The 64,458-nt window shown below is 41.0% G+C and overlaps 1 protein-coding gene across 1 annotated transcript; it reads left to right on the forward strand.

Annotated features, from left to right (window-relative positions):
- The first annotated feature begins 41,802 nt into the window (after positions 1 to 41,802).
- On the forward strand, positions 41,803 to 43,066 carry LOC135477133 (uncharacterized). The gene is made up of 2 exons (XM_064757288.1): positions 41,803 to 41,891; positions 42,340 to 43,066. The coding sequence occupies exons 1-2, from the start codon at positions 41,803 to 41,805 to the stop codon at positions 43,064 to 43,066; spliced, it is 816 nt and encodes a 271-aa protein (XP_064613358.1).
- The last annotated feature ends 21,392 nt before the right edge of the window (positions 43,067 to 64,458 follow it).

Genomic DNA, 64,458 nt, shown 5'->3' on the forward strand with positions numbered 1-64,458 from the left:
CCACCCTGCCCCCGGCCACCCTAAACTGTGTACTTGTATTTCATGGAGGGCTTAGAGACTGACTCAAGTCCAAAATGGCTTTGTCGATTTGCTCCTGGTTGTAACACGAAGGTCACGACGATAGAAGATGTCGAGCTGCACTACATACCGGTGGATCCTTACTTCACACAGATTCACAAAAACTTGCCGTCACGATAATACCAAAATATCCACATTGCATAAATGCCTATTTTGTGGAGCTGAAGCTTACGGCAACATGCTCTTAAGGAAACAGTACTGAGTTCCACGAGTTTTGTTTACAACGGACATATTATCTGGTTATAATAATATATAGATGTTTATAAATAACGCACCTACACATTTTCTCACGCGCGCTCCTCAGATAACTCCATGGAAATTTTTTAAACTAAGAAACTAAGAATGATAATCTGGGGCTACTGTTTATGCATTGTTATTTCGACCAGAGTCGGAAAATACATGTATTTTAATGTGTTTCATCCACTATGTGATTGGTTAATTGATTGATTAATTTGGCGTTCAAGTCGCACGGTGTTTATAGTTAGGGGAAATCGAGGTGCTGGGAGCAAGTGCTCATCAAACTTCCCTACAATGAACACTCTAACCAAACCAGCGAGTTGTGCACCCAACCCTGCTACCTTATTGCTCATGGGAATAGAAAAATTAAATAAATGAACGTTACTGCAGTGAAAAGATTTGTTGTTCACCACGTGCAGCAGGAATTGGTACAATCCCTGGTGTATATCCTATGTACAACAACGTCATAGACGCGCACTTTTTGTTCTTCCTCGTCTGTTTGTTTTCATGCATGCCGAGATCCGAGATTCTTCTGGCAAACATCGAAGTGATAAGTATAGCATAGGCTATACGCTACAGTATGTATATATACATCAACCCTTTCCGGCAACGACATCGGTCTTATCGCTGAAACCTGATTTATTTTTAGCCTTTTTTTTCTATCTCGAACCCGTTTTATTTTGCGTGTCCCAGGAGGCTCGAATATCAAAATGTGGAAGTCACTAGCCCGGTGATATCCCGATGACGTCAGCGTGCGCCGGCATCCTAACAGCTGATAGCCTCAGCCTGTGCTAACGTAGCGGATCTTTAGTATATATAGCCGTGTGGCACGCAAATACGTCATGCATTTTCGTAAGGCATGACAGTGGAAACCTGCATATAGTTAAACACGTATGCAGTTATAACCTGTTTACTGTGTGATATGGAGAATTTGTACGCAGACGGATATATTCTTGTGGGCTTAGGAAACAAGGCGTGTAAATAACATGCCAGAAAATGTGACGCTTTGGATAATCATACCGAGGAAGCACCTCAGTGCCAAATATACAGCTTTTGTGCACTGGTGCTAGCATGTGATATCTTTGAAATTCATCGTTATACAGTCAAGTATAACTTGCTTGCGGTATGAGCAACATTTCATACAATAAAGAAAGAGTTGCCTACTTGAAGTATTTTGACCGGTGAAAGTTCTAATCTGGTATCAGCTGCATTGCTGTTAAATTTCTCTGTAAAAGTTAATAAAAGAACTAAGAATAAACATATGCATTTACACCTGTTTCGAATCTTTATCTTGTGCACGTGTAAATTAGCACGAGCAAGTCATAACGTTTCACCAAACGTTAAAAAATAGACCTGATGTATCGAATGTTATATTTCATGTCACATTTAATGTTAAACAGGCGCAGTTGGTGTATATTGTCAGTACTGAGGCACTGGTTGGATAATACTGCCACACCGACGTTATATGTCAATGGTGCACTATATAAATTTCTGTACTTATATTTTGCATCCAGTTAAAACATGTCAGAGTTTTGCTTTTTTATCGTTAGAACTGAAAATTTCTTGCACTTTCTGGTAACTACACTGGTGTCAGATTGCAAGACTTCACTTCTTGCAAACACAGATAAAAAAACGGTGGAAGTGCAATAGGTTGAGTGTTTAATATGTTCTACAGCAAACTGTAAGCTGCATGTGTTAGAACAGTATATTACGGGATATTTTTTTGGAGCTGAAGTTGAAAAATTTACTCCATAAATATTAAGGAAAATCATTGCACTCGTGAAAGCTGAATCGAAACTGGCTACGCTCTCATCCTCAGCAAATACTGCCGTCATGCAGTGTTGGAATTTGCCGTATGTTTTCAAAGTGAATCTCTGTCCCGACAGTGAGCAGAGGCTTTTCCAGTTGTCATATATAATCCATATATCCCCTGCCCTAATCTCTTAACGCGCCGCCTGCCGTAACAGATGGGACGAGAGATTGAAACATTAATTTATCGCTTGTCCAATTTTATAGCCTGCTTAACGCGTGAGATCCTGTACATGTGTTGTTGTAGTTAACGTTGTTGATGTCGTGCACAATATTTCAAAAGCCTATACAATAATTATGAAGGCATTAAACCCACATTCCAAAGCGTGTCTTGCCCATAAAGCGGAATATCGCGATCTGGGGAAGGGGTGGGGTGGGGGGTGAGGGAGGGGGGTGGAGAGTGGGAGGGAATCGTGTGTCTGTAATCGCTACTGCACTTCTCACCAGATGCTCATGTTCTGTTTTAGCCATCAACTGCTCCTAGAAATAGATGTGATTACTGCAAATATTTGTATTTCGGTGTCTACTTTGCCTCTTCTGTGTCCTGTTTTACAGCAGTGTATTATATCTCGTCTGATTATATTGTATGGCCATTAGTTTACTAAAGACAAAGCATGCAATTCTTAGTCGGATTACTTGGGATCAAATCTGATCCTGAAAATGTAAACAGGGGACGTGCTATTTTCACTGTGAGAAAAATCTGCAGGGTGGAACCGGTATAACTTTGCCTGAGAGCAAAGAAATATGAAATCGAAGGTTAAATCTGATATGTTGGCTCCAACACGATAAAGACTGTTCTAGGTTTTGAAAAATGCTGACAGGTCTTAAATTGCAACTGCTTACTTCGACAATGAATTTTCTACAAATGTCGATAATTGGCGGTTAGGGGTTTATTTATTTCGTTGGAGTTTTATGCCGTACTCTAGAATATTCCACTATTACAGTGGCGGCCAACATTACGGGGGGTGGGGGAGGAAACCGGACAGAGCCAAGAGGAAATTCACGACCCTCTTCGGGTTGCTGGCAGGCATTTTCACTTATGACGAGATAGGAAGATTTCTGGGAAACTGTGCTGCGCTAGAACGCTACTCACCCAGCCATGGGAACGCGGACTGTTAATTAGGAGCGGAGGGGGTAAAACTAGACTCTTCTGAGTTGATTGATTTATTTATTTATTTGATTCATGCTCAAGAATATTTCACTTATTCGACGGCGGCCAGGTGGGAAGAAGCCGGACAGAGCCAGGTGAAAATACACGACCATCGGCAGGTTGCTGGAATCTCTGCGTATATAGATATTCATATACCAGCCGTCAATCAATAAGGACGCTCTAGATAAATAATCGCAAGGCCAATTCCCAAAAACGACGTACAACACAAACACGAACTAAGAAAGTATATAAAGTACGAAATTGGGAGGGAATCATGCAAACAGAGGCAGTCAACATTGCCTCCAACTGTACTTGGTAGCATGCAAGAAATAATAGAACCGGTTTATCCATCAGCAAATGAGACAGATGTCGAATTTGAACGTAAAATCCGTGACCGTGAGCTTTTCTGGATGCTAGAGATTGGTTCAGTCTTCCTGTATGGGTTGAAAGATAACGTTATGGGAATCGGCAATGTAACATCCAGCCAACCACATGACTCCATCATAACAAATTTATTCAAATACCATAAACGTAGACCTCGTAGTCATGGTAGGAGGAAGTTCAGTAGAAATCTGATTCACAAACACGTTACAGTTAGCTATTTAGTAGGGTTGTCGTATGACACCAGTAGCATGCATGCTCTACGCACAGTATTATATGCACTGCCACTGAATTTGCTAAAACAGGTAGTTCAAGGCGTATCCAGTAACATACACGATTTTTAATGTTCCACCTCACCTTGTACATCTGTGTCAAGTCATCGTATTTTCGATTGTATCGCCCTGTAACTACAATTGAAACTCACGATCGACTCTTTCTGAAGATAAAGTATTTAGACAGAGGCCTTGATTTAATTAAAATACCACGCATCTTTAATGAACGTGATGTTCGTAGTGCTGTGCCTAATTATTTTAATATCCAAGAGTCCCCTTGCATATCCTATGAGTATACACAACCTATCTCTTCCAAAATTTTCAGTTATTCCCAGGCCATCGATTTGACGACGTATACTTCTGGCGGCTATAACTGTGATTGCGTATTCCCAGTTTTTACCTACAACAAATGTAAACATGTCCTGACTGGTAACCTTAATATTATTAAGAATCATGATCTAAGGAATCTCTTCTTGAGAGGTCCTAAGTATAGAGAAAAGAGAAATGTCAACATTAGATCTAACATAAAAAATATCATCTCAGCACTTGAGGAAAATGTTAAAAAATGGTCAAAACGGGAGAAAATGGATTCTTCGGTACTTAACGATTGGCTTGAGATTGTCAAAAAGAAGGTTAATTTAGTTACACACGGTATAGACATTGATGCTCTACCTAAAGTTAAACAGGTTCTGAAGGATCCCACTGTGCAAGAAGCCCTCGATGACCTTCATAGTAAATTTGTCATCACTGTAGCAGACAAGGCTCCTAATAATGTCCTCTTTATTTGCAAGAATTATTATTATCAAATTCTTGTTCAAGAGCTATGTACATCTACAACAACATCCACGTATTCTGCTACTACATGTACTCTGGAGGAACTATTTAACAAACACAAAACCATTCTTAAAGAAAGGCACCTAAATATACCTACCCGTCATACAGAAATACCACAACTTTACTGGATTGCTAAAATGCATAAATACAGGGCTCGATTTATTGCGGGTTCAAGAAGTTGTACCACCAAACTCTTTGTCATTGCTTTCATTGGATTTAAAGGAGACAACAGATAGTCATGATTGTACATGTTATTTGGATCTATATCTGTACAAAGACGAACAAGGTCTCCTTTCACGCCGCCTTGACGACAAAAGGGATAATTTCAATGTTGATATTGTAAATTATCCTTATTTGGATAGCAATATAGCAAAGGGTCCTGCATATGGCGTGCACATATCTCGCCTTATAGCATTTTTCAGATCTTGCGTAACCTGTGATGGCTTTAATCTGCGTGACAAGTTGTTAGTTTAAAAACTAGTTTGTAAAAACTAGCTTGTAGAGAGCTTTTATGCAGACCAGACTGTCATGTGTAACATGAGATCCTTACATATTAACGGGAAAGACGTAATCGTCCGTTACTTTTAAATCACAATCTGTTCGGTTAAGGTCTGTATCGCTCGTCATTTTCGAACTGTATCCAGTACCGCTTAACCTGAGGCTAGGGGCCGTACATTCAGCCATGCTCATTACATCTGCATGTACCTTTATGAACAGTTGCAATCAAAGCGCGACTGGGATACCTTGTTTAATTGTTATTTAACCTGGAACTCATTCATGGACTACGAATTTGAACTTTGATATGGAATTCATGACTGGAATATCTGTTGTCTGCCTGGCATCATTGAAAACTGATGACCGCTTCTCTATTGTATGTTATCGGCTTTATTTCCTCTTTGTGTAATTTCTGTCGGACATGACGCTTATATTCAGTGATGATGGAAAGACTCAAGGTATGTTCAAGGTGACTGAGTGAAATCAGTATTCAAATTGTGTACCTTGCTAGAATATCAGTTGTCGATAACAAAATATGTATCTCAGTTGCGCGTTGATTGCAACTGTTCATATATGCAAAGTGACCATCTAATTCAATACGATGAATATTCATCCCACAGTCTGGGAAGATTTGGGTTGTCCTGCGTTGATCACGAAAGGAATCAGTGCAGGTGCTTGTTGGAACGTCAATGAATGAACGTCTGTGCTAAAACTAAAGTTCGTTTTCCTTGTATTAAGAACCTTGTATTAAGTATTAAGATATTAAACCCTGTAACAAAATATTTGTCTTCCTTACACGGGTTTGTTAATACGCTTAGTGTTTATTGACATACTTCTATAAATTCAATAGGGGCCTCCGTGGCTTAGTTGGTTAGCTCATTAGCGCAGCGTAATGACCCAGGAGCCGCTCATCAATGCCGTCGCTGTGAGTTTAAGTCCAGCTCATGCTGGCTTCCTCTCCGGCCGTACGTGGGAAGGTCTACCAGCAACCTGCGGATGGTCGTGGATTTCCCTGGATTCTGCCTGGTTTCCTCCTACCATAATGCTGGCCGCCGTCGTATAAGTGAAATATTCTTGAGTACAGCGTAAAACAGCAATCAAATAAATAAATAAATACAAACTGAAGAGAAGGATACTCTCAAGCTGTAAGAACCAACACACAAAGTTCACAGAAGCATCATAGCACACATGCGTGAAAAAGGACGCTATCAGTACAATTCCATACTTTTCTACAAAAACCACCAATAATATATTTTATTTAATATTTGATATTCAAGTTGAAGATGATGCAACGTCAACATGGTACCATATAAAGACATGTTTTAATGCAATTCAATGATGATAATCACTGATTAAGCATTATGTAGTGATGATAATGAAGTGCTTTCAATGTTTACCTATTCTTGATAATGTTTTCTTGTGACCTCTGATATATATAGTGACACTTTCACTTTTCACTGGGTGCAGTCTGGATTCCCTCAGATGTGGCTTGGTCAAGAAATTATGTCATTTTTATGCTATTTATAAATTCACACTGCGTTGAAGGTTTGCTTCTTGGTTAGATTTAAGTACCAACCATTTGTGTGACCAACCCTGGGAACGGCTGTTCCCTCCAAAGATATATAAAGAAATTCGGTTTAATAAAGGATGAGTAGATTTTTGGCAAGGAAACTGTGTGTTCGTCTTATTATGTTTTTGCTCCAGTACAAGTTCTGTCCAGCTACATAGTGAAGGAATATCCTATTTTCCTGGTACAAGAAAGAAGATTACATCGGGAACCGCTGCCGCCAAAAATAATTCGGATCCAAACTGGATAGTCTGTTGCTCATTCCTTCCTTTGAGATGAGGTTTTGTGGGAAAACTGCTTACATGGTACACGCAGAGAGCAAGATGACAATGAGCAATGATCAAAAACTGATCGGTGCCCATGTCACCATCGGAAGAGGAAAGGTAGGCCTACATGATTACAACTCACAGAAACCATGGGCCGGTTTCATGAAGCTCACTTAGCTAAGTTTCTTCTTAACTACCATGACGATGTATGTTGTAGAGATACACAGTGCACTTAGCTTAGGGCAACTTAACATTAAGTATGCTTCATGAAACCGGTCCCAGTCTCTGTGCATAGTGGAGGTGTGGGTGCATCCCTAATCATTTTGGTGGATAAGTTAGCTTCGGAGATCTACACGTGGTGCCCTGAAAGTAATACGGTTATAAAAGTAAGATATAAATACCGTGTTGAACAAAACCCCGTTCGTTCTCCCTGATTAACTCGGACAAGTGTAAACTGAACTTTGAACGTTTACACAGCTACAGTTTAAACATGTTATTTGCTGAGGCCATATGTTTAGTTTTACTGCGCAGTCAAAAAAATCAAAGGAAAAAGATTCAACCACGCTTCATGACTAATTTGCTTATGAAAAAAGATAGATAGTGAAGACTTGCGTCTAACTGACTTCCTTTACATGTGTAGCATGTTGTGTCTCTTATAGGCTATCTGTGTTCATGTTTATACGGCCGCCGCCTGGTATCTTGCTGAATGGCTCTAAAGATCTATCCACATATTAACAAGCATCAACTGGACGGGGTGTAGATATGGTTTACGTGGGAAGTGTCAGTATAACATGCGGAATACGGGCATCCATCAGGATTAGAGCTCCTCTGCGCGGAGACTCCGGACCTTGACACCGTCGTGATAACCGCTGCGTGGAGACGGCGCACACTTATCCGTCTTGTATCTGTCTGTACACGCGGGATATCGTCATGCCGACCCCCTATGTTTATAATTGGGATCACGATATCTCTTGACATAACACATGGCCTTTTTATGCCGTAATGCTGCGGACGCTGGGTCGCGTTTTTATCAAATACAGCTGATAGACACGGCGGTATGGTTTCGCTCAGGCACAAATGAAAGGCTCTAAAATTGACAGATTCTCTCGACATCTGAAAAGCAACACCCAGATACGTTCTGTTTCGTCTTATAGCGTCACCAGTGCTCGTGATAAGTCTATGGCGCTATAATAGACAAGTGTGATGCCGTATCCGGTGGGATTTTGGCATGTTTTGATCGCCACTTTTACGCCGGGACAATCATTACTTGAGTGGCAGCGACTAGGGACTAGTGTTTAGACTTACAAGGAACACTCGACCAACGTGATTACCCGCAGAAAAAACACCCAAGGCCCGATCCATTTACCTCTCAGCTTTATGTTATTTATTATTGGCTATGTTTAGATAACAAGTTCCCTGCGACTCAATGTTACAGTCTTTGGCATTTTCGCGTAATCGTTAATTGTCCAGAATTGCCCGTGTGTTATCGGCAGTACTTGTCTTAGCACCACAGCCCTGGTCGGTTCCGCGGGAATTCGAATGGCCAATTGACTGTACATCACGTTTTTATGAGACAAGCCCACCCTAACCTCGACAGTTTTCGTTTTGTTAAGAGATATACACATACCACCCCACCCTCTCAGCAAAAAGCCAATCCAGTTTTCCACCGGATTAAGATGGTCGGAAACACATCTAGTCGCCTACCATTATTCTCAATTAATTTTATTCATATTCAATTGGTCCCTTTACCTGAATAAACCACAGGAATCTTCTCTTTTCTCTAATGACTGCCAGAACTATAACTTCAAACCAATCGGTTATCCAAGCAGAAACCCATCAGCTAATAATAAATGTCGATATACAGTTTGCTTGTAGAGAATTCCCTGACTCCACAAAGTCTTACACAGTTTGAAGAGGGCAAAATATCCATATTATCGGCTGGAACCTCATGTCACGGAGAGTTTCGCTGGTCGCAGAACAGCGACCGTATTCTAAAAGTTAACAAATGAATTCAAGTGCTGGCTTCCTCTCCTGTCGTACGAGGAAAAGTCTGGCAGCAAACTGCGAACGGTGGTGGGTTTCCCCTGGGCTGTGTCCGATTTTCTCTCATCATAATGCTGTATCCAAAGAGTGAAATATTCTTGAATATGGCGTAAAACACCAATGAAATAAAACAGATAAATTTGAAGACTTTTATAGGTATATGAGGACATGCAAATAGAAGTACTTAAATCTATACTTCCGGCCGTACGTGGGAAGGTCTGCCCGCAACCTGCGGATGGTCGTGGGTTTCCCCCGGGCTCTGCCCGGTTTCCAACCACCATAATGCTGGCCGCTGTAGTATAAGTGAAATATTCTTGAGTACGGGGTAAAACATCAATCAAATAAATAAATAAATAAATAAATAAATCTATACTATATCCCCTGATTCAAGTATATTGCTGCAACATGTAAATTTTTGTATAAAACTATTCTAAATAAGTCTTACATTCATCGTGTTGAATTTGATTGTGTCACGTTGTGTACATGAACAGTTGCAATCAAAAAGGAAATGGGATACACATTTTGATTATCGACAACTTAAAAGCATGGTACACAATCTGAATATTGATTGCATTCATTCGCCTAGAAAACTTCTTACCCCTTTCTAACGTCATTGGAAACAACTGACTGCTTCTCTTTCGATAATTCCATTCTGATGTCGTACTTAATATACTTTCATAGTTCTTTAGTGGCTTGTCTTAAACGTCGTTTTGAGATTTGAAAACCTCGGTTATGGAGGCCTATATTTGTAGACAGGGTTTTTGTCCTGTATCTATTCACTGGGGCGATGGATTGTGACGAGATTTGCCAGGATTCTGCCAAAATTAACGCGCTTTCCTAATTTCTTTCTATCCATATACCCAATTTTTGTCGTTCAAGTTAAATATTGTACAGTGTATGGCGTTGAGCTTCAATCATACGACTAAGTAGGGCCTATACTGGTGTAAATGAAGGTGTCAAAGAATAGATGTAATAAATAGTGAGAATAAAAGAAATATTCACAGAATAAATGTTACAAATAAAATAAAAGTACAAATCATGCAGTTAGACTCATATTCGATAACCATTTTTACTTGAGGTCCGTGTTGCTTGTAAAATTCTCTCAGTCACATCAGCAAAACATGTCTCCTTATAGTTTACAAATGCGCAATTCATGCTCCAGTATTTACCTCCTGACTTAAGAGTACAGGAGCACTCACTGGATAATACTGGCCCACAAACATTTTAGGTTGTTAATACACTATAAATTTTTGCACTGGTATTTTCCACCTAATTAAGCTATATCAGAAGTTGTCTGTTTTGAATAGAACTAAAAACTTTTTGCCCAGTATTGCTCTCCCCTACTCCCCCGCACCCGGAGGCCACCAAGATAACAAAATGTTATGATTTCACTTCCAGTAACCACGGCTCTACCTTGACTGCTTCTCTTTGTATGATTCCGTCCTGTTTTCGTACTTTATATACGTTTTTATAAGTTCTTTGATAATTTGTGTTAGACGTCGTTTTGGGAATTGGCTTTGCAACTATTGACCCAGAACGTCTTCACTGACTGACGACTGATATGCGAATGTCTGTTTCGACGCATAATTTTATGTGTTATAGAGAAAAGTGCAAGTTGCAAGTGGTGATATGGCATGGTACTACGAGAAAGTTAGGGGCCCTATGTTTTTGAGGTTGAAGTTGATTAATTGACTACATAGGCAGTAAGGAAACTCGATGTGCTCGACTAACCTACAGAAGTTCCGTCTCGATGAAGACACGTACATAGCGCTGTCCCACTGGAACGACATGGACAGCAAAGACTCAAGAAGGGCTGCAGACCTCTAAGAGAGTATTCCTGGCCAGGGAAGAGCAAGTGTGTTTCTTTGATCGTACCCATTCTAATGAAAAGTTTTCACTCACCGAGTTTTGTGGGTGGAAGAAATAGGAATAAACCATTGTTACTGACGAATTTTGTCATATTTGGGGTATAGGCTTGTTATTGGTTGAGGACAAAGTGGTTCTTAGCAAACTTGACGCACATCTTGCCAGTCAGGTTCCTACAAACAGTGAGAGCGGGGAAAACCTACAAATTCCCAAGGACAGGACTGAGACCCCACCTCGTTACGTTCCTTACCAACTGAGCTACATCCCACTCCGGTAAGAGTCTTCACCGTATCAGCACTTATACGACATGACCAATGACTGCCTCTCCCCTGCCCCCTCCCCCTCATCCACGCCCACCTCATCCCCACCCCAACCTTACCCCACCCATCGTCGGATAATGACATATTTAGCATTCCGTCCTCCATAATTAGATCTCAGGTAAAGGTAAAAGTGGTCGTACTAGAGATATATGAACATACACGAAGATCAGTCTTCTTTATTGTACTGCACGGCATCTCTCAGAAATCATTGGTTTTCATGTGTATCATCGTCTGATTACTCACATCAAAGACGTCCACATGGACAGGTGAAATCGTTTTCCGACACGACTGGATATCTTATTATTCTTGTTCGTGATGTATAAGCTTTGAATGTCGACTGGCAAAGGCATTTTATACATGATGGGGCCACAGAGAAATAGAACAGTCGTATTGTCATGCGGAGAAATAATCATATTCCAGTGATTGGTGAAATGTGTGCCCTTGATTAATAGGCATGCGGCGTTGCTGTTATTTTTAAAGCTCTCTGTCCGTTCTTCTAACAGTCCAACTGCCTACCTTCGTATAACCCAAGACAGCATTCTTGGCTTAGCACCTACTTTTTTCAATAAATATCTTAGAAGGGGTTCAAATGTTAATCACACTAATTAGTAACGCCATGCTTGATCGGCTACTGGAAAAGAACAGCTCTCGAAAATTTATACCGTATTAATTGTAGAAGTGATTCTCGGGTTGAGGCTCGTGTCCAAAAGGGGTCGATGACCTAGAAATACGAAAGTAATTCTGAGTGCTTTAGGGTGTAAAGTCTTTTTTTGCTGCCAGCCTACCGGTTGTAGTGTACAGGTGCATACTTGGTATCAAAATGATGGAAATTGTCTAAGCTTTGGGCAAGTATGAGTTTTAATGAAGAAGGTTTGAAATTCCGGGCGAGAGGACACAAGGAGACAGGTGGTGATGAGGCTGCGAATGACGTCCCCTTGGCACTGCTAGGCACCCTCCCAGCTACCGGCATGCAAAGGTCCAGATTTTGACCGTCAACCTATGTCAAGACTTTTATGGCTTATTTCTCAAAGCCTGGGCCAGGTATGCACTAAAGCTTATTGGCCGCGGAATGTTTGGGGCTGAGCTACAGCGCTAAACGTTAACATTGTCTCTTATGGAAAATTAATGGGGGTCTGTGGCCCGCTATACATCAGCACGCATGTCCTCTGGAGGGCAGGTCACGCTAGATTGCGCGATATTTTGCGCAGCTAGTAGAGATCAACAATACTGCCTTCGTAGAATCCACAACCATGACAATTTATACAGCCAACTTCTTGGAGCCATATAAATAGTTTGGAGACGAGTAAATTCATGTGCTTAATAATTTGAAATTTGGATCACACAACTCTGTTCTTGTTTGGTCGGAACCGGATGTAAAACAGATTAACCATTGAAATGGACGTTTTATAATTATATATTTTATGTTTTAATGGTCGTTGATTTCTCCTTTCTACAGTATGCCAGAGGAAACCAGCAAGCGTGGGGTGGGACCCCCATCAGCAGAAATTACCATCAGCAAAGACCTATGGTATAAATCTCTCTAAGATGGATACGTAAAACAAATGATGCGTAGCGGAGAACCAAAATTATGCACGGAACTCATAAATGTTACGTTCAAATTACACCTTCCTCCTTCAGAGTTCCATTTTTATCCTACGTACTTTTACTCCTTTGTGGTCTCTGTTGAAGAGTAGCACTCTAAACGGCTCGAATCTGGTTAATTAACACAGTACACCTGTCTGCATCTCCGCGTCAGCCCGCATTAACCTCTCATAGCCTGCGAAATTTCACAATGTTTAAATACCTGAATATTTTATGCCCCGAAACAAGCGGAAGGCAAATTAGACGCCCAAAAGCTTCCTTGAGCGTGGCGTCATTCATGTCCACGTATCAACAAGAGCACGTACACGTATATATATATACACAGATACCCTCTATTATTCTTGAAACAAAGTGTCGAAACTGTCATAGATAACAAGGAACTTTGAGAGTAGAGGATAATTTTGTTGTTAGATGTATGGAGCTTTATATAATGAACGTCTGCATGCCCAAGATTATTTATGCAAACTATTCTGCTGTGGACAAAACTTCGTCTCATGAAATATGAAAACAAAAACTTCAGGATATGTTGCCAGGAAACTATTGCCTCTAAATACACACGTAAAATTGACTGGTGTTAAACCCTAGACAAATCCTGGTTTTATCCACTGCATCCTTTAATCTGAATTTAACCGCAGTTAATCTCTTCCTCCAGAATGAGAAATAGATTTGAAGCTATTTAATTTGATTATTTGACCGCTGTACATTGTTGACCTCATTTACGCTTTTCGCTGTTACACTACCCATGCAGTTTCGTTGGTGGACGACGTCCGAAATTTCGGATTTAAATACATTATCAACCTCCTCCGCCCATCAAGGCGGGATGAGCTTGCAACATCTGCTCGGCCAGAGAGGGCCTTAATGACGCTGCGACAAAAGTCTGTAATGCCAGAATAATAATATTGTACATTTTTCTGATTTAAAGAACCTTTGAAGGTACATGTAGACTGGTGTTTCGGGCTTTCCTAAAACATTTTGATTACCGTCAAAAAGTGTAAATGTAAAATTAAATTAAAAATAATGGTGACATTACACGTATCAGTCATGTGTAGGTCTACCAAATAAGGTCTCATGTCCCCTTCATAATATCGGTCCATCTTCATTTCTCCACAAGGCAATATATTGTAAGTAACGGGACAAGTTGACGAGCATCACTATTTCGAGTGATGTAGCTCCCTTATCATTAAAGCCGTGTCGTTCCTTTTAACTAGTTTGACCCTTGCCTATGCATTCCAGAAAGCTCTCCCATTACCCATTGGGGCCAGAACTGACGTCATAGCTGAAGGGTACAAATCGACCAACGTTATAGCCCTTTTCTTCATTTACCATCATTTGATTTAACTTTTTGATACAACAGAAGGAAACAAATTGGCAATCATCGGCCACGTGACTTTAACGAGAGCTGGACGCTGAACGGGCATCATATTTAGCTTTTTTTCTTAGCGATTGATGACCACCAACTCTGGCCACACCGGCAATGGTTTAGTTTAAATTGATCGAAGAAATAGCAGTTTATTGCGGACATGGCGCGGAAAGGCCCGAGTATTAACCCGCTTGCAATAACTCTCTTCCCGATTCCAATCTAATGAAATGACGATTTCTCGAGAAACTGTATACTGCCTGCGAGAAAAAAAGGTGCAGAGGTCAGAATGTTAATAAAATCTCATCGTACGGTCAAATGGATGGGCAGGAATTGACGCCGCTTCGCTTTCGTCATCGCACCGTTCATCTCTTCTCGGCGATTCCATCGTCTGATAAGCGATAAATGTTTCATCACGTTAAAAAAACCCAGAGAGAAGACTCACTCGCTTCTTTTTACCGCTTAGTCTCCAGGCATTCACCCGTTCGTTCATCGAAGCTTGTAATTCCACGGGCCACGAGGCCTCGGAAACTGCGCGGGAGATTTGGCTGTTTTCCATAATTCTAGCGTTAATCAAGAACTCTATCGCAGGGCTAGTATACGTCTTTTATTATAAAACTTCAGCGTATTATTCCGCAGTGATATATCGTTTTTAGTATATTGCTTCATTTTCGGTCGATTTCTTGCACCGCCCGATTCGTGCATGCCCTGGACAGAGGAATTGCCTCCCGGCAATACATGCCGATCAATGGTATACTGTATCAATACAACGATACAATGCCGGCTTCCCTTTACGTGGAAAACACTTCCTCGGCTAATCGGTCAGGACTTAGAGCTAACCTAAAACAGAGAGCAGCGCGTGGGGCCTGGCAAGGACACACTGGGCGAGCTGTAATGAAGCTGTTTTAAAGAAGAGTGGATTTATTGCTGAGGAATTTGAAAAGGTTGGGCAGTATATATGATGGGTTGCCAGCGGACTGTTTTTCATGACAATGACCGCTGAGATGCCCGTATTGATCTCTCCCGTCTCCTGACCGCTTTCCCCTGACGAATAGTCGATACTTTAGATTGCTATTTCTTGTAAGCGAACCTTAACTATTGGGGAAGGGGATAAAAACTCTGGGAAGTCGGGCGGAAGACTGGAGTAGGCTTTATGGGAGAGACTGACCTGTGAATCTAAAACTGGACGCGTTCCTCTCAAGGAGGGTTAATAGAGATCCTTGCAGCCCCACCCATAAGGCTCAAGAGCTCTGGCACACGGGAGGAAAGGATTCCAACATATCCGTGCCAACGACACGATATAAAAAAACTAACGTTGTAGATAATAGACGGGAAAGTGGAGAAGAGTAATGACTTACATTTACACTTTGGCTAACTCGTCAACGCTTACTTCCACGAGGGAAAATGCACCCACTTGCTTCAAGAGATTATAAGTGTTGTGACTCTGTTTGTGGGTCTTTGTGATCCTTATGGCGCACCGTAATACTATAGCATACCACCTCATTATATCGACAGTTACTTCGTTTTCTTCACCCACCAGAAAATGACGAAATATTGTGTCAACACGAACATATGATATATAATGGACGTTAAAAGTCAATAATCACAAGACCAGTTCGCACAAGCATTAATGTTCAACGTGCACAACCCACCAAATCTATTCCGAGAAACAGACATTCGTATACCAGCCGTCAACCAAAATTTATGTTCCAGGGCAATAATCGCAAGGTTAATTACCACAGAAATGCTCAACAGAACTTTGGGAATTGGCTTAGCGATTATTGAGTTGGAACGATTGGTTGACGACTGGTATACTAATGTCTGTTTCGATGCATAGGGTCACCAAAAAACTACGAAAGTATATAAAGTATGGAATTACGACGAATTCCTGCACAAAGAAGCGGTCAACAATTTTCACTGATGACGGAAAAGCTAAAGGTATGTTCTATAGGCGAGTGAATTAAGTCAGTATTGGGGTCGTGCAAGTGAGCAAGTTTCCAAATATGGAGACCATCAATAGTTATGGTGACATTTCTTCTACCGTGTACTGCATGACAATCCCAGCACTTTGCCAGTGACAAGATGCTATTACTACCCAGCATACACACGACTGTTAGCCCATCCGGACCTTATACGGCTTCCTTATTTTTCCAGCATTTTCCCCAGATTTACACATGATTGATTTTTTATTCAATCTGTGGTTCAGCGATCGCCTCTGCCATATACACGGCCATTAACATAGGTTAACCCTTTTACATCTATGGCCTACTTGCATTGAACTTCCAGAGCATGACGGATCTTCTTGCATGCCCCGTCACCAGTCCGCCCCATCTTGTTTCTATACAACGGGAAGAGGGGTGGGGGGGGGGGGGCGCGCTATGTGGCTCATCCGGCCGTACGTAGGAAGGTCTGCAGCAGCCTGAGAGTGGTCGTGGTTTCACCCGGCCTCTGCCTGTTTTCCTCCCACCATAATGCTGCCCGCCGTTGTGTAGGTGAAATATTCTTGAATACGGCATAAAACATCAATCAAACAAATAAATAAATTTATACAACGGTTTTTGCATGTGATACATCGCAAATAGCAAATCAATTTGCAGCAATTGCTTCTCAGATCAACGTTGTGTCATATTTTGAAATGTTTTTCCTTTTTTGTCCTTTTCCAAACGTTGTTGTTTAAAAAATGTTTCTAAACAAGTCACACATTTGCATATTTTCCAGAACATCGACAGTTAACTGTTAAACAAAACTCATTAACCTGGTAATACTTTCTATTTGAAAAGATGTTTTAACTGTAAGATTTCATAAGGAAAGGTCAGTTATGACGTATTTCTTATTGTTCAGAACTGTATAAAAACGATAATATCAGTACAACTTTGATCAGGATAGCTTTGATAACAAATTATATTTTTGGAATCATTTATTTACATTGTTTAACGCTGTAATCAAGAGAGGTCTTGGTACGAAGTAGAATATACAGTTCTTCTGGATGCGGTAACCACTAAACCCACCATGATAAATATGCTTTTAAAGCTACTGAGAATTATCTATGTAGGATCCACAGATTTTAGGCCTCAATATTATGACGATATGTATTCATCAGTTGACCATTGCTGATTAGAATAACCTGCATCCCTGAAACATCCTATTGCCTGGCCGCAGATCAGTTAATAGAATGGAGTGAATGAATGCTTGGGGTTTTACGTCGTTTTTTCAGTCATATGACGACGAAGAGTCATTGGGTGTGCGAACATTTAATGTGTCTGCTTGTGACAGGGCGAGTCCATACCGCCAAAGTTTTGCTGTAACTGAAGTATCATGCTGAAGACACAAGACATGACACCACGCCAGGTCACATTATATTGACGGCGGACCAACCAGTTCTGTTTCCTTCTTCTAAGCCCTCAGTGATGAGCGCCAAGCGAGGCAACAACAATTACAATTTTTAAACTCTTTGGTTTCATCCCGGATCTCCCTACTTGGAGATCAATGGTCACTGTCCAAACCCCCTGTGTACATACGTATGTATGTCAAGAGCAGTTCATGCACTTGTACGATGGAAGACAGCTGGATACCTCAGATACGATTTTATTCTTCTAACTGCCAATGCAAATGCTGAAATAGTAGCAAATTACACGCCCCCAAGCACCATGGGCAGAATTAAATAACAAAAATTCCAGAGATGTTAATTGCAATTTAATAGACGCCACTGGTCTTGAATTACTCAAATTCCCTCTTCCACGAGAGCAGTTATTTCATTGCAAGAATTTTTAGCCTACTTTCTACGCAGAGTTACCCCCAAAACGTATTGTAACAAAATAAATCGTGGTTCAAAGGGCATATGAACATCTAACATTGTACGTCATGGTTTCCTGGAGCAGTAAACCTGAACACTGGGTTATAAGTGAAAAAATTCTACACCATGGCGTTCAACACCAATCAAGACAAACAAATATATACATTACAGCACAGTAGAACACCAGATGGCTTCAAGTCTGACAGCCTTTGTATCTTCGAGTTCGGCATCATTGTTAAAATAGGCAAATGAGTGATTACATCTGCAATGCATGTAAGCCTGCTGAACCGTTAACTTCCAGTACACTGCACTTGCTACCCAGCTTTGGTTGCAGATTGTGCAAATCTGTGTATTCGAGTGGTTGATAGTGCAATTGATGGTACGGCCAAACGTCAGACATAACCAATTAATTATCTCGCTAAGTGTCATTCCTTGAGACATAAAACCTTGTGTCTAATTACAACGACTGCATGCAAAAGCGGTACATTAAGGGTTAAGTTCGTCATAGTCGCGTGCCCAGAAATGCTAAATTAGCTCCCAGTCCTTGATGTCTTCCATTATAGAAATTTGTTGAAGTACTCTATATCCAGCCGCATTTGCTTAATAGCATAACGTTCCCCTTCCTACCACTAACCAACCAGGTTAACGGCATCACGTGATCTAATAAAAAGACGTCTCGCAGAATCGCGTAGAATCCCGATCTTATCTGGCGATGCTTCTATGCGCTTTTCTCCAACTTTTCTTTATGGTTATTCGTTAATGATCGCCTAGTATAGCTCTATTCTGCAGTTCACCTACAGCTTGTGTGATGTGTTTATCTTTGAGGCCGATTTGACTGCGGTTGTCACGTTCTTATCGACGGTGGTACCAGCGCAGCAGATGAGCTTGATCGATGCAGATTCGATATCCCTGGCTAAACAACCATCGATTTCAATGGTTTATGATAGAACATGGCGGCCCTGACAACTCCAGCAGTCCCGCGTTTGTGCGCAGTCAGCCGTCTCAAAACACTCTCTTCTTCAACTCAAATAAATACTTGACAAGCACATCGTCTGTTGACATCGCTTTTTTTCTCCACCACCCCTCCTCCTTGGCACAGTTGGCGATGAACTTCGGAACGAGACGGAACAAAAAACCGCAGAGGGCTTTATATCCATGTACCTACTGCTCTGTCATTTAATTCACTAAAACTTGCTCATGCAGTGCATATAATAAACAATATTCAATCCTGGCCACATTTTCAAAACCTGCACTAAGCTTTTATTTTTTCTTTTCAGTTCCCAAAATTCATTCATCAGGGTACAAAGAAAACCTCGCTTAAAGAGAATATATCGAACCTACATTTTTTTCAACGATTCATTATTAAAGACAAGTACAGTCCCTCCAACAAGAACAACAACAACGAACAAATAATTATTCACTGTGTAATTCATGCTCATTTTCAATGGACAGCCTGCAAACCCGTGTTTCTGGCTTGTCAAGACAGGGTCTATGTAGTTTTGAAGCCTAGTACTACTATCTCACAGACACATGTATGACATAGTATGTCAGGGGAGGAAGCAAAGTATAAATGACAGTTGTGTGATCAGAAACTGTCACGCATGTGCATTTCAAAAAATATACCCCACGGCCAAAAACAAGGATGACTCTATCCTTAACAACAACACTCTCTTTAACACAGAGCTGTTCATCGGGGCTATAAGTTATCTGTCTTTGGTCAGCAAAATCGTCCATCTTGGTGTGGGGGAAACGTGAATATTCCACACTGTTACGGCCCAAGGTCCTTCAGTGCATTGTCAAATGTAGTGATCTACATCTACATTTGAAAAGGGACGGTCCTATCCTTCATCCAGTTAACTGGGGTAACTAGAGGGAATGTTCATATTTACCCTGTGCCAAGATCAACCGTCTTGTTTTGGTCAAGTTCCACTCGTTTAAGATTATTTTGGACAGTGTCAAAAACCTATATGAAACACAAGACTGGACCCTATACTTACGTGTAAGCTGTCAGTTAGTCACTGAATGATGCTGTGGAGTTGATTGATCAAGATAGAATGAGAGCTTTATTCACTGAAGAAATGCAAATAAACACTGGGGCCTGTATACTATCGTCATCGTTGAACGGTTTAACTAATTGTCTGACGACGTGCTTCCGGTGCTGGGGATCAAGTCGACGCTGTAGCTTTTGTTATATAGATTTAATTAAAAGGAAACTGGATAATTTGATGGAAATCTACTGGAGGAATTTCCATATAGCTGACCCAGCGATCCACGGGGGAGAAAAAGTTACAACATCTAAAGTCTGATTACTCAACCAGTATTTGCATGTCATTACCGCCGTAATTTACGATTAGTCTTGCGTGAGAAATTAAAACGGCTTACAGCGCATTATATCTTTAATAAAACCAGTTTATATTTCTCCCGCTTCCATTCGTTTACGGTTATAATCTTTGATAATAGGCGGTTTTATTGGATATTTATTTTTAACGAGATAATTTGTTATTTAATATCCCCATCTCTTATTCAGTCGCCTCGGCATGGGATGTCGTTCCCGCCACCTTTCCGCCCTATGACGTCAATAACGCAGGCTGTTCGACAGCCTTCATCAGTTGGGATATCCTATGCTTTTCTTTTCCGTACGATATCTGGAAGCAAAATCAGCTTCGCTTGGGAGTCGCAAACTCGCCATTCACATAACAATTGCTATCGGGTGAGTGATAAACTTAATTTCTATCGATATACAACAAATAGTTTCGTAACAGCTCTGAGGCTTGTACGTAACGCCGGAAACGGGATTCAGCCATATAGTCATATTCGAAAACCCCATGTAAAAACTACTCCTTTAACAAGCATAGTCTTTACCACCTTTTTTTATTTCAATCACTCACATTCTGGCTCACACATTTACATCATTTATATTAAGAAAGAAATAAAATTCTCTTAAGTGTGTAAAATCCAGAAAACGGTCGATAAATATTTGCATCATGGCCAATAAGAAAATCATCAAGTTTTCCTTCTTCAAATGCCGCAACATTACTCATGTTTTCGTGCTGTAACCGGAACTTCATAAACGTCTTTTTTTTCACACTGCTTATGGAAAACGTGATTCAGAAATACTACAAAATTGCAAGATTTCAGATCCAATATTTGTCATTCTGTATATATACATAAAACAACTTTATTTTTAAAACGTTCTGCTCCTAAGCAAAAATGAATCAGGCTCAATTTCTAATTGTGTCGATCCAAATATTATTTATTTGATTTACATGTATTTGTTTCTTTGGTGTTCAACACCATAATCAAGAATATTGAAATTTTACGACGGTGGCCAGCATTAACACACTTTATTTATTTTTTTTTTATTTGACAGGTGTTTTAAGCCTCACTCAAGTATATTTCACTTATGGTGGGAGGAAACCGGGCAGAACCTGGGGAAAATTCACGACCATCCGCAGGTTGCTGACAGACGTTTCCACGTACCACTGGACTTGAACTCACAGCGCACGCTTTGGAGAGGCCATTGAGGTCACTACACCGCGTTGGTGTATGTTTAACATAGTAAACGACTTTTAATGTTCAGTCACATAATGGCTTTTGTACCAGCCATAGTTACTGGTGGATATATTGACTGAGCTAGAGCTGGACCGACTTGTCGCTGATGTTGTGTTCAAACAAACTCAACATTGTGACGCCGCTGATACAACTGCTCGCGTCATATACGAGCCTTTAAGTCAATGTCCGGGCTGTAGATCGTTTAGCAACGTAAACTGGCAGCCAGTCAATTTTTAGCGTCTCACAATGAAATCAAACCTCTAGGTTTAAGGAAGACATTACATAAGGGAAATGTGTTTTTTTGTGCTGTTTTTTTTTTGGGCGTGATATAATTCTGGTCGTATCGGTAGTGCCGCGGAGCCAAGCCGTCAATCCTTCCCTAAAACATCGGACAATATCGTCATACTCGGCGGCTCCAGGAATTCGCCAGCTGCTCCCGGCGGGTAGCAGGAACAAGAATCAATGACCAAACACTTGGCGGGACACTTACTCGCTGTGTACAGACACTTTACATCGCTATAATTAATTGCGCTCTCCAAATAGTGGTATTAATTAGCCTGGGCCGGTAACCGGTGTGGTGTATGTTACTGGTACAGACGCCTTGGCGGGACTCGACCCGTCCACCTTGGGTACCCCTCATCCTTTTCAAAGACATGCTTTTTTCCCGCATCCCGAAATGTAAACAGTGATCCGGCCTTGCCGGGTTGAACACGTCCAACTGATCCAACGGCTGATTGGGTGATTATAAAAGTCCCGCTGATATGACGGGAATGCGAATAAACGGATTTTCCTCGGCGTGACCATCTGCGACTGCACACGGTCTATATTCGGTACCCTTTGCATTACCTATCAATGGCCAAGGCCAATTTCAATAATGGAAAACGGATTGAGCGGTGTATATCTGGTGGCACACGACATTCCTAGAGCCGGACAAGGACAGCGGCGATGCACCATTGATCCGCCCATGCCGTATCCCGCACCAGCGGGTTCAGGTCGGAAATCTAACCATTCTGTACCTAATACACAGCGCTTAAGCCTCACACAGGCACCCTTGTGCTCCTGTATCCCCCAGACATTGTACTGCCTCAATCTTTAATCTGGTAGAGGGAGCGCATTATTAATGACATCATCGCAATATATAGAGCTTGTCTGGTAACCGGAAGAAGCCTAAGACGCAGAAATCATGTACCCGCCCAGTGGGTGCATCTGCATCTTGTATTTCTTAAATGGCCAGCCCACTTGACCCTTGAGTGTTTTCCTTCTTTAAAATAAAAAGAAACTCACTGTACACGGTGGCACGTGACAAGCAAACCCTTAATAGTAAACAGTCATGCACTGGTGTGCTTCCGAAATTGTGTCAGATGTTCTGTGATACATACACCCGAGAGAAGATTTGCTCTTGTTTGTTAGAAATGTGACAGTAACGTGACCTTCAGGATGTTTCTGAGGGTGGCTGTAACGTGACCTTCAGGCGGATTCTGAGGCTTATGCTAGTGAACTGTTCTTTTTACAATACTTTACTTGTTACTGGGATATCTTTTCTGGCGTAATGACGACTTGGCACAGAAACCAAATTGACCTTTGTATCTTTGCAGTGATTGGTCAAAAAACACAAAACGTCACCCTGAACGCAAAAATCAAGAACAAATTTGACAGGTTTGACTTTTCAGGCAGGATTGTTTCAGTTAATGGCTCAACAAACTAACGGATTGTGTGTAGACATACTGGGATGCAGTATACTACCAATGGGATCACAGGGTATAAGACGGATTATGTCTCGCATTAAAAGATGCAGGTATCTCCAAAGCTTTGGTTTAGTGGATTAAATCATTCTCTTCCTTATTTTCTGGTCAATATTTCCAGGGAGCACGTGCTGCTTAGCTAGAAGTCAAGAATAGGTACATTTTAATTAGATTAATAGTGGGTATTGATGGTAGCTTATTGTTGAGCGAGTCAGACGTAAATCTCAAGTACACATTTGTTAGGGACTGCTCGGGCGCTCACACCAAGAGACAGAAAATGGAACCTTCAAAGGACTTCTTTCAGCGCTGATGACGACACGAAGGGACTAGCAAGTCATTATTCATCGCGCTGCTTTCATCGCGCCAACGATACTGACATTTTTCTGCTGCATTGTCATCTTGTTTCTGCACATAAGGAGTTCTAGTGATGAGTCACGTGATATGATTAATGATTTCAAACTTTCATATCGCACTATGCGCATTTGATTGGTCAGTGGTATCCGGAAGCAAAGACAGCTTATGTAATAAAATTTGTCGTTGATTTTTCACCTTCTCCAGGCAAGCCAAATGTGTGTCCTACAAGTCAAAGAAATTCAACCTGTATAGGTACCTAACACATGTGGAATATCTCGTTATGACGTCCAGCGAAACAGAACAACCCAAGCGATACCTCTGTCTGATTCGAAACTGAGAACAGTGTTCTGTCAAACCCTTCCAACCTCGGTGTACAGTATTCAGAATTCTCCGCATGCACTGACATCAATTAAAAGTCCTAGCTAGGGCGTCGCTGACAGGACTCTTGTGCATGTTTTCTGGTCGGTTTTATCCTCACGCTCTTTGGGGTTTCATATCAAAGACGACGATAAGGAATATCTGGTTTGAATTACACCTTATTAAGAAAGCACGTATACACCCCAGCCGTGCTACATTTCAAAGCCAAGATTCGTTTACGAAGGCTCAAACGAAAGGTGACGTGACCTATTCATAAAAGCTGACACAGTACATCAGTGCTACTGGTAAGGCTGACTGATGGTATGAATGTCAAAGTCTACCCGCCTCTGAGGAAGGCAGACATTAATTTGTCGGAAAGTTGCAAGACATTATTCATCTTATGTTGTACCTGTCACAATAAAGTTTGGCGAACATCAGTGACTCACCTCTGTCTAAATTTCTCCGCTTACAAAAAAAAACAAAAACAAACGAAAAACGAGGAACGCGCCAATTTAACGGCACAGCTCACATTAATGCTTCAAGTAGACCGTATTCCTTGCAAAAGAGCCCGCCTAAGCCATGCATACGACTACAAAAAAACAGGTAAGAACACATAGCATATACTAGATAGACATGTTTGGGGGGATGGTTTATTGTGTCTTTCTCCCCTCCCCCCCTCAAAAAAATCTGTTATGAAGAATACTTAAACGGTTTGATGGACAGAGATTTTCTGCAATCAAAAATCTGTACTTTTGAGGTATTTTCTCCAATCCCATGAGCTCGTTTGATCTAACTTGTAATTGTTGTGAGAAGGAATAGGCTGAGCCCCACATATCTACACCCACAGGAGTAAGACATATCCGAGGACGTCACTAGACTATGTATAGATTTATACTCAAGTGTTTTATTCCTCTCAAAATACCGGTTGATCAGTAACTGTACTTTAATGCAGGCTAGAGGTTTATTCAAGCGAGATGGTATAAAACTGCTGTACATGTAACATCAGGGTGTCTTGCAGAGATAACCATTCTCTTTCGATGTCTCACACCTGCGATGCGGCCTCCTCCTTCAAACAAACAGCTGGGTAACAAGTTGCCTGGTAAGGATTTGAAGTCAGTTTTATTCCGGCGCACAAACCATCTGTTAAAGCCTTGCGGTGAGTACGAAGACTTTTTGCAAACGTTTTTGTAAAAGAAAGGAAAAAATAAGTTCCGACTGCCATGTTTTCCACCGTTCAGTTAACTCTGTAGATCCAGGGGCTTTTGTGTATAATGCATATGGTAATTTGGTTCTATCCCGGGATTTACCGAGAGAATCCCACCTTAAGGTGGCCATCAAGCATGAGAGACCTCTGACCCTTATACCTTGACATTTCCTGACCCAGGTAACCAATGGTAACCTTCTGCCATCAACCGTCTCGTGGAGAAAGCGCGCTTGTCAAGTCACGTGGCAGTAAAACAGCTCTGATAACAAGAAAATTGGACATTCTCCAGGATGCGATGATGAAGATGTTAGGAGGCGGTGGAGTTGGTTTTATCTGCACAGCAAGAAAAACAACGTCAAATTACCTCTAATTCAGGGACATTCCCGAACCGTGCGTTTTTTCCTCACAACCTGTCAGCGGTGATTTTTTCTCGTTGGTGAAACGACCAAATTCTCGTCCATCTTTACAGTGATTCAAACTCATACGTTAAATAACACCTAGTAACGTCCTGTACCGTGAAATATGAATGAATGAATGATTGACTGGTGTTTAATGCCATACTCTGGTAAGTAGATCTCAGACAATGTAAACGTATAAACTCATATATGCCGACTTCGGGCGTTTCATTAAAAACGAACGTGTTCTGTATTTCATGATTCGATTTGCTCATTTTCTGATTAATTATAAACAATGTATCACATCGCCTGATGAAAATATTTCTATACCTTACTTATGGAAAAGATAGTAAAATAACACTGAGCAAGGAGCTGTCAATTCTTCTGAGTACAACTTAGTGGTGTTCACGAGAAAACGAGGAAAAATTGATAAGCTACCGTAGACTGGGTTTTAACAGGAGATTTCTTTTTATTCAGAATATTTTAGTCTTAAAAGACGAGCAACGCCGGACAGTTTAATTAAAGTTTTCACTCCGCTGGGACTTTATGATGTTTCGTGCAGTGTTATTGGCAGGATGATGTTTTCGTTCTGAATTCTACAAATAGACTAAATCTCGAGTTTGGCGTGACGTTATAGGGAAACGATGAACCGAAGAAACCCCGCCAGGCTGACGAGCGCAGCGTGACAGATCGAGACAGACCGCAGAAATTAGACCAGAGAAATCGACCTAGCACGAAGTAGTCTTTTCAATTTTTTTATGCACAGTTCAAATCAATCGGATTACCAACAGCGAGTAATTCTCACATTGTTTTCGTTTTTGTTTTCTCCCAGGAACTTTTTTTAACGATCTTAGAAGAAAAAATTATGTTGACTCAAAAGCGCATGCGTTAAAGGGATTGTTAACAAGCCTTTGTATTCAGTCATGCAGAGTTTCTTGAATTGTCTATAATCAGCAAAGGAAGGGGTATGATTCAAAGACCAATCAAATAAAATAAATAGACTCTATTCATTCTTAGGACTATTTCGGGCTGTACCTGTTATTCCATTGGCCCCACACCCACTCAAAATTGGGGAAATTAACATCGGAGAAATGAGATAGTAAAGATGTTACACATTTATAAAAAATCACAAGTTACAAATCATAATTTTTCAGTACATCTGAGATCTAGACATCATAGAGGTAAATTTAAATATTTGATGTTGTACACGAACATGTTCCACCTTAGTTTCCCTAACATGCCTTTTTTTTCAAGTAACCTATGTACCGTCTGTATCGTCATACACATTTCCTAGCTGTTAGGTATCAGTACACCTTACCTCTATATTGGAGCATTCTTCAGGGTGGATAATAATGGTTAGGTATCAGTACATCTTACATCTATATTGGTACTCGTTTAGAGCATTCTTCGGGATGAAGAATAATGGTTAGATGTCAGTACATCTTACATCTATATTGGTGTACGTTAGGAGCATTCATTGGGATATAAGAATAATATGTAGGGTTTCAGTTCATGTTACATCTGTATTGGTATACGATAAGAGCATGCTTCAGGGTGGAGAATAATGGTTAGATATCAGTACATCTTAGATCTGTATTGGTATACGATAAGAACATTTTTCAGGGTGGAGAATAATGGTTAGATATCAGTACATCTTACATCTGTATTGGTATACGATAAGAGCATGCTTCAGGGTGGAGAATAATGGTTAGATATCAACACATCTTACATCTGTATTGGTATACGATAAGAACATTTTTCAGGGTGGAGAATAATGGTTAGATATCAGTACATCTTACATCTGTATTGGTATACGATAAGAACATTTTTCAGGGTGGAGAATAATGGTTAGATATCAGTACATCTTACATCTGTATTGGTATACGATAAGAGCGTTCTTCAGGGTGGAGAATAATGGTTAGATATCAACACATCTTACATCTGTATTGGTATACGATAAGAGCGTTCTTCAGGGTGGAGAATAATGGTTAAAGCAAGAATCTCTATCTGAAGCCAAGAGCACTGTTGTTCTTTTTAGTCGTGAAGCTATTGGAGAAATTGGATATATACAAATGTACCATGACATACGCTGACACGTGTGGATAAATGAACGCAAAAAGCATATGAATCCCTGTTTCGTGATCACCATGACAAACAGTCAACAGGCATACAGATAACAGCTCCAGTTTCATTTTTTGTGCACATTGATATCGCTAATACAACCTTTTAACGGACATCAAACCAATAGCCGTAGATGCAGATTCAACTCAATCTTAATGCAATCTTCAGCATTACGCCCCATCTTCTCTTGAATGCCAGAGATAGACCTGGCCCACTCTCGCGCTAGTAAATTGCCACAGCAGCATGGAAAGCTCATCTGCAGCCGCAAAAAAGCACTGCAGTTTTCATCTGTAATTAAAGAGAGGATGATGGCGTCACGGAAAGCATTGAACGGTTTTAAACCTCATTAACGCTGCTTCACGGCCTTAGTAGAGGAATCAACAAAATACCCGAACAGAGCGCAGGTCTTGGGGTTTTTTTTGTTTTTTGCCCGGAATGCCGGACTGCGTATTAAGAGAATGGTGACAGCGACCTGCGACAGCAGTACATACAGAACCTGAAGTATCGATGCGTGAACGAGCACGAGAAACAGCACTGATTTTCGGATGCTTGCAAACCTTGACCCGAATCAATACGCCTTACACTCTGAAATTGGCAACATTTTCTCATTTACTTTTCCATCATGTGCCTTTTTTGTGTTGGTTTGTTATTCGTTTGGTGTTTACATTCACACTTTGCGGTTGAACACAAACGGTTGAGATGACGAGGTCATGGAAATGTGCCTTTTGCACAGACATGGCGTTCCTGAGGAGGCTGTGACTCCTCTCCGGGCGTCCCCGAGCACGTGATCACCATAGCGTCACGCTCCGTGTCGATCAGCTTGAGTTCAATCCCAATCTTGCGTCTTACTGGGGCACATTTTATGGCACTTGATGCGTCATAGCATAGTGCAGCTTCTCGCAAGTAAGGTAACCGCGCATAAAACCCCTTGACTGGTCCGGTCAGTTTTATTGTCAATAAACTGATTACATATGGCACTAAGATCTCAATATACTCTAAAGACCAGCGTACTCGTGCAGTTGTCCATGTAGTTGTCTAGTCCTGTATGGTACTTGTGAAATTCAGGCAGTTGTGTGCATGATGTTTTATTGGTTTTGCTGTGAATGGTGGTGGTGTAGTAACATATGTGGTGTTTAGACTGTTAGCTTCATAGTCCTTGAAGTTGCCTAATCCTTTTGCTTGCGTAGTTCCAGTGGTTAAATACTCGTTGTATTAGTACTTGTGTTTTAATGATGGTGTGGTGTGCAGCAGGTAGTTATTGTATGTAGTCCTGGCGCTTCGATATTCTCAGTGAGTTTGAAGCCTTTATCGTTTCATTGCCCCAATAGTTGTGAATTCCCTGTCGTTGTGTAAACCTACACGCTGCGCAATGCCGGTGGTGGTCTAGTCCTTTGTATAGCTCTAGGGGATGCGGTCTATTCTATGGGATCTCAGCGGCTGTGTAGTCCTTTTGACTGCGTAATCCCAATGGCTGCGTAATCGTTCCTGGTGATAGTGTAGTCCACACGGTTCTGATGGTAGTGTATATCTGGTGCTTAGGGTATACATTCTTGACGAAGTCTTTCCAATGATTTTTTGGTTTGTAGTTCTGATTGTTGGACAGTCCTATCGGAAGCGGTAGAGATGGTTATGTAGTGCTGGTAGTTGTATAGTTCTATGGGATCAATGCGGTCGAGTAGCCCTTTTGGCCGCGAAAGCCTAGTGGTTAGGAAGAGTTTTTGTCTGCGTAATTCTAGAGGCTGTGTAGGCTTTATGGTGATGTACTTCTTTTGTCTGCGTAATGCAGGAGGTTGTGTAGGCCTTTTTGTCCGCGCAATCCCAGCGGTCGTGTAGTCCCTTTGCCTGCGCAACCCCAGTGGTTGTGTAGTCCTACTGGCTGTGCAACCCTAGTGGTTGTGTAGTCCTATAGGCTGCGTAATCCCCTAGGTTGTGTAGGTCTTTTGTCTGCGTAACCCCAGTGGTTGTGTAGTCCTACTGGCTGCGCAACCCTAGTTGTTGTGTAATCCTATAGGCTGCGTAATCCCACATGCTGTGTAGGCCTTTTGTCTGCGTAATCGCAGTGGTTGTGTAGCCGTACTGGCTGCGTAATCTCACATGTTGTGTCGTTCCATTGGTTGCGCAATCCCATAGTTTGTGTAGTCCTTTTGTCTGCGTAATCGCAGTGGTTGTGTAGTTCTACTGGCTGCGTAATCCGATAGGTTGTGTAGGACTTTTGTCTGCGTAATCCCACATGTTGTGCAGGCCTTTTGTCTGCGTAATCCCAGTCGTTGTGTAGTCCTAATGGCTGCGTAATCCAGTAGGTTGTTTAGTTCTATTGGCCGCGTAATCACATAGGTTGTGCCGTCCCAGTGGATGTGTAGTCCTATAAATTTTGTAATCCTAGTGACTGTGTAGTTAGGGTTGTTGCATGTTCCTGGTGATAGTGTGGTCCACATGTTTTTCATTTCCTGATGGCAGTGTATTTCTGGTGGTTAGGGGATGTATTCCTGGTGCTTATGTAGTTGGTGGTTGCATATGGTCCTAAGGGATTCACTCTTGTTGGTTGTGTAGTCCTAAAACCATCAAGGTCTGTCAGCAACTTGCGGATGGTTGGGGGTTTCCTCCGGACTCCGCCCGGTTTCCCCCACCATAATGCTGACCGCCGTAGTATAAGTGAAATATTCTTGAATACGGCTTAAAACACCAGTCAAATAAATAAAACCGTCAATGGCTTTATTGATCAAGAATAATAAAAGAACTAAGCTTTCAAATAGCGATTCTTTATTATACAGTATAACAATATTTATTTACTCAATTATTTGGATGGTGTTTTACGCCGCCCTCAAGAATATTTCTCTTACATGGCGGAGGCCAGCATTATGGTGGGACGAAACAGGGGAGAGTGGGAGAGGAATCCACGACCATCCGCAGAGGAAGCTAGTATGGATTCTTTATCGAACGATATAATAATAATAATTATTACTGCGCTACACTAAATGATTACTAAATTCATAAATTCTATATTCCTCACGAATGAGAGTCCTTAGCAAATGAATATTTAAAGAAAATCGTTTGCCTAAGGTGCCAATTAAAGTATTGGGTATTTAATGAACAGTTCTTTGCTAGACGTCAAAAATTGACATTTTGAGAGAAATACTTATTTTTCGTTGTAAATCTGCACTTTTAGATAAATTAATCAGTGTAACAAACGGGAAGTGAAACAAATCGACAAATATTACCAACGGCCAATCAGTGATTAAAGCAAACCGGAAGGTAAGATAGGCACAACACTAAACGGTGCCAAAGACCTTTCAGTGTTTTATGGCGACTCTCGTTGGTTCGGCGATGGCTTTGAGTCATGAGGTTGTCAGTTTTCAGACGAAGGAAGTGGTTTTACCCTGGACAGCCTAGTTTCCCCCACAACAAGTTACCATGAGTGCACACTTCTTAAATATTTTCCGCGATCAACATCATACCCCAAAGCAAGAACAACGTCAACAACAACAACGCCATTCTTACCATAGAGCAGCTCGTGGTAGGTATGGTTAAATGATAACATAAGTTCGTGCATTTGCAGTTGTGGGCCAACCCAGTCGGATGACAACGCCTCATTGCATGTCGAGGGTATCAGCCCAAAGGGATGCCGGCCTACTGAACGACAGATCGTTGCTCATTTGTACAGAAATTTCATCAAGTTCGGTGGAATGTACTTTGCTCATTGCCGTCGTGTGGATCGAGAACATGAAGAGACGTGGAAGACGCGATATTCGACGTTTTACTCTCTTCCCAACACCCGCCTGTCAACTCGTCACATCTGTTTCTTTTCTTTTTCTCTTGAGCCCAGTTCGCTTAATGCGGAATGAAGGCGATTCTCCGAATTAGTGGAGAATGTTTTATCAGCACTGTGCTGTGATTACACGCGTAAGGCGCTCTACTCTCCGGACATCTGACTGCTCTTCTCGCTCGTTACACGTTGTTTTCTCATTATTTACCGTCACAGAGATCGTAAAATAAGCACGGATTGTATTTAGAAAACTGGAGGCGGAATAAAAAAGCTACACACACACGAAAGTTTGAATAAAGCTTCACTTATCGCCTCAAGCTTTATTCGACTTCAGATTTTGGTCATCATTCCCGAGTATATAAAGGGTGAGTCAAAAAGAGGTCTTGTTAAGCAAAATACCAGCAGAATTAATGGAGGCCCGTAGCCATTGATCAGTAATTCTGTTAACCCCTTCTTTGTTAGGGTTCTTATACATTTCAATGCGGATTCGGCGCGGTTTTATGCCTCACAATAGGCCGATGACGTCACCCCGTGTTACGAACAGTTGTATTTCGGCAAGAGCTGGCAAAAACCTGGCTCTTCTCAATGACATTGTGATCACGGGGATTGCATCGGTGTTAACGACTACAAATTATTGTGATCTTTAGCTCGTTTGTGACGAAGTCTTTCCAATGATTTTTTTAGGGGATTGGGCTAACAGTAAACGTTAACTTAAGGCCTGTTGTTGTGGAGCTCACATAAGTCGATGGCGGCCTCCTAAAAAACGCCCAATGAGCTCAATATACGCAAGACAAAAAAAAGCAACATACTTAGTGTTTCCAATTTCTTAGAAAGCCTTGGAATCTTGTGGATGGCATCTGATTATTTTGCATATAGATTGGAACTCTGGGAATTGCCTTGCGCTCTGACTTTCTTGTCTTGTCTGAACTTATTCCAGTACTACGCTGCCAAAAACACAAAAAACAATGGTAAAAATTAGCCAAAGGCTCTTCCCAAATTTATCTGATTTAAGGCTGATAATGCGATAAAGGCCCTCACCACATACCTTAAAATTACATGCAGAGTTGAGCTGTGCCGAGGATGATTCCATCTAGCGATGGACGTGCTAAGTATAGCAACACTGCAACCTTCTCCAATAAGTTTAAGAAACAAAAAACTAAAATACAATATTCTCTAAAACCGCACAAAAAAATGCAATCTAGTGGTGTATAAAAACACCCTTCAAATTCTCGAAGTTTCGTAACATGAAAATACCCATCTCTACCTTATTTAAACTTTTGCCATCAAGTAAGCCTACAGACGGCTCATTTTCTTAAGGTTCATTGAGCAATAATTCATTGAATCGGCTTGTTATAGACTAATGTGTGATAAATTTACACTGAGCTGGAGTGTCATCACCGGGCGTCATAGTTTGAAACTGAAACGTGATAAATGTTTCGCCCTCTGCGAACTTTCGTCCGGCTTACAAACCAGTGATTGACTGAGTGACAGTCTATCTGGTTGACCAACTGACTCACACTAACTAATGAATTGGTTGATCACTTTACATTAAGCTATCGACTGATTGGTTAGTTAATTATAGTTGACGGACTTTATGATTGTCAGCTGTCCTGATTACTGTGTTAACTGATTAACTGACCGATTGATTGATTGATTGATTGTTTGAATGACAGAAAAATCAATTGATTGATTGATTGATTGATTGATTGAATGAATGAAATCATGTTTGATCTATTGGTGAACCTTATGGCTGAGCATTATTGTTTTGATTGATTTACTTTAATGGTTGGCTTACTGATAAGTGTATGTTTTAGACAGATTCAGAGATCAGTCGACCTGTTCTGTTAGCCCATATATAACCTTTTGTCAGTTAAAATCAACAATTTAAAATTGCTTTCAAAATCAAATTTATTTCAAACTTTGTGCTGTGTATGATCACCGTGTACATTTAAAGCAATTTTTATTTTCGTTATTAAAATTTATTAAAACCGGATTCAAAATTTAATTTGAAGAACAAAACTTAGATACTTTATTTGTCACCTCAGGCAACCTGCAAAACGTCAGGTTCCATTCGCTTTAAGAGCATTTTTAAACAAGACACATCGACTCCTAAGGAACAGATTTGATTATATGTGATTATTAAAAATTTCGAGAAAACACTGCCAGCTGCCCGTCACCTTCTTTCACCCTATTAGGTTTTCCTTGCACAAAAGACGATAAATAATTTTCCTCACGCCAGGGTAACGGGGAATTCTAGATCTGTCACCATAAAACGGATTTTTTACAGGCAGATTCTGTCAGAAATGGTTAAATTTGGTTAATATTAGGAATTCCTGGAGGATAATTCTGACACAAGCAGACATGTTCTGTGTGTGCTGCGCAAGATTAGCTGTCATGTCCTACCTTCATAGCGATACCGTTAACTGTGTCTACATTCCCCGTTGCCTTTGCCATGCTTACACTGTTCACATGTGCATCATTATTATGTGAAATATTTTTTTATTCATGTATTTGTTTGTTTGTTTATTTTTTTATTTGGTGTTTTTACACTGTGCTCAAGAATATTTAAGTTATACGACTACACTGCAAAAAGGGCGTTTAGAAATTAAACGTCCCGTTAACTTGTTACATGTTGTGTGCTAAACATGTTAAGATATGCATCCTTAGCTAAAGCACGACTGACCTAAACTTGTTGGATGTGCAAACAAACGTGTTTAGTGTCTTTAACGCTCGCTCTCCTAACCAATCTGACATCTAAATATGTACGTATTTACAATCTAAACATATACTTGGCTTCGGCTTTAATCTAAGCGCACTTACATGTACTTGTAGCCGACAATAATTTTTGAAGAAGTTCTCACTTAATTGTCTGTTGTCTGTTGACTATAATCCCCAATGGGATGGAAGACTAGCACAATAGACGCACCAATATTAGATTTAATTTAGAATGAAAAAGAACAATTGGGGCACTAAACTGTGTTTTCAGAGATAATATTACGTAAATAGGCCACACAGGCCCATATTCCAGGCCTATATTCCAGGCCCATATTCCAGGCCTGTATGTATCTGAATGCACAATGGCTTCGCCTAAATTCACGCTCATGCAGAACTATGTTTTATATGTGCGGTTTTAGCCTCTGATCCGGTCGAAAACACTGTGAATAAAGTGCTCTGTCTATTCTTTCGTCCCTTAACCACTTGCCTAGGATTCAGTTCTTCATTTCCAAGAAGACCATAAGGGATGTTATCTACTCTGTCATAAAACGCCCATGTTGTATCGCGGCTTGGATGTCCATGGAGTGACACATGACCCCTGCCCGTTGTTAGCCAATCGTTTAGCCACCGGGCTCTTACACAGAACGTCTTTGTTATGGTACTGCTCTCTTCTCTCAGCCTTATTTCTCAATTGTCTACATCATCACATCAAACGACAACAGGTGAGTGATATCATCATTGATGTAAAACTGCTGTTAAATGCCACATAAAGGAAGTATTAAATGATAAATCATCTTCACTTCTCCAGCCAAAAAGCACGTGTTTTTGTTGGTGTAATCTACGAATCTCAAAGAAGAAAGCAGTGTTTAGTACAGATCTGTACATTTAGTTGGTGCTTCAAATAATGATTTCCATTGATCACAGTTTCGTTAGTCGCCTTTCAAAAATTAGCTGGTTGATAGTGGTCACGAATTTGGGCACCTGCATATGATCAACTTTTCTTTTCCTTGCTTACTATTTGACTTTCTGTGCCTACAGTTGATAAATTACAACCACATTCAGGCCAAACAAACAAACAAACATTATTTCAAGGTATTTATATTTGATGATAAGTAACACAACGATGAAACAGTACTATGAGCAAAGTAAAGCAGCCTGTTATTGCCGGTGAAGTTCACCACAAAGGGGAAGCAGAGACCAGAGCTAATAGTAGAAACAGATGTAGGCATTGTTTTTAAGTATGTAAAAGTTTGATTGTGAAATGTGTAGTACTTCACAAACACCCAAATCAGTGTATCTGCTTTGTAATGTTGTTTTCCTTAGTGTTTATGATTTGATATTCTTCTGTTTCTATAAAACGAATATTAATTCTTGATAATAGGATAACTGGTATAAATATTTGAGTTTTTTTTCTTTTTTTTTGCGCACCTACCCATTGCTTTATTTTGGGCCCTCAGGTGAGGAAAGCTGACTTGCAGATCCGGCCAAAAAGCCCACTATATCACACTATTTTGAGGGATGAACACCTGCTACAAGATTTGGGATGGGATGCATGTGACAGTCCATACAGGAAGTGACTTTTCCTTACAATTTTTATAAATGGTGTATTACTTGTTTGATGTATATCATACTCAAAATGCAACCAGCTTTTGGGTTTTTGCCAGATGTTCTTGATGACGGGTCCTCTTTTCACTAAAGCTCATTTTTAAAATTATTTTTAACCGTATAAAAATATACAGTGAACAGGGAAATTGACAGACATAAAACTATATAGTTATTACGTGGTGTTAGATATTGAATTTTAGTGTTTGTATACCTGAAAATACATTCACTTATTAACTGAATAATGCTGTTAATGATTACAGTATTTTTGTTACTGTAAAGTCTGTTATATTCTACTTTGAACTGGTCTTATAGTAGGTTTCACATTTTGTTAAGCATGAAAAAAAATTCTGCTTTTGCTTTTTGTGTGTATCCCACGCTATGAGTCACCATCAGTACATACGTTCTGTGTAAATCAGGGCTTATCTTCTGTGTATTATATGCGAAGTTATACATTGCCTTTTCTTTTATCTAAATGTTCATATCAACACATTGTATTAATATAGACCGCTATGAATCACAGCATGTGAACTTGAGATGAAAATATCATATATATATCGTTTGGTTCCAAATTTTGTCTTCATTAATCATTCTTAGATAGACTGGTTTCCTTTGACATGTTTAGACGCTAAACATGTTTTCGCCTAGAGAGAGCCAAAACATGTGGTTAGAAATATGCTAAATGACTAAGCATGTTGAGAAGTAAATGCCTAAGTTTTAAGTATGTAAACGTGTAAAAAAAAATAACGGACAAAATATGCGCTCAGATTTACGTTTAGGTTTTAAACGCCGTTTTTGCAGTGTACGGCATGTGCTGGACTTTAACTCACATGGGAGCATATGTTAGATGATTTGGACATGCGTAATGAGCTCACTGATTGGAAATATCTCCCTCTTGGTTGACCTGTTAAATGTGAATGTTAAGTTTTTGACTTAGTTTGGCCGATCTCCTGAGAATCATGTCAAATGTATGCTTACAGTTATTTGAGTTTGTGAGATTGAGGCCTTCAAGACCGGGTTCAGTTAGCTCTCTTAGGGTAAGATAACGTAAGTACTAAATCGAACCGGAGACCACGGTTTGTATGTATGTGTATATGCATGTATGCGTATGCCTGGGGTTTAAAATCGTACTTAACAATTTTTCAGTCATATGACGACCAGGAATCAACTTGTGTACACATACTGTGTCTTCTTATGGCAGGGCAAGTCGATGTCGCAAATGCGTTGCCGCCAAGGAAGCATCATCTGAAAACACCAGACATGAGACCCCACCCAGTCACATTATACCGACACCGGGCCAACAAGTCATATTGCTCTAGCGCCAGGCAGCAGTAAGTACCGCTTTTTAGAGTTTTTGGTACGACCCGGGCTTCCTCCTGGGGTTTTTTGACTTCGAGGCTGACGCTCTAACCATTAGGCCATTGAAGCGTTCGGAGACCATAGTACTTCCTTGCGCACAAGGCTTTGAGTGCTTTCTGAAGCTGTTCATTGGGGTATCACCTGTGAAAATGCAAAGCGAATCTACGCCCCCAAAGTTTAATTGATAATGTACGTTGTTTAGCGTCATACTGGGGACCTCCGTGATCGAAGTGGTTAGAGTGCCAGGGCGGTGCAATGACCCAGGACCAATGCGGTCACTTATGAGGTCAAGTTCACCTTTTGCTGGCTTCCTCTCCTGCCGAATGAGGAAAGGTCTACCTGCTATACGATACTGGACGCAGTCATATAGGTGAAATATTTTTGAGTACGGCGTAAACCACCAATTGAATAAATAAATAATTTTCATTTCTAATATGGCGGTTCAGTTTTATGGGTTGAGGAAACCTACAGTGCCCTGAGTATACGACCGTTTGTGAAATACTGACGTCATTTTTTACGTGTGTATTAATGGAAGGTCAGTGGTTCGCAGAACACTTCATGCAAGACCACAGGTGATACATGTGATGCCGTCGAGATGCTTACATGTAAGCTGGCAGATGAATCTGAAGGGTTCTCCTGGAAGACTAAAAACCTTTGACGTTTACTCATACAGATTTAGCTGTGTCAACTGCTGCTTTAAGTCATGTGATTTACAGGTACATGGCGACGTACGACAGCAAATAGCTGTATGTGTGAACAGGCAGACACAGGCATTCCCTTGGGCTAAAACGAAGATCTTAAGCTATTGGACTATGGTCTTTCATGTAGTAAAGGATCGCGGATAATAAATTCTGTACTCTATTCATGGAAACGAGACGCCTAACTGCCCACATCGATGTAAAGTTTTCTTTGCAAAGTTTAGTGCAAAAAATAGAAAGAAAAGAAACTCTCTACAGAAGCAGCATGTAAAAACCCCGTCTTTGACTATTCAATTCGCTAATCCCAAAACCTTGTGAGTTTTAAACTGAAATGTCTCCTTGTGTTGTGAGGATAAATAGGAAGCGCATTCACATCAACCTGGTATAAACAGCTGATCGATTTAAATGTTAAATTTTCCCAGAGAGCCAATTCAACCTAATACCTAAACTGCCCGGACAAATCCACTCGTTTTTATTGTACAAGCGGTAAAAAGAACTATACAGCGCCCCCAGGCGGCGATATTCTCTTGTCAGTGCTGTCGCATTATATGCCTCGCATCTCCCAATCTAAATTTCTCTCCTCTTTGGCCGGAAAATCGTTAAAACGTCGCCTGAAGTTTACAATTGTTAAAAAAAGCCCCTGCCCGCTTGGATTAATCGGAGCTGATTGCACAATGGGTGAAATTGAATTCTCAAATTATACAATGTTACTTTGTGCTATTCCCCGCCGCTCGGCTCTCAGCTTCACTCCGACGGGCTGTTTGTGTTTTTGGGGACCACGTGATGCGGAGTTTATCCACGCCCTTAACCCAATCACTGACAGTTAACGGATATCCTCAATCGATAAGATGTCCGACTAGAATATTAAATCAAATCGGCTTGAAAACAGAAGAGAATCCCACTCGATTGAACTGCAGCGGTTTTCCGTTAAGCCGTATAACAAGTGGCTACGGCGAGGGAGGTATTAGCCTATATACGATGCTATTTTGTACGGATCCAGTAATTGGATGGCCAGTGCTGTTTGAAGATGGATTGAGGAGCGAGATGTAGTCTAGTGAGTGAGGTTTGTGATTCCTACCCATGAGGTGCAGGTTCAATCCCAGCCTTGGGAACATTCCTCTGTTCTCACAGTTTTATGTTTTATGTTCGTTTACTTTTCTTCCACCAACATTGTGTGCACATCGATATCAGTATGTTAAACGTGAGAATGATTCTTAGTAACTTAGTCGTTGCTTTTTCCATGGCAAAACTGAAACAAAAATGAGTACGCGTTACCATCACGTGCTATGATATAAACGCGTTGAACTACTTTGTCACTTGCCGGCATCTTTGATCCCATCTTGGGAGAGTTCGTCATGGGAGTTTAGAATCTGATAACCGTGTGTCCATGCATGGCACAGTTCTTCAACTGCGTTGAAATGGACACGATGTTAAGCATATTGTTGGTGTTATAAGGTTACACTACAGGTCTTTGTCTACCATCATAGAGGTTTAATGCCCTGGACATGACTCTATATACTGAAAATTAAATTTGAAGGAAAACAGCTGTTGTGTGAAAACGTGACTGTAGTTGACTTTAATGATTGCGAGGCCACGTAATCAGACAAACACGACAAAGGCGGAAGTTTATTTTGAAAATAAGATTAGATATCACACAGTGAATCATGCAATGGATTGCGTACCGTTGCGTACTGTTTCTCTATACCTTGTCTTGTCCTGTATACAGACACGATCCTGTTCGTTAAACATTCCAAAGCTATCCCCCAGACAGTCAGTGTGGTAGTATGCAGGTCAAGGATCCATAGAGCATAAGGACACACGATGGGACAGCGAATGCTCTCCAGGGCCTTAGTGCCAATGATCAGTCCACAGCACTCGTGATATCGTTGAGGTAGTCGTGGATGTAGTCATATAGGAAATTCGCTTGAGTTTATTTCCCTTCCATCCGTGAGGCATACTCCACGTATAGAAAGGTTCACCATTCACTTGCCAAACACTGGTGGTTTTATTTGGGCACTGGGGATCGCTCTAGAAATAAAAGTGGCCGTCATCTTACAAATTAATTTTTTCCTGTGCATCAGTATATATTATCCATAAACTTTGCAGTATACACAAAACGGAACCTTCCTGGCCGAGGAGGTTAGCGTGCCAGTGTGGTGCAATGATTCATGCGGAAATCTCTCACCAATGCGATCACTTTGAGTTTGTCCAGCTCGTGCTGGCTCCAAGTCCAGCTGTACGCAGGAAGATCTGTCAGCAACCTGTGAATGCCCCTGGGTTAAATAATGGCCGCTGTTGTATAAGTGAAATACTAGTATCCTTGAATACGGCGTAAAAACACCAATCAAATAAATCAAATAAATCATGACGACACATAATCCCCATGAATATGACCGCAATCGTATATGTGAAAATTACTGTAATACGTTAAGCAAAGATCAATTTTCATGTTAAACTCGAACATACAAGAGACACTAAGAATGTGTTTAATAACGGGAACACAAATGAATGTACAGTGTGTGCGGTGGATCCTCAAGCGCTTAAAAGAACGTCTGAGACAAGGGGAAAAAACGTCTTTCCCAAAATCAGGCTCAGATGTATAGAAGTACATTCCTCTTGTCAGTTCACCCCGGGGGTGGCGATCTGTGTTTACTGTTAGATCTCAAACACGGCATCCGCGGACGAATTAATCAAACCGTCCAGATCCCAGGGCATGCCTTGGAATCTTCTCTTAAATCTTTTTTGACAAAAAAACGCGAATCATTTTCGTGTTCTAACAAGATGAGACGATCGTTTATTTTTTTTTTACATTCAGCACGTTTTATGATAAATTGAGATGTACAGAGATAGAGAATGCTATTGACGTAGTTCTTACACTACTTTCTCACCACTCCACCGGTTTTACATGAAGGAATGTGTACGGGAATCTTATTTACCAGATAAAATCCATTTGATTAAAAGAAAGAATGAGGTGAATATCTCCGCCATACACGATAAAGTGAGTGTTTAGTTTTTAAACACATTTCTGTTACACCTAACATAGGTGTCCTGGTGTCATTAACGAGACGTGTTTATTATAGTAAACATGTGATATGTCTGAATATTTTCAACAAACATAAACATTTACTAGGTAACAAGTCACATGTTTACTTTACTAAACACATTTACACGTTTATAGAAAAAGCTAGTCACATACATGCCTATATAATACTTCATATTTCAAACTGTAACTTCTAACTGTAAAAACTGAGTCTTGGGCGATTACATTGTCCTTATTTTCTTCGTTACATTTTCACATAAATAATTTGAAATAAACATGTTTACATTTTTTCAGTTAGTGTTGTTATTTCCCAACACTGCATGTCAGATAAAAAAAAGAATGGTTGATGGACAACGGTGAATTTTGGCGTCTTCGATTTAAAAACCTATTTATACAATGTCTGGTTACATAAATTCTAACACTTTAGAACATATTCCCTTGTAAATCCAATGGAGAATAGTCACACAGGCAGCATACACGTATTGACCAAGCCAATTTGCAGACGTCGTGTTGCTTCGTACAAATGACAACCGAGCAATTTACACAGTTGATCTAAGGATCTTGCCAGGCTGCAAAAATAAACCTTTGGTTTCCCTGTTGGCGACGTACGAGACCAAGGTGCCAGGGGCGTGTATAGTCTAGGCAATGCTGATGCGTGTAATTGGGGTCATGGAAGCTCGATGGTAGATAAACAGTGAAAGAGATTCCATCAGCTGATTACAGGTTGCATTGAGCACGACAATGGCGGAAGAAATCCTCACTCGGTCAGAGTTAGTCGCCATGATAGGGATCTGATTGGACACTATTCAACTCTTGGCTGTACTCTTTTCATGGCGGCTATGGTGCTGGCGACATTCAGTCCGGGGGCAAACACGGAACCTCAGGAAACTGCCGGACTGTTTGTGGGAAATGTAACAAAGTAACCGGCAGTTAAGGAGCCTTAGCCAGAAAAGGTAAAAAAAGAAAGGGATTGGTGGCGATCTTGCTCTCTCAGACCGGCTGTGGAATGGAAATCGGATTGGGATTAATCGTTTTCCAAACTTATTGGAAAACTGTTCAAGTTGATCTTTTGTAACCCTTAAACGTCCATTACGGTGTGGCCTGCGACCGGTTTGCCCATGCTAAATACTGGGCTGTATGTTTACGGGTAGTGCTGCTCTACTGAGGCCGACAACTTCCTGGAGTTACTCGCAAACCATTACAAGCGTATTAACACAGTGACAGTTAGATATAATGTGGACTTCGATTGTCCGCTTCCATTACGCATTTATAAACCTGTTAGGTTACAGCATACATGACGCCCATGTGATTTGACTATATCGGTATTAAACGCCCTACTCGACCAGAATCTTTCTCTTGTATACCAGCGGTCAAGTTTATGGAGGGAGGAAAACGGTGTCCCCAGAATACACCACCAGTCAGCTGGTGTCCCCAGAATACACCACCAGTCAGCTGGTGTCCCCAGAATACACCACCAGTCGCTGGTGTCCCCAGAATACACAACCAGTCAGCTGGTGTCCCCAGAATACACCACCAGTCAGCTGGTGCCCCCAGAATACACCACCAGTCGCTCGTGTCCCTGGAATACACAACCAGTCAGCTGGTGTCCCCAGAATACACAGCCAGTCAGCTGGTGTCCCGAGAATACACCACCAGTCGCTGGTGTCCCTGGAATACACCACCAGTCGGAGGTGTCCCCAGAATACACCACCAGTCAGCTGGTGTCCCCAGAATACACCACCAGTTAGCTGGTGTCCCCAGAATACACCACCAGTCAGCTGGTGTCCCCAGAATACACCACCAGTCAGCTGGTGTCCCCAGAATACACCACCAGTCAGCTGGAGTCCCCAGAATACACCACCAGTCGCTGGTGTCCCCAGAATACACCACCGGTCAGTTGGTGTCCCCAGAATACACCACCAGTCAGCTGGTGTCTCCAGAATACACAACCAGTCGCTGGTGTCCCCAGAATACACCACCAGTCGCTGGTGTCCCCAGAATACACCACCAGTCGCTGGTGTCCCAGAATACACCACCGGTCAGCTACATCTACTGGCAAAACCCCTGACTACACCACAGAAGAAGGCTGCGTAAATTATTTCTCTTAAATCATTTTTTAATATAAATAAACTTAGTCAAGACGAAGTTAGGCGAAGTCTGAATTGCGAAGTTTCGTGAAAGTGGCCCTAGTGGCGTAAAAGCCCGGGCTTTAATCATTTGAGCCAGCGATCGCTCGACAACCATATAGTACAAAGGCCAGCACCAGACGGCTGAACGTGAGATTTTGTAAAAAGAGGGTGTGGTACAACTTGGATGAAATAACCGACAGACTTAAGTAGAGATGGTACACTGCCTCAAAGCATATGACCACATTATTTAGACAGAAGCCCGTCGGTGGCCTAATGCATGGTTAGAACACCCGCCTTGAAGTCAGAACACCCCGGGATCAAACCCGGGTCATGTCATACCAAAGACTTCAAAAATGATACTTCTATCTGCCTGGCTTGGCTCTCAGCACTGAGGAGGTAGAACAAGGAAGCGGGACTGGTTGGTCCGGTGTCGGTATAATGTGACTGGGTGGGGTGTCAGGTCTGGTGGGAACACGTGGGAAAGTTCGGGAGTAACGTGCCTCAGGTTGGCACTGCGGTTTCCTCGACACATAAATCTAATCACCATCGTTTAAATGACAAATTCTTAAATATACAAATAAACAACCATGAAATAACTAACCGTGTCCGATATGTTATTGCGATTGTAGTACCCAATCATCCTGACACTAGCGCTTTTCTTGTTAAATATTTAAAATCAGCGCGGAAACGAAAACAACTTAACTTGAATAAGTTTCTGCTCATTCGGAATATACGAAAGAAATTCCTTGAAATAGTCTCCCTGATATTGCAAGAAATAGTATTACAGTTATGTAAGCAAGAAGTGAGGCTTATTCCGTATGAAATTTGCGACTTTGATTTGTAGAATCCGTGGGCAGCAGATTAAGTTTACTGCATGACAGAATCTCTCACCAGTACGAAAAGGCATAAAGTATGCCAAAAACAGTGACAGCAAAGTAAACAAAAACATCCTCCAAAAGCTTCACGGGCGTTTTCCAAATAATCCATCAAGCTCGCTGAACGTTATCAAGGCACGCCGAAATAAATGGCTTCGTAATTCAGTCATGTCGGAGATGTCGGACTTTGCCAGATCTCCAGTTTGCTGTCAGATTTGCAGAAAGTTGGGCGGTTAGATACGGCAGTCCACACTTCCGTTATCATCAAAATATCTATAGAAATGATATTAAGGAGACCGTTATCCTTTTGTCCGATACAGAAATGGAACGTTATTCCCGCTGGCATATTCCCATTAATTTTTACAGGATCGAGTGAACATAACGTCGTACGGCTTTAGATGTCCAGATACTGTCAATGCCTAATATAATTATTTCGTAACGTCGGTCAAAACTGCCAACATTCCACAAATTGGATTCCTAATGGTAAAACAAATACTCCATTACAGCACAGATTTCGTTGCCTATGTCTGACCTATGGTCTGCCACTTACTGACCTCGCCTATTATTCTGACAAACCGCTAAGACTTGTTCAGAATGAATCCGATTCAAACCTTCTATAAAAGTTGACCAAACCGCTTGATTATTGTTTCTTGCTTGCGTAGTCTTTATTGCTCGGCCTCTCATCTGGGGTAAGGATAACCACGTCATTTCTGTACATTCCTTAGTCGAAGTTTATGTCAGATGAGAAGAGCATTAACTTTTGCCTGGCGTTTTATGGAATCTGTCATACTCGGATAAAATTAGCCTTCTCGACTGTACAGTTTGAAGCTTCCGGGATAAACTTGACCTGTGAAACATGGTATATATTCAGTTATTTTATGGAAGTGTTTCATTATAAAACACAGGTAGTTCTATTCCGAACACTTCGTGTATTTTTCACTCAATATTTTAGCTCCTATATCAGAAGCAAAAAATGCTGAAATAATGAATGCAAAATGGTGTAAAACCACTACTTTTGTTACGCCTAAATGACTAGCGGAACAACTGGATTGTGTATTTTATTTTATTTATTTTGGTAATCATTATTTTTTTTTATTGTTGGTGTTGTTGAACTTTGCAAAGATACAGGTTAATTGCAAGACTGTTCATAATTTTGGACTAACTGTCCAAATTAATTATCCTCATTGACCAAGACACGTTGTCCCATAGCAAAATATTTTGTAGCAATGGGAACTTTTTTCTCATCTTTACAATCGGTCTAATAATAGCCTCGTACTAATAAATGTCTCTTGTTCTATACTAGAAATAATAGCCTCGTACTAATAAATGTCTCTTGTTCTATACTAGAAATAATAGTCTCGTACTAATAAATGTCTCTTGTTCTATACTAGAAATAATAGCCTCGTACTAATAAATGTCTCTTGTTCTTTACTAGAAATAATAGCCTCGTACTAATAAATGTCTCTTGTTCTATACTAGAAATAATAGCCTCGTACTAATAAATGTCTCTTGTTCTATACTAGAAATAATAGCCTCGTACTAATAAATGACTCTTGTTCTATACTAGTAATATTAGTCTCGTACTAATGAATGTCTCTTGTTCTATACTAGAAATAATAGCCTCGTACTAATAAATGTCTCTTGTTCTATACTAGAAATAATAGCCTCGAACTAATAAATGTTTCTTGTTCTATACTAGAAATAATAGCCTCGAACTAATAAATGTTTCTTGTTCTATACTAGAAATAATAGCCTCGTACTAATAAATGTTTCTTTTTCTATACTAGAAATAATAGCCTCGTACTAATAAATGTTTCTTTTTCTATACTAGAAATAATGGCCTCGGACTAATAAATGTTTCTTTTTCTATACCAGAAATAATAGCCTCTGACTAATAAATGTTTCTTGTTCTATACTAGAAATAATAGCCTCGTACTAATAAGTGTTTCTTTTTCTATACTAGAATTTTTTGCACATTATATTTGCCCATACACTATATAGTTTGCTAATAATTTCAGTCGGAGTCTTGTCTGACCATGCCTTGGCAGTTAAGAGCCTGATATAACCTACAGACCAAGATCATTTGAAATTCCGCCAAAGCTCTGGTCTTGTGACAGCCATAACTCAAGATAAGTTTATTACGATAAATATCATATAACGCTTCACGTCTTTCAGAGGGGAAAAAAGCTGTGGGATAAAAAGCATCCCCGACATTTATACCAGTAATGTCAGTGCGTATCAGAATGCCCGGAAGCTGTTAGACTTATCTTCAGTGTCCAGAACACAAGGGATAAAGCAGATAATGTCAGCTAAATGTCACTTTTCAGGTGTCAAACCTGTCTTTTTTATCACCCAACAGCAGCAGAGACCTGAAGAAACACAAGCCTTCGGGGTTTGGGGCTTATATGCAGCCGGAGAAATAGCATCCGCTGACGCAAACTGGAAACACATATAAAGCATATACATTGTCTTGAGATAACCATCTGACCAAATGGTTATGGGAAGTATACGCAGGATTAGAAATACCAGGATGAGTTTCAAGGTAACTTGTGTCTTGTAGCACAACTTAATCTTGTATTTGTTATCTTTCCCAACAGGAATGAGTCACAAATTTCTATCTTAAACATGCAAACGAGTTTGACAATTATACATTCTAATACTACTCAGTTAGCCACCTTCAGATGCTCACTCATATAACTGACCTACAGCCTCGTAAATCAAAGTTCGATTCCAGGTTGATTCGTATCAAGAATATTGTTGGGGGGTTTCACTCGTGATTTATTTATTCCTTTATTTCATTATCTGATTCTTGTTTTCAGCCATACCAAGAATATTTCTTTTACATATGATAGCGATTAGTTTTGTAAGTGGATGAAACCAGAGTGCCGAAGGTAAACCACCGACCTTTGGCAAGTTTCTAACGAACTTACAAACATGTGACGTACAGTTATGGACGCCCTATTTATGGGAAGACAAGTTCCATTTCATTTATTTATTTATGTATTTATGTATTTATTTATTTATTTTATTGGATACACAAGAATATTTTACAGGAACAACGGCGGTCAGTATTATGGTTGGTGGAAACCGGGCCGAGTCCGGGTGAAACCCACGACCATCCGCAGGTTGCTGAAAGACCTTCCCACTTGAAACCGGAGAGGAAGCTAACATGAGCTGGACTTGAACTCACAGCCATCGCACCGGTGAGAGGCTCCTGTGTCATGCACGGCGTTGTCATGCTAACCCCCTCGGCCACAGTTCAATCTTAAATCACAGATCGTGAGTTGTGGTCGCCAGGACACAAACGCCATTGTAAAGTACGAGAAGAATCCGATTTCTCTATTCCCTGCCGGGGGTGATCTGGAAATGGACCCAAGAACAATGCCATTGTTATAATCCCGCTGTTTTACATTTCAGTTTTCAGTAGTCAGACGCTAAGGATATCGTTTGATGGCTGTTAGAGTGTTGGTCTTGTTGACTCAGTAAGGGGACAGATATAACTGTAGACACACGGTATTGTCCTGGAGGGAGATATCACTGGGACTAAGATCGCCTTTCGTGCTCGTGAATAGATACAACCTTAGTCGATACCCCAGAGCTGGAAACGGGTGGCGTCTTTCACGCCTAGGCCGGAAGTACATGCATATACCGATCGGGAGGGCCTGTAGCCCCTGGGGTGGAGATGGCCTTAGTTGTGTAGTTATTTGTCCCTAGAGATTCAGAGGTAAGTCTGAAGTGTGACACGCCATGGTTGGAAATGTGCAGGTTATCACAACTGCAGGTCAAATCGACCTCGGAAACGAACCCGTTTTTTTTTTCTCGTTAAAAAAAAGACAAGAACGGAAACGTCGGTATTATACTTTCGTTTATGTCAGAGAAAGTGTTGGTTTATGATGATCTCACAGCGAATCACGACCTGCTGTGTTTAATAACCTAGCTGTAGGAAGACATCTATTATTTTATGTTGGGTGTCCATTTGACTGGACTGTTAATACAGTCTACTCTAAACATTTACACGCATACAGGCTTACTCCAAGTATCCGGCCTCCAGGTTTCTAAGTGAAGACAACCAGACAGAACACAGTTTGACAAGCCACTTTCACACTGTTACATGTAGGACAACCACACCTGCAAACCATCACATTTTGTTTTTCGAATTCCCATATATCGTTTCATTGCGCATTAATTGCAACTGTTCATGTATCCAACGTAGCGATCAACACAATGAATATATGGCCACTATCCATATACAACAACAGCAACGATCTAATGTTTACCAATGACCAAAACAATTTCTGCTGTTTATACGTTACATTATGTTGTAGGTATAGACAATTCTTAGTTACTTCTAGATTTGAACACCGTCATAGCCATTGTATTATTTTGCCCCCTCTACCGTGTTCATTACTATTTACGTAGGCTTTACTGTCTATGAATATGCTAGAAGGTCATCCCGGAAGGCGGAGAGTCACGTGCGTAATCCGGTCCACAGCACACTCATCTAATACTTTAAGTATGGCCTTATGATAACATAATCTCCTAGGTATCTAATTTAACTCCTTTCATCGGAGAAATCGGATTGCATATTCAGTGAAGCGTGGTGAGTATCCAGTAAACTCATGGCTGTCTTGAAATTACCAACTGCACAATACATCCGCCGAATAATAGCGATTTAATTAACACTCTGCCTAATGGCGGATGAATACACCATGCGGAAAAGTCAGCTGAAATACCACCTCGTGCTTAACACGAAACTAAGCTTCGTCTTACCTGATTGCCATGGCAACAGACTTATTAATTAACTTGATAACGAGCAAATCTCAAGAGACAATTAAGAAAGCGAGAGAGAGAAATAGAAAAATAACAATCTTGTAATGAAGGTATTGACAGAATTTGTCTTCACACGTTTTAAAGTTAATACCATCCCACGGTGCGCCACATACTAGATTTATCCCCACGTATATGAAGCTGATAGGAAAGCGTCGTAATTTTACTGTCGCTTGGGATAACCCGGTACGCCTTAGGCCTCTTCTATTTGGAGGCGTCCGCGGATCACTCCGCCGCGGAAGTACACAGCGCTACGGCATGGTCATCTAACAATATGGCTGATTAACCCCATGACTGCACTCAGCGCCCACTTTACACTAATCGGTCAACGGCCTGGTATTAAGAGCTGCAGCCCTCCATGGTTTCGACGCAAGATGCCATCGAGATTCTCTATCGCTAATGTGCTTGTTAACTCGATTTTTTTTTAATGCCTTTAACTGGAACTTCTTTGAAGACAACAATGTCCTCGTTACCGACATACATAAGTCAACTAATTGCACGGGTATACCCTTCCGCTCCCACAAAGAGGTCCATTAGACGACGTCAGGGCTCATGTGTCATAATTCCGAACTTGAGGGACATCGAGTGAAGATCGGCCAAAGATTACTGGAGCTATATTTATTATTTTAACCGAATAATGTACTGAATACAAATATCGTAACGAACTTGCGTCTTATAACATCGGCTGGCCTGTATATAGGATGATTGTGAACCCTTGTTGAAACCTCCTGTACTGAATATTTTTGTCCGTCCTACCATATGGTAAAGGAGACGCTTTTTTCAGTGACTCTGGACATGCAGTCAGAGTTAATATTTGACTGGAAAGATATCGTCAACATCTAAGCAACAATACGTAATTAAACGACAGCATAGATGTACACCTATATCCGTTGACAGTTCTTGGCGTCTCCGGAGTTACCTGCTGACCGTGCCTAATGTACACCTTGTGCGCCGTAATGGAAACAATGCTTAACGCAACGCTGCGATAGCTTTGAGAAGCAACCTTCAGAGGTGTAGCTTGGGACAATCCGAGCTGTTCAACACGCTGAGTTTTGTGTTCATTGAAGTCGAAGACGGTAATTATCTTTGCTTTCATGGCCTGATACAGAAACGCTATAAGCAACCAATCTGGGTCGGGTTATATAGTGTTTGGGGAAGTAATGCCGGGCGATCTGGTACGGCACAGGTGAGTGACCACCCACGTGCCACGTTGATGCCCCTCACGTATATACATCTTAACTCCAGGTTAAGGTTCCCGCAGCCCTGATGCCATCTCCGAGCCCGAGGGGCAGGGAATTTACTCGCGTGCCAATATAAGCACCGGAGCTGCGAATGTTTGTATAGCCGCGTAGATCGTCGTCCACAAGGCCCCAGGTCAGTCGTCACGCTACTACACTGACTTCCGGTCTGAGAGCACCAATTTGGCGTGCTGTCAGCGCTGATGATGTGCTTTAATGGATGGCCCGGGACAACATTAGGCTTATATTAGCCCCGGTTTTTACTCACGCACACGCTAATGGGCAGATGCTGTGCTGAACTCTCCGCCATTTAGTCAAGCGTGAAACACGTAACTTCCGGTTAGCACGGGCCCTCGGGAGGCCATTTTGCGGCGAGTATCGGCAATCCACCACCAATCATCCAATAAAGAACTGGCGGATGACGCTGCCAAAATGAAATTAAAAGATTGTATCTGGAAACACCACCTTCCGAAAGATATGCTGGTTAGTGACGTAAACGGCGGTCGTTCAACGCCAATGTACGATTTGAAACAGGGAAAATATAATACCAAGCACTCTGGTTTCCTTCCTCCACAAAGATAGCCGCCATCGTATAAGTGAAACATTCCGCAGTGTGGCGTCATTTGTTTCATTCATTTGTTTATTTGATTGGTGTTTTACACCGTACGCGAGAATATTTCACGTGCATGCGTTCTAATGTTTCCTTGTTCTAACCTCTTCGTGATGAGCGCAAAGCGAGACTGCAGTAAGTGCCATTTTTAACCTCTCATCTTCGAGGCAGACGCTCTGACCATTAGGTCAAATAAGCGGTCGAAAACGTAGAGAGGCAACTAGTATCAAATCAAGCGCTAATAGTTAATCAAACACATAATCGTACATTTTGACAATTGTTGAAATGTTGATGATGGATACATAAAGATTACAGATGTCAGATTTATTCTGCTGTTTGTTAGGAATAACCTTAAATTTCAATTTAAGTCCAAAGTCCATATTCAAAACAGCGTATAATTTGGAAACGATATTAGAATCGATATCGAATTGTTACTTCGAATAAACTATCAATGATTCGCTGTCCACACCTACATAATACTCCTGTCTTTCACGTAATAACGAAGTTTCTACATGCTTCTGGATAAACTCATTCGACATCAACATGATCGTGCGGCAATTTTAGACATCAACGTAGACATTAGGCAATTCTAAATATCAACACGGACGTGCGGAAACTTTAGATATCAACATGATGGTGCGGCAATATTAGACATCAACGTAGAGTGAGTGAGTGAGCGCTTGGGGTTTAATGTACTTATCAATTTTTCAATCATATGACGACGAAGGAATCCTTAGAGTGCAAGTAAATTGCCCCCTTGTTGCAGGACGGATTTCCACCACTCTTTTATTTAGTGCTGCTTCACTGAGACGCCTGACCGAAGGCAAGTAAGCCGACCCGCCCGAGCCATTACACTGATACGGGTCAACCAGTCGTTAGACATCAACATAGACATGCGGCAATTTTACATATCAACCATGCGAGCAACCTAGAAAAGCTGTGTGTACATAACAATAATCTTTCAATCATATAAATGATATTAGATCGATGTCGAAAAAATTTTTTAAAATACACCACGGAGTTGATATGAATTCGTAAATAATGTTCCCGTTAAAATCAATACTATAACATACAGTTTGAAACAATTGGGGTGTATTATGTAAAATCCATTCCATCTTGGTCATGAGAAAGAATTTTATCTTGCATCGAATATCTGCGGCGTTCTCATGCTACATGAAAGGTAATGCTACCGACAAAGTGCCTAGGAGTGCATTGGAACTTGTCATCTTTCCGTTGGAAATGCGTTGTAACGTCATCATTAATGAACGTCTATCATTAAACATCATACTCAAGAATAGTTCACTTCTAAAAAGTCGGTCAGAATTAAACCACCGAATCTCCTGATTTAAAACCAAGCCGACAGAAGAACTGGATTCGAACCTATGATCCTATTGATCAAGGGCATGATTTGTTCGCAGTGAACCAGTGCTTTAACCATCTTAACCAGTGATGGCGGAAAAGAAGCAATGTGATGATCACACTTAATATGATATACGCTGATGTTTCAAGAAACATGAGAACCCTGTTACATCGCACTATTGAAATGATGAGAGTGGAGAATGGGTTCGTGGGTTCAACGAGCGAGGATGCCAGAGAGTCCAACGGTGTTAATTTCGATGTTTAGAGCTGCCGTATGAAAAAACAGCGCACAATTTAAACAGACAGTCTTGTGGGCGTCGATTAGACACACTGGGCGACGCGGATGTGCTGTAGTAAAATACATATTGATGAGATATTTCATATGTCAGCGTTTCGACAACTCGTATCCGCAGTGATTACCGCTGGGTTATAGGGTGCCGGTGGGGGAATTATTAAGCCATGGCAACAGGTCAGCTTTGCGGTTGTCGTGATGCTGGCGTGGATAATTCCCAGTACCGCTGCCGGTTTACGACACAGGATCAGCTGCTGATTGATTGCTTATTCCCTCTGTCAGCTCTTTCATTTTCCTACCGGATTTTTGTTTCTTTATTAATTAACCCAGACGTCGCTTCTCCAGGACCCCCTGAGCGAAAAAAAGGCACTAATTTCTGTCGCTATAGCAAGCTTATCCAGCCTTATATCCCGTTTGGGGTAATGTAATAACATCTCCTGGTGAAAAATAAGTATTTAAGTCAGTGACAAATGAGACAGCGACTAATAAATGACTATCGGATTCTGCCTTTTTATTACCATCCTCATTTCAGATACAGAACCCACAGCGGTAGCTATGGAATAAGAATTGAGACTATCAATTAATTTGGATATTGAGAAATCTTCCACGTAATATAAAGCATGGTAAACTCCAGTCACATTGTCCACGCACAATAAACTACCCGTCTTTCATTCAGTTAAGACTGTACAGCGTATATGAAAGCTGACAACAGCAGAGTCTGTATCCTGAAATAGTATCCTTAATTATTTCTCCGAAAGAAACAAGCATTACACGAACTATAACTCAAACTTTTTTTACAAACTATGTGACAAAAATGTTTGAATCGTTTTCAAAAGCAAATACAGGGTGCCTGGAGTACTTTGTTTGCCTTAGGATATGATTTATTTATTTATTGGATTGGTGTTTTACGCCGTACTCAAGAATAATTCACTTATATGACGGCGGCAAGCATTATAGTGGGTGGAAACCGGGCAGAGTTCGGCGGAAACCCACGACCATCTGCAGGTTGCTGTCAGACCTTCCCACGCAAGGCCGGAGAGGAAGCCAGCATGAGCTGGACTTGAACTCACAGCGACCGCATTGGTGAGAGGCTCCTGGGTCATTACGCTGCGCTAGCGCGCTAATCAACTGTATATATTACGTGAACCCAAGAGTTTCCAAGCATTATTTGTTGGGTGTAAATCTAGTTGTCATGTCCGGCATTCGCATAAAACTCGTAAACCATGTCGGGGCGTTCCAAATCGATAATCACAGTCGATAGCCATTTTCGAAACACCGTAAAACACAAATTGCCAAAGGAATATGTGAGAAATACAGATATAGACAGTAAATAAGCTAGTAACGTAACATCAGTTTTTAATGGTGCAGGGGAGACATTCGACATTCTAGCCATGACATACAAATCAAATTTTGAACTCAGTATCCGTTAATAATTTCCAGGTCGAATACAAATATGAGGCATTTTTTTCAATGTATACCATTATATAATTTCGTTACACCTTGTCCTACTTAGCACCTAAAGTGATATATCCAAGTAAGATTTTTACGGACATATTTGCCCGTATGGCCTGCCAATTATTCTTTTTTCTTTCAATGAGCACGAGTGAGCTGTGGAATAAACAAGAAAATTCTATAAAGATAATATCTTATAGAAAAATTGCTCGACCGCCGTGCGGAAATACTTCGTGGATTTTCGGAGAATTCGTAGGTATAAGACGATTATCATTCGCCGGATGCAATTCAATTTCGCAAAAGTAAAAGATTCTAAGCTGGTTTTCTTAGCCTAAACTTGCACTGTATAGCCATTGTCGAGCTCAGAGCCTTTCTTCGAAGATGCATATATTCCAATAGAAGATAATTGCTTATCGGGCGTAATAGATTGATAAGTACATCAATATTTGATCAGAAGCCTGTATTATCAATCAGTAGAGTCTTTTGAAAAACACCTTTGATGGGTTTCTTCTAAAATATCGCGTCTCTTCTCGCGAAAGGCAATTTATTGGTAAAGAGCTTTTGACTTAAACACTTTGAATTAGCGGGTGCGAACTGGAGGATTTTATTGGTTCTTATCTGGACGGGATCTGCAATAATATAAAGTGACTTTCCTCGTCGCGGTACCTAAGCTGAACGTATCAGCGTACATTAAACTCGGAGCGCTATTTGCCGTATCGATGTGTTTACGCGGTGAAGAGCAAGCCGCAATGACTTTAGCGTTATGAGTACAAACGATTAGCGATCCTGCAAGAAAAAAAACGAGAAAGGGTTCATTCTACTCTACGTAGACCACCTGTCACTTTTGTCGCAAGATCTTTATTGCAATCAGATAATATTCAGTTAAAATCACCAGCTGGCTCGTATCGAAATATGGTTTATTGCAACATCTTCTAACCTATACGAAACACTCTGAAGAAGAAAGCAGTCAAAGGATTCTGATCAGTTGCGTGCAATGGCGGTGGGATCGGTACCTTTTTTCCGAAGTATTTTAGATTTTAGTCTTACGTACAACAGAAACGCGTATAGATCCAAGAACTTCAAGGATTTTTTAAAATTTACACAGATTTATGGATGGAGATGAATATCAATAGCCACGATCCACACGTATAGCTAAAAACAATGCACTGCACTGTCTTCGTGTCACAATTTTAAGGTTGTTAAGTCAATTTTATGAGTAAAAAAGCATGGGTCATACGTTGACACATGTTTCCGGATAAAAAGGTAATATACATGTGGTTTGTAGAAGGGTTCAAAAAACTGAATTCACGTTAATAAAAAAATATTTGCATATGTTTACCAGAGACATGTGAAATTGGCATATAAGAACCGGAAGTGACGCGCGTGTGTGGAATTATCATGCAGGTGGTAATGGAGTTTTCTGAAGGAAAAGGGGAACTTTGTGCAACGAGACATAATCAACCGCATATATCATTATTAGGCCCTCGAAGATCCTGATCCTGAATACCACCTACCCAACCCTACACACACCATAATGCTGGCCGATGTCGTATAAGTCAAACATTCCTTTGAAAGGCGTAAAACACAAATGAAATATATACCGATAATAAATTTAATTAGCCCACAAGGTTTTCCTGTAATATCGCACGACATGAAGTCGTCAGCCATTTTCCTCTTGGCACTGGCCGTGCTTTTTTTTAAAGAGCACTAATGCTCTGTGTGTCGCGTGGCCTCCTGATGTCGGAAACGCCCGGATTCTCTCTTTTCTCCTCTCCCTCAACTCTCACAACCCCCCCCCCCCCCTCCCCAAACTCCCATCCTTTTTGTATGAATCTCTCCCTATGTATATCTACACACCTCTTGCCGCGCTGCGTTCTTGGAAAAGGCTTCACTCTTGATGCTCATCGACCGTCTTCCATGTTCATTTAACCGGGTGAACATTAACGGTGGGGGAAACATGGCAGAGCAACAAATAAAGCTAAAACGTCTGCCACTTCTTGTGAGAGGTTGGGATTTCAACGGGGAATAACACTCACAAATAAATCCTAGAGTCCCCCCCAACTCCCCCTCAAAAGACGCTTTGCGTCAGAGAGTTCGAGACACGCGCAGCCCAGAGACACTTGAGAAGGAAACGAGACTATTTAGTATTGACAGCTTTCTGTTACGATTGCCGCTTCGTGGATAACTACGAGTGGCAATGTCCAGCCGTTCTGGGAGTAAGGGATTTGGATGTATTGGGTGGGGGAACAGAGTACCGAATGTTGGCAAGGCTGAAACTGTGAAACATCATTCAGTGAGCGAACAGAGGATGTAAAAGAATTCAAAACGAATTAATAGCCGCTGTAAAATAAAAAAAATCAATGTGCCGTTCTCCTTGTGTTTCACAATGAAGCTGAGCATGGCGGTTCTTCTTGCCGTTGTTTGACAGTTGGCCGCGTGTATCACTGACACTTTAGAAACCTCGCCGGGACTACTAGAGTCTGTACGATCATCACCACAAGAGGCCGAGCACAATGCCGGGGATGTCAGGAAAGAGTGTGAGTGGCCAGCGAAGGGCACTAAGAGAATGTAGGCATAGAATCCCTAATACACATAAGATTCCTTCCAATCAAACAGCTTTATTGAGATAAAGTAAAGAGACAAAAGAGACTGTGCGGTGAGGGAAAAGAAAGTTGTTCTCTGACGTCATTCGTGGTGTGCATGCTTCTAAAAGAGCTTTGCAATGCTCGGTTTTTCTGGGGTTTATTTTGCATTTTTTTTTGGCATTTTATTGAAGTCCATACTATTATAGTTGCTTACTATTACTTTGAGCCAATTAAACCAACATTGCCAACAATGAAATATGATAGAAAGATAGCGATATGATTAAATATGTGTTCACGGTGTGCACAGTTAACCTATCACTTTTATCGATGTTAAAGTTATTATTGTTTGAAAGATTTACAGATTTAAATCCGTGCTTGACAAAGCGGGAGAAATGTACATGTCATACACATCAATCATGTTCACCATACCGTTAAATCAAGGTCATTCGATGGTGTAGTCACCCCAAACCATGTTGCAAGGGACTAGCCTCTGACCAGTGAGGTCACAGGCTAGAATCTCGCTCTTGGCGATATACGGCGGTGATTTTAGTCAGGTGTTCTCTCAGGCCACGGGTGAAGGGCAGTGGTTAGCCCCAGTCCAGCGGTATCCATGACCAATAGACTTGACCGCCTTAAGAAATACATGAGGACAGTATTAAACCCAGTCAAATAAATATCAAAAAGTTTTGAAAATCATGCAGACTGAGAGCACTGTGACCACAGTATAAGGCGTCGACCTTTACAATGAAGAATCAGGCGAACTATCCGGCGCTTGACACACAGAATTTATCCCCAAGAATTTCTTGTAACGGTTGCACGAGCCTTGCTAAATCTGCTAAATTTAACAGCAACTCAGTTACCTGAGTGATGCTAAGATGTATTCTGTTATTACAGCAGATTATTCTGTTAAACATAACACACATATTCTATTAATACGACATAGCCATGTCGGGACTAACAGGATATTACGTTGAATATTACACAATATTGTGCTATAATAACCGAATACATTCTAACATCACTCAGATTTTTGGAGTATACGAAATCATTTGTAACTGAATATATTTTAGTAAATAATTGTAACGGTTGTTTTCCCTGGAAATAGAAATGAACGGTGATCAGATGACGCAGAATCTCTCTTCACGACAGCGCCATCTGTGGCAAAACTGGTAAAACCGCCCTCGGCCAGTGTTCCTTGCGATGAGATGTTCTTGGGTTGATAATGCTGTCTTTCCCACTAGATGTCGCTCCAAAAATTAACTGACCATAAATGACATAGTGACGGTCTTGATTTTCAAGCTTGATAAATATTTGGTGACTGTCAAAACCACCGTCGGAATGTCCTTCATTTCTACTTCCCGGAATGTTAATTCTGGTATCTGATTTCTGGATGATTTGGTCAGATTCGCTTTAGTAGAGCACAAGACGCAGAGCGTGGGTTAGTGATGACATTGACATGTTGTTACAGATCCCATCAAAACCCCAACAGTAGTGTCAACAACTCAGTGTGAGTTGCTCGGTAGGCCATCCTGTTGGCCGAAGAATAACAGTGTTAACAACCATATAGACGCGTACAATAACAGTCGCTGACAAGGACTAAATATACAAAAGAAGTACAGAAATGGAAAGAAAATATGCCTCACAAAAAAAATAGTTTGATTTTTGATTACTAATTTTTATGATTTGGTCGTATCTCCCTGGGCTGAGAAGAGATCGTAAATCTCGCTACAGCAAAACTCACACAGATTCCAGTTAAACCTATAATGTATCTCAAAGATATAATATGAAGTAAAAGGTTTACCTCATTTTACCTCAGTTTATTCAACCTGTATATATAAGGGTATATTAAAAATGTACGTGTGGAAGATGATTGGCTAGGGCTTTTAGATTTGCCACTTTTACAGGAAAGAAAGCCAGAAAGGACAACAATAAAAACAACGGTTCAGGATTATTGAAATCAATCTTATACATCTTTCAAGACTTGCTGAAACAGCTGACAACAAAGGCTTGCTGTTTCAAATTATTCATTGGCCGGAGAATAATTGGACATATGAAAAAGCGTATACATATTTAGCGTACGCTTTCTGCTTGAAAAAGAGGTGTCTACATATAAGAAAAGAAATTTCTTTCCGTTTTTATGTTATGCAGTCTATAATAGTGTATGCAGTCTATAAAAGTGTATTTGAGTTCCACTGGGCCATCGCCTCGCCTTGCCCCGCACTCTATCACACGGGACACAAGGCAACGCATTAACGTCATATTGGACAGGTACATTGTTCGCGGCATCGTGCAAGCTGATAAGTTACGACGTTAAACATCTGAACTGGCTGACATGTAAATGTGACAAATCTACACTGCATTCAGTTCCACATTTCACGCTCTAATAGGCGTTTTTAATTTAACACAGCTATAATCCTATATGTGGCCAATGTCTTGATGGATAAATCGAGCAATCGTCATGGCAATGATGTCGGTTCCTGTAACGCTTTTCCCGTGTGGAAATGGGTAAAGACTGTTTGACTCACTTCTTAAAGGGCAACACCCCATGTGGAATATTACTGCTTCCGGTGGGACAATACAAATGGGCGAGTTTATCGCGTCCCCTTGAGTCAAGCCCTGAATGGCTGTCGACCAGAAGGTGTGTGACTCTTGCTAATTGAGACCAGGGAAAAACACTGGCGGCAACTAAAGATTTAAGAATTGGTTAGAAGTCTCCGATCGGGCCCAATAGAATCAACGCACACGATTGAATGGGAGGCAGGAAGACTACTTCCTGTAACACGACATTGGCATATCCGCACAAATGCAATTCGCTCTTATTGATTGGTCAGTTAATTTTGCATTAAAAGGCCAGCGAGAGAGCAAAGCCTTGTTTCAGGTAACACGCTGAAAGTTGCAATCGTCACACTTTCGGTTGGGGCTGGTGGGGGAGGAGAGTGTGGACAAATTGGGATGGAGCTTGGGTTGAAACTGTAGGTATTGGGGGTGGCCTTCACTTTTGTTCAGGAAATTGGAGTAAAAATCCAGTAATGCTTTCTGAACTAAGGATTAAAAGTCAAGGCCAGTTTTACTTTAGGAGTTTTGACCTACACTTGTATAATGTTTCTTCGATCTGTCTCTTTTTGTTTACTTAGAGTAAATCACCTATAATTTCATGGAATACTTTATTACCAACTAATGGCCCAGATGTACAAGGTGTAGTACATATCGCTGATTAGATGTTTAACACAAACCACCAAAGAACTAAATATATAAAGTATGAAATTAGGACAGATTCATGCCAAGAGAAGCCATCAACAGTTTTTAATGATGATGGAAAGATGCAAGGAGTGTTCTAGGCGAATGAATGAAACTTATAAGAAGGCGATGAGACTTAGGATTGAAGGAAATTGGAATGCCGGGGTTAAATTACGAACCTATACCGGGTACCAGACAAACCAGCTGACATCACACGGCAGCCAAATCTGAGCCAGCTGAATTCGTGTCTGCCCCCTCGTTGGTCAATGACCAATAGTATAAATCTATGAATAAATGTCAAAGCAGACATTTAGTGCACCAGTCGTCAACCGAATAGACATTTCGTCTCAACAATCGCGAGGGCAATTCCCAAAACGACATTTCACACAAACCACCAAAGAACTAAGTATATAAATAATGAAATTAACATGGATTCATGGCTTGGCGTTTTCATCCATCTTGGAAGGATGTAAGAAATGTTCTCGGCGAATGAATGAAATAAGTATCCAAATCGCGTACCAGGCTGGTATATCATTTGTTAATAATCAAAATATTTCTCTTCAAGAAGAAAGTCCGTCGCCCCACTCCTTTGACCTTCTAGAAAATGTTGATCTTTCTCTGGGATAAGAGAAGACGTTCCTCATTATATTGAGTAACATCCATAACTAAACTGTAACACGAGACCAAAACGTCAAATGCATGCAGAATAAATGAGCTGTCGTCCGTAAATCTCGACTTGCGTTACTTATTTAATAGACTGGCGTTTAAATGGTGCTGGAGGGCAGTATAATGTGCGCAGAGAGGCCGATGGCGTATACCAGAGATCATACAGATCAAATAGACGGACATTAACGATAGCGTGACCCGTATATTATATTGTCATTGTCATTGGATACGGCTTGGCGTGGGTGGGCCAGGGATCCTGGCGAACGTACGCTGCAGGCTGGGAGCTGCATGGTGGAAACCCCTGACTATCTGCATACCGGTCTTTCGGTGGGGACATGGCAGAGTATGAGACAACAGCTAATGGCGTCCACCCGAACTGAAGTATTAATCAACCGTCTCTGTCACACCCTTTCCATGCGAACACTCTCTGGATATGCATGTAGCAAGGGTTTTTTACCCACCTCTTCCATCAGAGGACTTTCACAAATCGCGGCGGCCATGATTGATCTGTCGCTGTGGGTAATTATTGCAGTGCGCCACGTAACACGATTGCTGCTGACGTCACTGCTTCTGCTGCCCTGGCAGTGCATCAAAGCCTGGCTATGTTAAACGAGGGAGGGTCTCCTATTCTCAATCAATTTGATCGATGAATGGACAGTGTCACTTTTTTGGTTTCCCTTTTCGCTCAAAATGGTCTTGAGCGTGAATTGGGGGGGGGGGGAGTTTTGTAGTGATCTGGAGAGTACAAGTTGGCAGGGAAGGGAGGATTCGGTGGGGGGGTGGGTGTAAGAGGTCTGGTGCTATATGCAGAGATGGAGTGAAAGCATATCGGCATTTCATCAAATTAAATTGTTTTCCGTTCCTCCTATTACATGTATGTTTTTCGAACTCATTACAATGAAGTTCGTCGGTTTTGGCATTGACATGTGCCAGGGTATTTTCATTGGTGTATTAAAACTTTAAGTGCAGGGTAATTGCAGGACCAGCGACATGCGCGGGACTACTTTTTCGGAGCAAATGATATCATTTACACGTAATCGTAGCCTTACACCTTAACTGGTGTATCCTCCCATCAAATTTTGTCAGGATAGGAAAAGCTGTATATCAAAATAAAATCTTTGCTGAATTCTCCTTAACTGATTACTTTTCTTTTGTCGAGAACTCAACTCCAACAGATCCGTTTGTGTGGCGTTACATGATGTTCACTGTACAACGCTGGCCTTCGACCAATATGGCAAACACATTGAGCTCGCTCTGCCCATGAACATTTGTGGGAATAATGTCAGACAAACTCTTTCAGTAAAGTAAATGTCACGTGAATTAATTTTGTCGGTTTTATTATTTGTTTTTTTGTTTGTTTGTCTGTTTGTTTGTTTGTTTACTTTGACTTACTCACTATGTCATATGCTTCTCTTTTCACCGTCAACCCTTGCCAGGTTATTACAAGGTGGTCGGCAGCATTTATTCAATGTTTAAAACTATTTCAACAGGGCAATTTAACAACGAGATGAACATTAATAAAATCCATCGAAACGCTTAAGAAAAGAAGAGCTGGAAACCACTTCGCTCCATTCAACACTCCGTATTTCTGTCATGTCCCAACGTCGTCTTCATATTTAGCCAGATGACCCTGCTTGTGGAGCTGTCTGATTATCCCAAACACTCACAACATGACCCAAGTATCGTAATGCACTGCGGAAATACATCGAATAGTCCATACCAAGCAGATTTATCAATCAGTATGACTGAACAATTTTGTATGTAAAATGAGGTCCCTGTGAGTTCAAGTCCGGTTCATATGGGCTTCCTCTCTGGCCGTACGTGGGAATGTCTGCTAGCAACCTTCGGATGATCGTGGGTTTCTCGTGGGCTTCGCACGGTTGCCTCCCACCATAATGCTGGCCGCCATCATATAAGTGAAACATTCTTGAGCAAGGGCGTAAAGCACCAATCGAATAAATAGATACATAAATTTCGTCGTACTTAACAATTTTTCAGTCATGTGACGACGAAGAGTCATTACGTGTGAACAGTTTTGTCATTAAATATCTAAAAATACTTTTGACAAGTTTTTTTTTAAATCACGTAAGTTTAACTGTGTTATGGCTGTGTTAAAATGTCCACTGTCCGATTTATAATGTACATAATTTTGCACACAACAGTCAGTGAACATCAATGGAATGCTCCCCGCTTGGCGTTCAGCATGAAGGGGATAGTGCAACGATTGGTTGATCCGTATCAGTATAATGGCTCAGGCGGTGTGGTTTACTTGCTTTTGGTAAGGCGTCTCAGTGAAGCAGCACTAGATAAAAGAGCGGTGGAAATCCGTCCTGCAACAAGGAGATACATTACATGCACTCTAAGGATTCCTTCGTCGTCATATGACTTAAAAATTGTAAAGTACGACGTTAAACTCAAAGCACTCACTCACACATTCACTCACTCACTCAATGAAATCCTCTTTCTATGTTTAGATTCTGTTAATAAATCATTTAATACAGTAACCGGGGTATCTCACTATCAGCCAGCGCCACTGGTACCGAGAAGCTACCACATAACATTTGTTATGGTCTTTAAATATTGGAGATTTATTTGGATATTTGCGGATATTACTGAACGGCAAAAAAAGATATTCCAAGAAAGATTAAAGTATTTCTTTTGTCTGGAAGTCATTCAGTTTATACTTTCTAGCACTTTTCCTAGAAAATGAGTTCGTAAAAATTCATCGTTAATCACAGGAAATTTTTCATAGAACTAACCAAGAACATCAAAAGTAAAAGAAATAAGTTAACTTTACGGTTTTCGCGTGTTATCTCTACCCCACAATAAACAGATACCCGTATACATCAGTAATTGATCAAAACAGCTTTGTTTTCTTACTCCCAAAATCTTACCTAAAAAAACTCTGGATAAAAAACCAATGTCTCAGTACTTGGGGTGTCTAGAGAAGCTCTAGATGATTTGAAAGATGATGAACTGGAATATTGTAATTCTCTGATTTCGTATTCCCAGACTTTTTACTTCTCTTATAATATCCTCTGCGGGTGAAAGCCACTGTGGAAATATTCCCTCCATATACAGCCAGCCCAGATATGCGTAATCTCGGGTCGTTTCCAAAGGGAAACAATAAGCATATCATTAATACGTAGTATAATCACTCAGGACAGACTGTTTATTCAGAAGAAATATCTTGGCTTCTTCCTCTGTCCAACAGAACCTTTTGACATTGTCCTGCTCTGGGGCTTTCTTCAAACTCCCCGTTCCCCCTCCCCGCTACCCGTACCACCCGTCTTGCTTGATTTTTTTCTTGACCAACTATCAGTGGATGGTCTGATAATTGGAAGCATCAGCCCGTAGTAAATTAACATCTGTATCCATAATTAGTCAGCGTATGAAAGCGATTGCCACAATGCACGCTATCGATCCTTCGGATCAACGCAATTAGGAGAAATGTGATCGTGAAGAATCTACCCCTCCCACCATTCCCCCTACCCCAGCGATGGTAGTGTGGGGGAGAGAAGGAGAAGAAAGGGGGAGCTCATGGTGAGCTATTAGGCCTAGGTAATTGCCAATGCACCATGCCGACCACCACAGACTACTTCTGTCTCATCTCCATTTTTTGCCTTCCCTTTTTGTCCATTTTCTAATTTCCGATTTTTCATTCCTACAATTTTGGAAATGCCAATATATCAAGCGTGGACGTTAACAAAGCTATTTGCACGCTCTTTTTTTCCCCTCTCTTTCTCTCTCTGCGACAAGCCTTTTTCTCTCAGTCTCTCTCTGTTCATGGATATCAGCCGGCTAATACTACTCTCAGCAAGCTATGATAAATCGACGTATATTTAGAGAGCAAATAATTTCACACCCCTTCGCATATCAGTCTCAATCCATCGGTCGTTGATTAATACAGTGCTTCTGACTGAATCTGAGATGACGATATAGCCCCCTGGCCATAAATCTGCTGGTAACCTTGTATATATACACAGCGCCCGGCGAAAAGAAAGGTGTGTGGAAAACACTTGATCAACATTAGTCTAACGGCCCAAGTCCCCAGCCAATTCGTTAAGCAGATCAAGGGCAAGGGTCTCCGTAGACCTCCTTAATCTAAGCACTATAGTGATGTGTTTCCTCTACACAAAGACAAAAACCCAATTTAATGCGTTCTGACAACTGTTACAGGAGTTGCAATCAAGCGTAAATTATCGCAGTTCTAGTG

Source organism: Liolophura sinensis, chromosome 10, assembly GCF_032854445.1.
Source record: "Liolophura sinensis isolate JHLJ2023 chromosome 10, CUHK_Ljap_v2, whole genome shotgun sequence".
NCBI lineage: Eukaryota > Metazoa > Mollusca > Polyplacophora > Chitonida > Chitonidae > Liolophura > Liolophura sinensis.

Excerpts from the sequence above, each read along its gene's own strand:
- LOC135477133 (XM_064757288.1), top strand. The coding sequence starts at position 41,803 with ATGGCGGCTATGGTGCTGGCGACATTCAGTCCGGGGGCAAACACGGAA. Across the intron at positions 41,892-42,339 it reads TTTGTGGGAAATGTAACAAA|CGGTCAAGTTTATGGAGGGA; the intron begins GTAACCGGCAGT and ends CTTGTATACCAG.